We start from the raw sequence: 69663 nt of genomic DNA, 5'->3' as shown, positions 1-69663 counted from the left end.
ACGATGCAGGCCGGCTTCTACAACCCAGCCAGCCAGGACTCACTACACGAGGACTCTGTCAGAGGATTGGTAAAGCTCAGCTCTGTCTGACAATGGGATGTATACCCCCTCCCACCTGAAAACATGCCCCCAACCCATGAAACTCTCCTGTGGCACGTTTGGAGCAGCTCGCTCTCACCCTGAACTAGTTTTCCTTTCTCTCCCCAGCAGGACTTGAGAACTGAAAAAGACTGTGGTTTAAATTCAGCTGCTAGAAATTGTGGAATTTAACTGAACCGAAGTGAAACCAGTTGTCCTCAGCCAATGTCTTGCCAAACCTCTTCGCTGGAGCAGGGAGAGATGTTTTCTAGTGTGGTGTCCTGTATGACACAACAAGACTTTTTTTATTTTTACTTCAAGGGAAGCATATTCCATTGGCTCCTGCACAGGGGAGTTTCTTCTTCAAAGTGGCGTATGTCTGTGAGCCATGTCGAGCAAAAAAAGTAAATGACATTTTTGGTCAAAATGATGAATTCCTGTGAATGGATCACAGCTTTGACAGTTTTCTTTGGTAAAACAAACTTTAGCCTATTTGCCTGTTGCTGATTGGACAGTGTCTTTTGCCTTTTTTTTTTTTTCTTGGACATTCTCAGCAGTGCAATGGTTGATGTCATCATGTTGCATATCATCCTGCTTTTTCTATGTAAAAGAAATAAGAGACTGTTGTACTGTACCATGGTTATTACAAATCTTACAAATTATTATATTTCCTGTGGATATCAATAAAGCGCCAACTTTTTATCAGATACGATTGCATTGATATTGAGGTTTAGAAGACATAATGTGTTCAAAGTTCATCTTCTTACTGATGACAGAATAAAAACAAGTTTGTCGGATGAATGTTGCAAAAAAAAATCATCCGACTTTCTGTAGACTTTTCTGTCTCCCATTCATCCTGACTGACTCCTGGTAAGGCCTAACGCACTGATGGACCAACACAAGGACTTGGTTTATATACTGAATAGCAGTGGTTTGTGACGTGTCTGGGTAGTAAAAGGCAGTTAATCAATATTTAATTATCTCCTACCACCTGGTGGTTGAGTGAGAGTACTGCAGGAATAAGTGTAGTTTATTTTCTTAACCTTAAACTATATTGTACATATCAAAACTATCAGACACCTACATTCTGACTAATGTAACTTTAGTCTGCAATAACTAATATACATTTTAAAAAGTAGATAAAATGACTACATGTAATGTGAAGGGTTGTTCTAGTGAGGGACTTGCAGATTGAACAAGACTGTTGTTCCCCGTAGATCTATTCTCTTCCCCTGCCTGGACCTTTACTTCCTGTCTGCTCTCGTTAACCTTGTTTCCATACGGAGCTGTATTCAGACAAAAACATATTTTAAAACTTATTTTTACTACTTGGCACCAGACAGTTGTCAGGTGAAGTCGGCTGAAGCGAAAGACTTCCAAAAGAGCTAGAATATCACATGGTTCCACAGGTCTGTTTGTGAAAATAGACATTGAAAGATCTTTTAGAGTTTATATATTTTGTTGAAGAGTAGAACTTTAGGTTATTAAGTAGGCTAGATTCAGCTGTCTGCATGAATATCTGTAAAGTCCTTGAATGTCATGTTTAAGGTTTGGGAACCCTGATATTTGACTTGCATTCATCCTGTAGACACTGACATGAATCCAAATGAATGTTAATGTTGCTTTGGGTCCGTTTGATGTGTAAATAAGGCACTTTCTGCCAACACCTTCACTCTGGTTAATATCTTCGTGTTGTGTTTACAGCCTGTTACGCCCCTCTAGTGGCCAATAATATCAATTACATTACAAATTAAAGCAGGTTTACCAAACCATCTAGAAATATTAAACAGTGGATACAAAATGATAATAGTAACACATTTATTTGTTAATAAATCATTTATGATACATAGGGGGATTTTTCATCCATATTTTACAACAATTACAGACAATGCAAAGAAAACCATTGACATTGGAAAAATATCCCAGATTAATTTTTTTATATCATTTGAGCATTGCTCATTGCAGCACTGAGTGAGAGCAGTGACATGATGGACACAGATTCCACTATATTCTACAGCTTGCATAAAGATTGCAACATGTCATTTGTTAGGTTATTGAAATGGTTACATTTTAAACGGACCCTGTACTGCACTGTGCTTGAGTTCTGCTGCACCATTTACATGTTAAATTGATTTTAATGTCAAGAGCATGGGACGCTGTGTTATCTGTGAATCCTGAGGATTACGACCTTTTATAGCAAACTGAAAAGTGCGCATACCCTAAGTAGGCACGTCCTGTTAAATTAAAATACAGAATTGCGGATGAAAATGATTTTGAACACATTCATTATTTAGCAATGATGATTTTTTTTATTGGCTGTACAATAAATGAGTCTTTATTGGGCCTTGCTCCTGTCTTGGCATTTAAACAAAGCCAAGTGCTTATGAACATTTACACACATTTCCTGTTTTGTACAGTGCGCTAAAAGGCGTATCACAGCAGAGATGCACTAGAGACGGTATAAGAAATCAAGGCAAACCTAACTTGTAGCTGTAAACAGTCATGGTGGCTCACGGGCTGACGCTCCGGCACAGCTAACTCATGCATCAGTCGTCAAGCCAGGGTTGGAAACATGGACCATGAATACTCCATGGTAGGGCCTGTCCATGGTCCTTGGTCACCAGAAATGCTAGACTAGCTTAAAATCAGTGACCCGCGGTTGCTGCAAGACTAACCCGACCTGAAGTCGGCACAGGGTTTGCAGTTTTCAGCATCCATTGTCTGGGTCATTGCGTCTAAGCTAATTTAGCATCGTTAACCAGAACACAACAGTGTCTGTAACGCTGGCTTCAGTGTAAGTCTAGAGTCCCGAGTCAGTCACCACAGTTTCACATCATTGAGCTCCAGGTCCCCCATGATCTCCAACTGGTCAATGCTTCTCAGGTCCTGCACCCGATGTCTGAACTCAAACAAGTGTGATCCATTCACTGCCAGCTTGAACTGATGAGGCTGACAGAGGATGAGAATCTGACGGAAAGAAATACTGAGGAATAGTCAATCATTACAGAGCACACAGGCATAATGATCGACTTGTGATTACATAAACATCTAATACAGTGGCAGCAGAAGCCCTTCAAAAGTTGTAGGTGTTTCATTCCAAGGTTACAATCATTTCACTTTAGTTAAGTTTTAGTTATTTCAGTTTTTAATATAAATAGTTTGTTTTTGTTAGGGACAGGTATAATGTCTGAGAAGTATGTAGCTGCAAGTAAAGGATATTGTTTTTATTTAGTTACAGCAATATATTTCACTGCTTATTTTCATTTATGACAATAACCCTGGTTCATACCTCAAAGTATTCCCCTGACGAGAAGGGAAAGAAGGGCAGCTCCCGCTCCTCCTGCCCCCACGACTCGCTCAGGTACGAGTTCCTGACGAACGCACTCGACTTCATGCGAGGGTTCAATTGGAGAGCGATGTTCTCTGTCCTGCTGTTGCGGAAGTTCACTGTAAAACTGGAAGAAGCGTTGGATTAAAGGTAAATCTTTTATGTTTTTTTAAAGAAATGTTGCCGTTACAAGAGACAAAATAACAATCGACCTGCAAACATATCAGTGAGACATGCACATCAGATTGCTTTTATATGTCATGTCGAGGTGTCACATTACCTGTGAGGGTACATGCTGACCTGTCCTTTGATTGTGATGTGCTGCCCGGGGCTCAGTCCTTTCAGTATACTGCCTTTGTAAGGGAGGCTCTGGAATAAGAACATAACATTTGTCACATTTTATGTAATTATTTTCACTATCGAATAATCTGCAGATAATTTTCTCAACATTTTTCCACTATAAATGTTGAATTTCCTCCATTTCAAGGTGACGTCTTCAAATGTCGGGCCAACTGTTCAAACCCATCATACATCACAAGACGGCCGCAACCAGCACATATTTCACATTTGTACTTTAAATTACTAAACCGATTAGCAAAATATTCTGTTGATCCACTAATCAACTTATTGTTGCAACTCTGAGCACTATATATGTGTATATACACACGTACGTGTATATATACACGTGTATATATATAACAAATAATGTATATAGGACATCTAGCTGAAGCTAAATTGCAGCCCTGTGTGAATCTGTGTGTGAACATGACAGTATACACAGACGTATAGGTGTGAGAGTATGAGTGAAATTACTCAGTGGTCATTTTATTAGGTACACCTGTACACTCTAATGCAACTCAATACAACAGCTGTGCTATAAATTCTACCTTTATGAAGTTTATAATATTTGTTTTTATCGGTTTGCTTTGTGTCATTTTGGTGGTGTTGTGAAGAAGAGGGGGATTATGGGAGTTTGTCAGCTTCTCCCGGTTAGGATTCCGTCATCGTTCATCGTTCAGGAGGTTTTATTTTTACCAGGAGCCGAATGATCCCCAGAGGTCTGCTCCTCTCCAAAACAAACGGACACGGTGAATAAAAAAATTAAAAAATTTACGACAGCTTCTGGGAGGTAACCACAACGCTGGTGCATGCTATGGCCCAGCATGCACCCTGTAACACTTTTCTACTTATTCCAAACTCTTCGTTGATGCCTCTGTGAATAGACGGAGTATAAGTTTAAGTGCTGTATTATGTATATGGGAAAAAGGGGAATATTTAGTGGATTATTAGGTAAATGATAATTACAATTTCTCACAATTTCTGTGTTACTTTCACAGTTTTTGGCCATTCTTCCTACTCGTAATAATTACATTGTACTCATCAAGTTAATCATTTTGAGTGCCTTTGCTCTGGGTTTCCCCTCCAGAGAAAGTGGTTTAGATAATCTAAACGGTCTTGTTTACAACCTGTTGGACTGCCTGAGGGCTCATATTTTCTGCCCCACTAGACTTTGTTGTAGCGATGCTGCCATGTATCCAGATCTAATAAAACGAAACCTTCCTTTAAAATCTGCATACTGAAGTGAAGTCTACAGTGCACAAACAAATGAATGATTTAGAGAAATGTGATCCAGTTTTCACGGCATCACAAGATACTGGGCACATTGAGGCTTAATGGGGAAAGAAAAACTCACCAAGTCACCTGATTCTGAATATATTGCCTGAGAGAAAAGAAAGGATTTAGAACACATTTGGAGATAATTAATCACATATGTTCATAAAAGAAACACATCTGACCAGCTTGTGAGGACAAAATAAAGCAAACAGGGGAATGTACTCACGGAGTTTGGGATGTAGCCAATAGCGTGCACCCTGACATTCCCAGAAATAGAAAATGTATCGACCCTGTTTAGTGGGATTTTGTGCTTGTATTCCAGCAGGTGAGTGCCGTTTACTGCCACCTATGGGTGAAGACAAGTATTTAAGTATCCTATTTTTCCATCAATCAAATTGCCTTTTTCCTTGTTACTACACAGGCTTATCGATGCCTTCATCCTTAACAGCCTGGGTTCACTGGCCTTGAAGACGTCTTCATGCACCAGGATGATGGTCTCGAAGGGGGCTCCGCGTTTGTAGGGCAGCTGATGGAGTGTTTCCTCTTTACCCCAGCTCTCCTGCAGCAGGGAGTTACACACCACACGGGGCGAGTCTTTAAAGCGAGGGCTGAAGTGGAGGGCGACGTCAGAGCGCGGCTTGGTGCTGCAGCCGCTCGACAGGTCGAACTGAAACCTGCAGAGAGGGTGCACAGCGAGGCTGGGTTATTAACCGGGCAAAGTGGGCAACTGCCCCGGGGCTTCCAAGTTCACGTCATGTCAAAGGGGGAGTTTGCACCTCTTAAGAACCTCATCAACAAGGGCAGGTCCTTGTATAGAGGCCCTGAGTCAAAGTCTAGTTCTAGTTCTTTTTCACCAAAAAAGAATAATGACTTAAAGGGGCCCAAACTACCTACACTCTAACTTATCAAGGTGGAGAATTATCTTTCAAGCTCAAATTATTTCAGTTTGTGTTCACATTGTGCATATTCATAAATGAGTTTGTGTTTAATCAATCTGCCACAACAAAACAGGGTGCATATACAAAGCACAGAGATTAGTTGTTGGGAGTCAGTAGAAACCCTTGGTGTGGTGTAGCAAGAGGACACAAGCATTTATAATGCAGTACATTGCTTTGCTGCTGTGCGTTAACTCCCGTCTGTTTCTCCAAACTGGGGGCGTGCCGACCGGCATCTACTGACTATGGATAAGTACCTCGTACAGCCCCACTTCCAAAGATCCAAACTATCACATGGTTCTGGGGCCAAACCTGATCTCTGACCTCCAGGCGGAGTCATATCTGAGATAAAATGAATACAAACTGTTCTTGTAGTAGATATATTATTAAATCCTTTAAAAGTGATATCTTCGAGGGGAATTATTATTATAAGTTCCTCCACTGTGTCCACAGAACAAGACCAGTTGCTCCCATAGGGGTGACCTCGAGGGTGAACTGCTAGATTTGTTCATTACTATTTTTTATTCTACACTTTTGTTTCAACGCCTAAAAAACAAGCCAAGAATTACGTGAAATGAAAATAAATAGATTTAACCAACGTGTACTTATATTGTGATTGAGAATAGACTGTTGAGTAAATATTGATGTTACATCAGTTTCATTTTTTTAGGACTTTGTTGAATCTAATTTAGAAATGTGCTTGTGTATATGTGTCCATGAAAATAAAAACACTTTGAGGGAGTGCCATGGTTGTTTTTTTTTTTTAAAGAGTGTGAACCACTGAACACGGTTTAGACGTTTTTCCAGATTAAATTCAAATAACATGCTTTGTGTTTACCAATCAAATCTTAGACATATTCATAAAGCTGGCACTTCTTCTCTGCATTTGTCTTATTCAATTACATCTTACCGGTCAGCATCTGGGGGCACAGTGCCCTGGATGATGATGATCTCCCCAGGGTGCAGGCCTCCAGGTATGGGCCCTGTGTATGGGATCACCTGAGGTGGAGAGTTAACGTTAAAGCACTGGACACCTGCACTGACAGCATCTGAAGACATGCTGCCTGAAACCAGGGAGCTAACATTAAACGCCTCTGTGATGTAATAGCATTGGCCTTCTAATATCTCGGATTAGTTGACGTCCAGTATGCAGGCCGTTTATAGACAGCTGATGCTGCACACAGTGTTTAGCTGTATTATGAGCTACATGAGGGTCTATTGATCATTGCATGATGGCATCAGAGGGACTGATGTGGATAATAATAACAAGCCTCTTACCGGATTCAGGACAGTGTGTTTCGCATTTGCCACAGACATCGAGCTTCTTGTGTCAGACTACAACATGCAGCTGTGCTGAAAGACAACAGTCTGTCTGTGGTGTCTGCGGTAAATATGACCGGTTAGCAGCTCTCCTGCACTACACGGGAATGATGGCAGTGGGCATCTTCTCTCCATCTGCCCCGAACACTGAGCGCATGCGCAAATCATACCACGTGATCAGGTCCGCTGACTCTCCGTTAACTGTTAGATGTGGTTAAACCTTCATTTCACCAGAAGAAAAATAATTATTAAATATGCCGTCTTCTCTTAGGCAAATATGCTATTTTTAAAAAGTTGACAAATGATGTGAAACTATATGTATATTTTAATAAATAGTAATATAATAATAAATATTATTAATTTAATTGTAGAACAACTAGTTAGCATTTATATTCAAATGTAACAGTTCAACAACCACAACAATAATAATACAATTTAACTAACATTAAAACCGTTAGTAATTATTGGAAAGTAAGTGCACTTTCATCTTTAATTGCACTTTAAGAAATGTTTAGTTTGTGATGTTGAAAAGTTTTGATTTGTTTAGTTGTTTATCTCTGTGGAAATCAACACTTAGAACATGTGACATTAAGACAAAACAGAAAACCTTTAGGCATCATAATGAAATATAAATAACATTTAATACATTAAACATGGTAGCAGCACATACGATCATTATAATCTAATAAAAGAAAAACAAAACAATAATGTAAAATAATAACTTAACAGAAAAGGTAAGCAATAAAATATAAAATTCAAGAAATATTGAGTTTCACTTCCTGTTATTCGATGACACGCCGTATATTTGCAATAAGAAATCTTAAACCCTGGTTAAAACTTATCTTTTACATCCATGAGTTAAAAGCAAGGTGGAGGCGAAGACTCTCTGGCGCCATCTGGTCTTCAGGATTATACAGTTTCGTTTCTCCAAAATCCATGCGTCACTGCAGTGCGTCAGACCAGAAAAATACATGGACCCGAGTGAGTATCACTGTTTACCTAAACGTTTTCCTCATTAAAAATAATATTCAAATGTACCAGGGCGAATGTTTAAAGAATGTAAAGCCCGAACTGTTCATATTGTTTTGGGTTTTCCTATTGTGTTTCAGAAAAGGCTGTCGTCATTGGAGTAGGAGCAGCAACAGGAGCAGGTAAGACTTTGTACAACCTTTATATCGCAGCCAGTGTTTACTTATTCAACTGTTTAATGTGGAAAATACATTTAAAAAAATCTCTACTGGGTTTTGTGTAGTAGTTGCTGCGGTCGGGATTCCTGTTGTTCTGGGTGCTGTAGGTTTCACCACAGCTGGAATAGCTGCAGGCTCCTGGGCTGCCGGCATGATGTCTGCTGCTGCTGTGGCTAACGGAGGAGCAGTGGCAGCTGGAAGTACAGTGGCTGTTTTGCAGGCAGCAGGTAAACTTTAAACAAAGGCAAACACGTGACAAAACTGTGTGACGTATGCGTGCGACTCCATTTTGGATGAATAACAAATCAACAATGGCGTCTAAAGTGAACAACAACAACTCCGACTTCTTCAAAGTATTGTGACTCTCTGGAGTCCTCTGCAAAGGCAAGATTCAGAGAAAAGGTCCAAATGTGACCCGTACACGCTAAAGCCGTCGGATTATATTGAGGATTTAGATTCATTACCGCCGATTGAATATCCGGATATTGTGAACTACCTTGTGCTTCAAACGTCGTGGGCAACCAACGCACAAATGAAGGCATACAAGAGCTTAGATGCTTATAATGTCTTTGTTTATGGCTGGGTTGGTAGTCTTCTTACCAAACCAGTGAAAGATAACGGTGCTTGTCCATGCCCGTGTAAATCACTCTCGCAGACAAGGACTACTCGTTTCGATTGAAGTTGCTAGGCTTGCCATCACTAAAATACAGACGCCGCAGAGGAGACATGATTGTCACGTATCAACTCCTGAACAACAAATACAAGGTGGACACGGATACGTTATTCCCCAGACACAGCAGTGACAGGACTCGAGGACACTCTCTGAAGTTGATCAAACCCAGAGCGAACCGACAGATAAGACGACAGTTCTTTAGTAACCGAATCATAAACGACTGGAACTCTCTACCAAACCACGTTGTGACAGCCCCCTGACGCTTTTAAATCTGGACTAGACAAACACTGGAGGGACTATCTCTACAACTACTAGCGTTTTATCTTACCAGATATAAAGCGGACGCCACACACACGGGTGAATTGTGCTTTTTCTTCTGTTAAATCCTCACGAGTTATGTTGCTAAACCAGCTTACGGCGTTCAGTAGACAGCAATTCATCCCTCTATTGTGGATCGTTGTTTTTGATGATTTTAGGAAATCTAAAGAACCGTTTCTCTGGGTCACGAGTAGCGTTATGACCACAAGTATACACTGCGCACTAGGTTGGCATTTTCTTTCAATCTTAGACGTTTAAATGCAAACTAAATTACGAAGCGTTGCAGCAACTCCCACGTGAACGGCCGCAGTCTTGGTTGTGTATATCATCCAACATGGCTGAATTACGGGTTGGGAAATAAGCGTGACGTCACATGCACACGATCAATAGTATTTAAATCTTAATGATGAGATAATCATTGCTGGAACAATTATAAAAGGGGAATCGACAACAACAAACCAATAACAACAGCAATAGCAGTGTCACACTAGACACTTATTAATAAGCTTGTGTGGATAACTAGTGCAGTGTTCAACAAAATAAAGTGTTTATTTGGCTACTACTGAATGATACTACTGTGATGATGTAATGCTACTGTTTCAGAGACTTTTAGTTGAGAGACTCTGGCTTCTCTGTAGATCCATACCTTGATATAAAGCCTGTGTATTCCTCCTGTAGGTGCAACTGGTGTATCAGGACTTGTCACTGCAGCTGTGTCCAGTGTTGGAGCAGCATCGGCATGGCTGGTCAGCAACATCCATCGAAAACGTTGAGGGGAGAAGATGCATGTGATAGATCCATATGCATATGCATATCTATTGGCCCTTAAAGTGAAATGAAATTTCATCCTTGTGATGGTGCAAGAGGAGGTCATCCATGTCAGTCGGCTTCATCCTCTGGGAACCATAAATACTTCTGTATGAAAATTAAATGTAAATCCATCCAATAGTTTTTTAGATATTTCAGTCTGGTCTATTTTTGTGAATACAAACTCAATATAAATGCAGTTATTAGTAATAGGCCACTGCAGCCGTGTCTGTTATGATGCTTGTCGTTGGATGAGTTCACCTGCGTTCATCACAACTTGAACGGGAAATGATTTAGATGTTGACCATCTTTAATTTTGTGTGAACAGGTTAACTTTAATTTCCCCAAAACGCAGCATAAAGGGACTTTGAACTGAGGAAGCTTTGTTGACTGATACATTTCACATAGCAGGTCCACAGTCCACAGTATTACATTCAGGTGATTGCAGGACCATGAGATGTGCCTTGACTCAAATAGCAGATCTGAATTTAATTCTCCCTGTTTTATTTGCAATAAACTCTTAGTATACATGAATATAAATGGTGAAGACATTATATCCTCAAAGTAGCTTCAGGTCCATGCTGGAATAACACTATTATGATCTTTAAGTATAAATACTGAATATTGTACTAATTACTTTGAACTTGATAAGATCCGCCACGACCTTCTGGGCCAAAGCATTATTTTCTTCAGAGACTTCAAGATGAAAGTTTGTCCTGAATGCTGGTTTGAAGGAGCAGGCAGAACTAAGCTGGTTCAGCAAATATTTAGTGTTCCTGTCTTTTGTGTTTCTCCTGCTCTAAATATAGCCATGACATCATCAGAAATGATATGTACTTGAGTTTATGTGGACATATGTCAGGTTTTTAACTAGCAAATTGAAAAGATGGTAAAAAGTAATGGCAGCTATTACTATGTTAGCATTAACATTATCCGATTGTGTCACGGTGAGGAAAAGGTGAGGACCCAAATGCAGTACACAGGACAAGGTTCTAACAAAAAGAGAGCTTTATTTTATAAAAAGCTAGTAAAAATACAAAGTAACAAATAAAACTGAAAACACAAACCAGGAAGGCACAAGGAGACACCAACAACAGGGGTGACACTTAGATGACGAACTCACAAGGAACACTGGGACAGACAGGGATATATACACACAGACACTAAACGAGGGAACGAGACACAGCTGGGTGAGAAAGGCAGAAAACACAAGGGTAGGAAGTATTACCAGACATGACACAAGGGGAAGGGAACATTTCAAAAATAAAACAGGAAACAGAAACCAAGATCATAACAGATTGTATACATTATTTAGCCACATAGACAGTTAACTTATCTTAGTAGCTAGTACATATGGTGTATAACGAATTACTGACTAAAACGGCAAACAAAATCAACAGACTGGCTCCTTCAAGGTTACAAAAACACTGGCCAGCTTACATTGGCTAAGGTTAGCTAAGTGACGCACCCTATCTTATTACTCCAACTGCGGACAAATAACTGTCCTAAAGTAACAAAGGCACTATACCATGTAACATTTGACATTAAAAGTTGTTCAACGTAGAGACACAGAGCTACATTACACTAATATCATAGAGTCCATGTTTGCAATGAATCTGTGACGCACTCTTTTATTCAGAGCCGATAAGTTTCGTTTCTCAGGAAAAGATACCCAACCCTCGTGCCTGTATAAAACCAGGCCAACGCAAGTCAGTACACAAATCAGTACACTACTTCTGCAGACAAGAGATGGGTCTATGTGAGTATCTGTTACATTTATTTGAAAATGCTGATACTTTTACTTATATGCTTTTCTTACAAAAAAATAAATAATGATAGTAACCATAGCAAATGAACTATAAATGTTGATGTTAATGTTCATCCTGTGTTTCAGTGACTGCTGCGTTGGCCGGAGGAGGAGCGGGTAAGACTTTGTACAGCCTTTATGGACTAACTGTCTTTTTCATCTTATTTTAACACACTTTAACGTAGACAATCCAACTACATGCTAAATTCTATTAATTCTAGTTATCGCGCATGATCCATTTTAAAGCGGCCAAACTAATTAGCACACTATCGTTAACAACAAAGTTTCCTCTGCTGTGTTGCAGTCTTTGCCGTTGCATCGGCTCCTTTTGTTCTGGGTGCTGTAGGTTTCACCTCAGCTGGAATAGCTGCAGGCTCCTTGGCTGCCGGCATGATGTCTGCTGCTGCTGTGGCTAACGGAGGAGGAGTGGCAGTCGGAAGTACAGTGGCTCTTTGTCAGGCAGCAGGTAAACAGGATTACTTGATCTTTAAATGAATTTTAATCTTGTGGTTTTTACTGTTTATCTTAATTTCACATTGTCATAATAGAAATGTGTAGCTTTGGCTTTACAATATAATAAAGGTAGAATATAACGACACTACTGTGCACAATGATTTAGTTTTGTGGCTTGAGAACTTTCTCAGCTTCTCCATACTTTTATATAAACCTGTGTATTCTTGCTTTAGGTGCAGCTGGTCTGCCAGCAGTTGCCTCTGCAGCAGCTGCCACTGGAGGAGCAGCTGCAGGATTGCTGACTGCAATCCTCGTCTGAGAAATCAATGAAGTAACAATGTTTTTACTTTTGCCAAATGAAGGAGGCGACTGAAACTTATATCTGATCACTTACTGTTGTGTTCAATAAACTTGTCTCCTATAAAAAGATGCTGGGTCAGTGTATTTCCATTCTTCATAATGCCCACCAGAAAGTACTGGGTGATTTAAATGACTGAAAGTGTTCACTGGTTTATTAACTCTTTTTTTAAAGCTGAAGCAGCATTCTTTTATTTTTCTGTCCATAGTTATGCTGTGGGATGTAAAACCAAAACACAGCTGAAAGATGCTATTAAGCTCATACAGATGAGGGGAGCTGCAGAGTTGGAACATTAAGCTGTGGGATGATCTTCATATGCCACTCAGAGCTGTGTTTTATCACATTGGCTCGTATATACACCAATCATTTCACAGCCAAGCACCATTCTGTAAACATCCTTAAGTACGCAGATGATATAAGAATAAAAGGCCTTTGTATTAATGGGTAGGAAAAAGCTGAAGAACTCGGAGCTTAAATGTCGAATCAAAACAGCAATCTCCTGATGTAATCTATATATTTATTTAACGCAATAAGTCAAACAAAGAAAATATTCTCAGCTGAGGACACATTTCGCGTCGCCGTTTCCATAGACCGCATGGCTCAAAAAGCCCCATCGTTACGGTCTCACGGCTCCGCTCCAGGTGTCCCCAAACATTTGAAAATTCGCATCTAATACATGGAGTAGGCGTTGACCTTCTCCTCATTGGTCCCAGTTTGGCGCCTACACGCTCCTCCGTCAGCAGTCCGGAAGTGATGGTTTGTTGACCTGTTACTCTTAAAGGGGAAGTGCCCCTATTATGTTTGTAATACATAATTGTGCAGAAAATACATAGTTGTGCAGAAAATACATAATAGTGCAGAAACATATTCGTAGTGTCGTAATACATATTGATTGAGGTAGGACAAATACATGTGATAGTCTTTCCAGTGTGGATTAATGAAGATCAGGATTAATTTACCTGACAATTCCCCCTTTACACACCATTTATGGTGTGTATAATCTCCAGTAAATATAAGGCACCGAGTGGTGTACAAATTCATCATATGGTATACAAGAATACATTCATAGTGCACTTGTTTTTATTCCAGTCATAAAAATACCTTCTGTATAAAACCAAAGAACTTCATTTGTTATTCCAGCATAAAGACAATTAGCTTCAGTATAATAAAAAACACTTCCAGTAAAAGACAGTAAATATTAGTAAACTTTTAATGTCTGTATAAGATTGTAATATCTGTATACGACTGAGAGACTGTAACTACAATAAAGTCAGTGGCTTCGGTATGGCAGCAAAGAACACTTTGTAGAGTTATTCACACGAAATCATCTTCCTGGCTGTCGTGTTCCTGCTCTATATCATAGTCTATGAGTACCCCACTGTTTGATGCTGGCTCTTTGCTGAGTCGGTCAAGTCCTTTCAAAGCTCTGGTAAAGGATCCATCAGGGGCTGTGTTATTTGGGATGAAAGTACAACACAGAGCCAAACAATTTGCAGACACCCCCTTTTTCAGCTAGCACCATGTCTAATGCAATTCCGTTCTGTAATCAGGCTAGTTCTATCAAATTGCATAAATCTATGGAGAGGGGCTGATACTCGTGTACATTTGTTTTGTTATTGTGGAATCAATCAATCTCGTCATGCGGCTTCTAATTTATGGTATATAACAACATCCACATACAGTAAGTATTTAGAATCAGAATAATCTTTCTTGTCATGTAGGTTTTCACCTACAAAGAATTTGCTCTGGGTTAGCTGGCACATGAATATAAAAAATGCATAAATATTTACAAAATATAAATCGGTGGAGATAATGTACAAATTAATATTGATATAGCTATTAATGCTGAAGATACCAGTGACATGAGAACTCTCCATCTCCCGGACCGTCTTTCCATAGCATCACCAGACTAATTCTCTACCCCTGAATTCTCTGCTAATTCTTTATATAATGTTGTCAATCTTTGTAAGGCTCTAGTAACTGATCTCTCTGAAACAGTATTATTTGATATAATTGTGCAACAGGATGATCCAACATGGCACACACACACCTCCTTTCTCTGCTAGGAGCATGTCTAAAGACATTCTATCATGTCAATAAGCTGGAAGCTGCTTGTTGTTCAGCTTGTCCCTTAACGGCATCCCTTGTAATAATTAATAAACCTCTGTTAGATGCAATGAATGTAATTAGTCCACATTCTTATTAGTAGTTGCCCATCATAAAAACAATGAGTCAAAACCTGCTCCAATTTGATCTCTGGCACTCCCCGGGGGACTCCTACTGCATCTCTTGTGTGCTGTGGAGCTGAAGCTCTCCCCAGGTGCTGTGTTTCTCTTCAGCCGAGTTCAAGCTCACAAGAGTTTGACCTGTTGTGGGCCAAACATAGAAACGCTCGACCAGTGTCATCAATGCACATATTTCAGTCTTGTGCTATTGGTTCTGTGAGTTGGAAATCTCTTAATGAGATTTTTGCAAATTGGGCTGAGTGGTTCTGTTACACTGTGCATCATTGTTAACAGACAGGTTTACTCTGTTATTGGTCCGAGTATTACTGGGACTGGGCTTAAAGCAAGGAGGGGCCTGACTGGTACACACACACACACTATATATTTACTGAGCTAGTGGTATACAGTTTACAGTCAAGCCACATATTCTTCTCCACATATCCTGTCTCCCTGCTATTCTATTTCTTACTGTAGTATCTTTATATCCTTTCCTACTGACTGCTTGGAGATTGCAGTCTTCTTGTTTTCTACCTTTATCCTAAAGTGTCCTTGTGGACCTGCTCCTAAAACCTCAGCTGCCTAAAACAAACAGTCTCTAATCTCTGGGATGCGATGAAACGATGGTGAGGAATAATGGATCACAATCATTTATTTTCTTACATGTCACTCCTCTCCGTGGCGCGGATGTGCTCCTCTGCCCACCTGATCTGTTCTGCATCTTGTTAAGGGAGAGGGACAGGTTATTACGTCACAGAAATCAAATTTAACGTGGTTGTGCAGTCTCAGGTGTACAGGGCTATACTCACCCTCCTGTGATGACTGACCCCCATTTCACAGTCCCCTTCTAAAACTTCGGGTTGTTGAATCTTCACTGATGGTGAGACAAGCGCCCCTATGGGTACCACCTCCCTGTGTAGTCAGACTTCACCACGAAGAGGTCCAGTTTCTGCTTTATGGAGTCAGTGTCTCTCACAGGAGTGGTGATATATTTATGTGTCACCAGGATATATTTGCTCTTATTCTGTCTAATGTTTTATGTTTTTGCAGTGCAAGTACTTTGACCTGCAATTCTTACATAAAGCTTATTATCATTATTATTATCATCCTTTACACACATTACCTTATTTTACAGTTAATTTAGCGGTAAACACTTTAGCTACTGTCATAGCGTCTACTGTATGTGTTGGAAATACTTCAGCTCATTTTATACACGTCTATAATCGTTAAACTATATTTATTTCCTTCATATTTATTTAGTTCAGAATATCAGTTTCAGCACATCTGCATGGATTTTATTGGAGTCGGCATTCGGCCTTTGAATCAAATGCTATGAATATACTCTATTAATATAATACTCCCCCTTTTGAGACATGGTCAAATACCGTGTCTCAATACACACATTTATACATGCTCTTGGTCGTACTGAGTTCTTCTCTGGCCAAGTGTTCTTTCGTCAGTCGTCTCTGTCTCGTATGTAATTATTCTTAGTCCAAACGGCTTGTTCTTACTTTATAGCTGCATCTCTTTCAATATCTCTGTCTTGTGTTCTGGCGTGTTTGTCTTCTCATTTACATATTGTTGTCTACTGAAACTGGATCAGTTCTTATCATATGTGTTGTGCCTTTATATAAAGCAATATACTTTGGTAGCTGTACTGCCTTCAATAAGTCTTCTATTAGAGTGAGTAATATGTTTGTTAGTCAATGTTACCATACCTGTATGCTGTACTTGTTGAGCAAACACATGTTGAACATGCATAGTCACTGTGTGTGTAGATATTTACAACTTTGTCTTTCTTTAATCTGCATGTCTCTGTCAATGCTATCAGTTCTGCTGCTCTGCTGACAGATGATTGGGTAGAGCTTCTGCTTTTAATACGTCGGTCTGTGTCACTACAGAGATCTTGTCACATTCGGATCCTCTAGGTTACTTTACATGATCTGTTATCAAACATTTCTATCTCTGGTTCCTCTTAGGGAACGTCAGTCAAGTCTGGTCTTGGTGAAGTTCCTTGTCCGTCTCTGTCGTTCAGTCATGTGATTCTCCGTCCTCAGCTGTTGGAAATAATGTAGACGGATCAAAGTTGTACATTATTCTATAGTCAGATGCGGTTGTGAAAACGAAACTGACACTGCATGTGTCACTGTTAAAGTCAATGGCCTGAATAACACTTGATGCAGAGGCCTGACCTGCCATTGAAGCTGCAGTTACTGCTCATGTGCGGTCAGGCATTGCCTTATCTACTGGGTCTAGTTGTGAAGAGTAGTGAACCACTGGTCTACTCTTATCTCCATGGTTCTGTGTTAATACTAATGTCATGAAGTCTGCTGTTTAAATAAAAGGCTTCTTATAGTCTGGTATTTCTAAAACAGATGAGTTTACCAAAACTTTATTTTCTTAAATAATTTGTCAGCTGTTTCATTCCCTATTATCTTACAAACTCTCTTCACCATATTTCTTCCTCATGACATTTACGATCGGACCCTCAGGAGCTTCTAGCTCCCTACACTGTTTAGACTAAACTCTCAGAAGATTCTATCTCCCTACTATTCGTCTGTCGACGATTATAGTCTTTCACAAAATGTCATGAGGTTTGAATATTTTTGGGAGAGGTGGGAACGGACAGCCATCCAAGAGGGAATCACGCCGGCCTTTTACAGAGGGATACAAAGAAGCCGTGACCGTGTGTGTTAAATGAGTTATGCTGACACTTCTTGACTAAAGTCTTTTATTATTATTTATTATTCTGAACGTAATCTATCATTAGCTGGTATTTTGCGGCTCTGTTCTGTTCTAATCATTTCTGTCTGCTCCAGAATTACACAAAAAGTCTACATATCTGTCATCCACACACTTATTAAACATGTTTTCTCAAAAACATATAAGAGACAGTTTTCTACACTTTACAATTCAGCCTCCTTTAATTGACTATGATAGTGTGTGTGAATGCAGATATACAACCTGGTTCCAGAAGTGTGGATCCCCGTTGCTGGGGAGTCATGTTCTCTTGTCAGTCCTTTTTCTCACGTCAGTCCTTTTTCTCACGTCCGGTCTACAGTCTGGGGTTCTGGTTTCACCTTTTTGTTCTCTTTAGCTTTCCTCAATTCAATTGGATTTTAATTGTAATTTACCTATTTGTCTGCTGGTGCACGGTTTTAAATTTAGGTGCGCTTTAATTGCCGTCCTACAGGAGGTGGAGGTGTTTAAATTTTGTAAAGTTTCTATAAACTTTTAGTTGTAGTCTCAATTTTGTCCACCAGAGGCATTTAGCTATCAACCGGATGTGGGTTTTTTAAATTCCCACCGGATGAAGAGAAAATGGAGGTTTCTTTGTTCTAAATTTTCTCTCCTTCCAGTTTGGAGAAAACTCGCATTTTTGGTTTTAATCACTCGGTCACTACATCACTTATGCATTTTATTTCCACCCAAAACTGCTCCAGCATAAGACTCAAGGTTTGGTTTATCACAATTTACTCTCACATGCCTCGTAACATCACATCATAGGCGGAATTAGCGACCCAGCATCACGTGGCCACCGTTAGCTGGTCCTAATCTCTGAGGCCTTTCACAAAAACGTCTCCTTCTTTCACAGTTTTCCAACTTAAAACTACTTCACATACACTCCACGGCTCAAAAAGCCCCATCGTTACGGTCTCACGGCTCCGCTCCAGGTGTCCCCAAACATTTGAAAATTCGCATCTAATACATGGAGTAGGCGTTGACCTTCTCCTCATTGGTCCCAGTTTGGCGCCTACACGCTCCTCCGTCAGCAGTCCGGAAGTGATGGTTTGTTGACCTGTTACTCTTAAAGGGGAAGTGCCCCTATTATGTTTGTAATACATAGTTGTGCAGAAAATACATAGTTGTGCAGAAAATACATAATAGTGCAGAAACATATTCGTAGTGTCGTAATACATATTGATTGAGGTAGGACAAATACATGTGATAGTCTTTCCAGTGTGGATTAATGAAGATCAGGATTAATTTACCTGACAGTATCCAAAAACAAGGAGCGCAGTTGTAGGAAGCAGGTAGCCCAAGCAGTCACCTGGTGCCACAACAACAACCTCCTGCTCAACACATAAAACCCAGGAACTGATCATTGATTTTTAGACCCAGTGCCCCACCAGGATCTCCCATACATATCTCAGAATGGCGGACTTAGTTAAAATTCTGCCCATAAATATAAGCAATACATTTAATTAAATATTAAGTCAGACCCCATCCACAAAAAAGCCCAGCAGAGACTTCTCACTCGGATAGCTTAGGAAACACTGAATCCTCCGACAGTTTCTTTCAGCCATCATTGAAAGTATCCTCACTACATTTGTAACAGTTTAGTACGGCAGCCTGGACGCTCATGCAGAAACTCGCAGCGCATTGTCAACATGTCCCCAAAAATCCTTGGCTCTACACTGCCATGGGTTGAATCAATGTACAACGAACACATAATCAAAATGTTGTTAATAATAGGCCACTGCAGCCGTGTCTGTTATGATGCTTGTCGTTGGATGAGTTCACCTGCGTTCATCACAACTTGAACGGGAAATTATTTAGATGTTGACCATCTTTAACTTTCTGTGAACAGATTAACTTTTATTTTCCCAAAACACAGCATAAAGGGACTTTGGACTGAGGAAGCTTTGCTGACAATGATACATTTCACATAGCAGGTAAATACCGCCCTCCACTGGTAACAGTTCAGTATTACATTCAGGTGAGTCGTTCATCATTTAAATGAAAGGATGGGAACTTGAAGAATAATTCATTTGACCATGAGATATGCCTTGACTCAAATAGCAGATTTGATTTAATTCTCCCTGTTTTATTTGCAATAAACTCTTAGTATACATGAATATAAATGGTGAAGACATTATATCCTCAAAGTAGCTTCAGGTCCATGCTGGAATAATACTATTATGATCTTTAAGTTTAAATACTGAATATTGTACTAATTACTTTGAACTTGATAAGATCTGCCACGACCTTCTGGGCCAAAACATTATTTTCTTCAGAGACTTCAAGATGAAAGTTTGTCCTGAATGCTGGTTTGAAGGAGCAGGCAGAACTAAGCTGGTTCAGCAAATCTTTATTGTTCCTGTCTTGACTAAATATAGTCATGACATCTTCAGATATTATATGTACTTGAGTTTATGTGGGATAAATGGACACAATGAATCTGTGACGCACTCTTTTATTCAGAGCCGATCAGTTTCGTTTCTCAGGAAAAGATACCCAACCCTCGTGCCTGTATAAAACCAGCCCAACGCAACGCAAGGCTCATCAGTACACTACTTCTACAGACAAGAGATGGGTCTCTGTGAGTATCTGTTACATTTATTTGAAAATGCTGATACTTTTACTCATATGCTTTTCTCACAAAAAATAATGATAGTAACCATAGCAAATTAACCGTAAATGTTGACGTTAATGTTCATCTCGTGTTTCAGTGACTGCTGCGTTGGTTGGAGGAGGAGCAGGTAAGACTTTGTACAGCCTTTATGGACCAACTGTGTCTTTTTCATCTTATTTTAACACACTTTAACGTAGACAAGCCATTTAGCTAAATTTCATTCTATTAATTCTAGTTATCGCGCCTGATCCATTTTTAAGCGATCAAACTAATTAGCACACTGTCGTTAACAACAAAATTTCCTCTGCTGTGTTGCAGTCGGTGCCGTTGCAGCAGCTCCTTTAGTTCTGGGTGTTGTAGGTTTCACCTCAGCTGGAATAGCTGTAGGCTCCTGGGCTGCCGGCATGATGTCTGCTGCTGCAGTGGCTAATGGAGGAGCAGTGGCAGCTGGAAGTACAGTGGCTGTTTTGCAGGCAGCAGGTAAACTGGATTACTTGATCTTTAAATTAATTGTAATCTTGTGGTTTTTACTGTTGTATCTTAATTCCACATTTTCATAATAGAGATGTGTAGTTTTGGCATCACACTACAGTGTTAGGTAGAATACAACAATGTGTAGAATAATTTAGTTTTGTGGCTTGAGAACTTGCTCAGCTTCTCCATACTTTTATATAAACCTGTGTATTCTTGCTTTAGGTGCAGCTGGTCTGCCAGCAGTTGCCACTGCAGCGGTGGCCAGTGGAGGAGCAGCGTTGGGATGGCTGACTGCAATCCTCATCTGAGAAATCAATGAAGAAACAATGTTTTTACTTTTGCCAAATGAAGAAGGCGACTGCAACTTACATCTGTTCCCTTATTAAACAGCACCTTTGTCATCTCAGAAAACTGAAATGTTGTGTTCAATAAACCTATCTCCGATAAAAAGGATGCTGGGTCAGTGTCATACCTGTCAACATTGGAATTTCAAATTAAGGGAAATATTTTAACGGCTCTCAGCCCCCCAGCCCCTACCTATATAATGTAAATGTAAACACATAAGGGACGGGTATATACATTCAGGAAATGCATGTTTATATAAAGTATGTATTTTATTTTTTTGTCATTATAAATTTATTTGATGATTGAGTTGTGTGGCTTTTGTTTCCCCCACGAAATATAGTGTTGTGGAATATTCTTCTATATTATAATAAAGTTCTCGGTGAGATGTTCAATAAAGTTACGGAAAACTCGGTTCGTCTTTGACACTTTATTCTGAGATCTCAGAGGCACAAGTCATACAGAGTACAGCGGAGTCTACAGGAGAGTGCCGAGTACGGAGAGAAAACATATAGTTTATATCCAGGATGAGGTGACCTTGCAAAACATTAGTTGCCGTCGGGACATCTGTCCTGAGCAAGATGTTCTTTTGGTCTAACATCAAGATATCAGTTGGATACACAAAAAGATATACAGACACGTTCACAGCAGAATGCAGGCGTTAGAAAGACAAAATAAAGAGATAAGTAGAGGGGAGAGAGGGGAGGGGGAGAAGATGGGAACATTTGGGATAAACAGAGAAGAATATGGTTGGAATAACATAAGGTTAAAGATCAGAGCGGGAGAAAGACAGAAGTTAATTGAACCAAGTATTAACAATACGAATATAATATGGACATGTGAAATTTTCCATTACATTCCTCCCTTTTTATAACTCTATTGATCAACTAAAAGAAATATGTACAATTTCATCACAGGCGTTAAAACATCAAACTTAGAACTTCACAAAGATTTAGACTAGGTCATCATGGGCTGGATGAAAAGAAAATGTGTGTGTGCAAGTGGCTGTTTTTGTTCAGAACTGTGTCTGAGATTTCAAAGAGCAAGCAGGGAGGTTACCTAAAGAAAGTTGTCATTGTATGTCAGATCAGAATCAGACTCAGGTGATTCTGATTTATTGGGGCGTGTTGTGTGATGTATGTGCAGAATGGGAAACATGGAATGGACGTATTGACGTGTAGATCCCTCGTGGATGACAGAAACTCGTCTGCAGGTCACTTGATGACTTCTCCTAAGTCGGATGATTTGAGGGCAGTGTAACTGCGTACGTCAAATTACGCTCGTTGCTCAAACTGAGGCTAACTCCTTCCAGTTAGATTCAACGACACCCTCGGTGATTCTCTGTCTTGTATCTTTAGGTTGTAGTTTGTGTGGTGCTGCCCCCTTCGTGCTGCTCTGGAGAGTCAGTGGGGTGAGGCACCTTTTTACAGTGGCTGGCGTGGATCCAAGTTGCCCTCTTTGCCACCTTCACAGCCGTGTGGGTGTTGAGGAGGATCAGGAACGGGGTTTGCCACCGTTTAGACGCCCAGTGCTTCCGTCTGAAGTCTTTCACTAGGACGTAGTCTCCAGGTTGGATGGTGTGCAGTTGTTTCTGAGCGGGCGGCGGGAGCGCGGCTTGTACCTGTGATGGAATGTTTGCGAGGGCAGAAAATAGGTTAGTACAATATGTCAACATTGTGTCCTCACACAGCGCTGTGGAGGGAGGAGGAAGACCAGGAGCTTCGAGACCGACGAAAAGTGGAGCTGCAAACAGAATCTCAAATGGACTTAAATTGTTACGTGTTCTCTTTCTCATTCGCATGTTCATAAGCACTATTGGTAATGCTTCAGTCCATGGCAGGCCTGTGTCTTCACAACACTTGGCTAGTTTATTTTTCAATGTGCCATTCTCTCGTTCCACTGCACCTCCACTAGCTGGATGGTAAGAGCAGTGTTTTCTAACATCAATGTTGTGTGATTGCCTCGTTGGCAAAGTGTGTACCATTATCACTGGATATTTTAGAAGGGATTCCCCATCTAGGCACGATCTCATTCATTAGTGCCTTTGCTACTACATTTGCTGTTTACAAGGAAATACTTCAACCCATTTTGACCACATGTCTACTATTACTAAACAATGCTTCTTCCCTTCTGATGGTGTTAGCTCGATGAAATCAAGCATAATATGCTCAAATGGTCTTGTAGGCGGAGGGTGAGCGGCTGTCATGCATACTCAAATTGCTCTGCCTGGGTTTTGAGTCAGACAGGTAACGCATGCGTGGCAGTGCTTCTCTGCAGCCACGGTGAAACCTTTGGTGAACCAAAAAGTTTTAACAGCATCAAACATCCCCCCTTTTGACACATGGTCTAACCCATGTGTCAACTTAGTCTAATGGGAAAATAAATGTTTAGGGAGACATGGTAGACCCTCGGGACCCATCCACACACCTGTGTCTTGAGTGAAAGAGGCACCACAGGAGCGCCACACGATCTGTGGCATGCTTTTGCATGTCGTTTAGTGACGCAAAATATTGAATTAAGTGTATTGCTTATATTTATGGGCAGAATTTTAACTGAGTCCGCCATGGTTAAGAGGTAATTCTGAGATATGTATGGGAGATCCTGGTGTGGCACTGGGTCTAAAAAGCAATGATCAGTTCCTGGGTTTTATATGTGTTGAGCAGGAGGTTGTTGTTGTGGCACCAGGTGACTTCTTGGGCTACCTGCTTCCTACAACTGCGCTCCTTGTTTTTGGATACAAAGGCCTGTTATTCTTATATCATCTGTGTACTTAAGGATGTTTACAGAATGGTGCTTGGCTGTGAAATGATTGGTGTATACGAGCCAATGTGATAAAACACAGCTCTGAGTGGCATATTAAGATGATCCCACAGCTTAATGTCCCGACTATGCAGCTCCCCTCATCTGTATGAGCTTAATAGCATCTTTCAGCTGTGTTTTGGTTTTACATCAGAAAAATAAAATGCTGTTTTTAAATGAGTTCACCTGCATTCCTGACAACTTGAACAGGAAATGATTTAGATGTTGACCATCTTTAACTTTCTGTGAACAGATTAACTTTTATTTCCCCCAAACACAATATAAAGGGACTTTTGAACTGAGGAAGCTTTGCTGACAATGATACCTTTCACATAGTAGGTAAATAGCGCCCTCCACTGGTAACAGTTCAGTATTACATTCAGGTGATTGCAGGACCATGAGATATGCCTTGACTCAAATAGCAGATCTGATTTAATTCTCCCTGTTTTATTTGCAATAAACTCCTAGTATACATGAATATAAATGGTGAAGACATTATATCCTCAAAGTAGCTCCAGGTCCATGCTGGAATAACACTATTATGATCTTTAAGTTTAAATACTGAATATTGTACTAATTACTTTGAACTTGATATCCGCCACGACCTTCTGGGCCAAAACATTATTTTCTTCAGAGACTTCAAGATGAAAGTTTGTCCTGATTTGAAGGAGCAGGCAGAACTAAGCTGGTTCAGCAAATCTTTATTGTTCCTGTCTTGACGAAATATAGTCATGACATCTTCAGAAATTATGTGTACTTGAGTTTATGTGGGATAAATGGACACAATGAATCTGTGACGCCCTCTTTTATTCAGAGCCGATCAGTTTCGTTTCTCAGGAAAAGATACCCAACCCTCGTGCCTGTTTAAAACCAGCCCAACGCAACGCAAGGCTCATCAGTACACTACTTCTACAGACAAGAGATGGGTCTATGTGAGTATCTGTTACATTTATTTGAAAATGATGATACTTTTACTCATATGCGTTTCTTACAAAAAATAATAATAATGATAGTAACCATAGCAAATTAACCGTAAATGTTAATTTTAATGTTCATCTCGTGTTTCAGTGACCGCTGCGTTGATTGGAGGAGAAGCAGGTAAGACTTTGTACAGCCTTTATGGATCACCTGTGTCTTTTTCAGGTGGAATAGGTGCAGGCTCCTGGGCTGCCGGCATGATGTCTGCTGCTGCAGTGGCTAACGGAGGAGGAGTGGCAGCCGGAAGTACAGTGGCTGTTTTGCAGGCAGCAGGTAAACAGGATTACTTGATCTTTAAATTAATTTTAATCTTGTGGTTTTTACTGTTGTATCTTAATTTCACATTGTCATAATAGAGATGTGTAGCTTTGGCATTACACTACAGTCTATGTACGTATTGTGTTTTTCACTAAATCTTTGTCTTTTGCACTTCATACAAACTCTCCTAATCCGTTTAAGGCAGACCTGGGCATTGTACGGCCCACGGGCCACATCCGGCCCTTTGGCCGGCCCTGTCCGGCCCGCGTGAGGACAATCGTGGTATATGGTCATTATATCACAGTTAAGGGGCGTGGTTCGGCCCTTATCTGTGATATAATGAGCATATATCACGGTCTGAAGTGAGCTATTGCTTTTATAAAACGGTTACCAAGTGTGGCAATATGAAAGAAAAATATACACTCCAATTTAGATAGTTTTTATTATTAAATAATGATTTTTCAAAATAAAATAGTCCCTCCGTTGCCTTCTGCACAAAACATAGTGCGAGGTGGTTGCTATGCAACAACACTAACAGCTAGCGCAGTGTTCTGTTCTTCGGGTTTTTTCCATTCGGTCTCCCTGCTCTTCACGTAGCGCTGCATGTCGTCTTTTAGGGGCTTTTTTCTCTGGAGAGAAACACTGATCAATCCACTCCTCCAGATTGCTTGATTTGACATGTCCGTTTTATAAGAACAATTATAAAACGGACATGTCAAATCAAGCAATCTGATTGGTTCTTAGCCGTGATATAATGAGCGTATATCACGGGTAGAGTTGTAGTTACTTTTCACAACAAGTCAGTATCCCTCCGCGTCTGAGAAAAAGCTACAACCGTTACAGCTGTTAAATTACGTCCGTTAAGAAACACACTTACAAAGCTTTACTATGTAAATAAGAACAGAGTTCCATTCGTTCAGTTGCTTTTATTATTAACAATATCAGCGTGAAATGACAATAATCAAACACGTACTATACAGGCTGAAACACAGACGTGTTTACAGTTCAATCTGGTCCCGGGTTCCGGTCGCGCATGCGCCAATACAAGGGACCACATTTATGCAATCCGTATAGTACAATGTTCTCTACTCTGGAGCAATAGCTCACTTCAGACCGTGATATATGCTCATTATATCACAGATAAGGGGGTTCAATCGGGCCGAACCACGGCCTGTCGTGAGCTATTGCTTAAGCAGCACCGTTTTCAAAATAAAAGCAACACCATTGTATCTCATGCATGGTGTAAATAACTTTCTAACTGTGTTGCTATTATTTTGAAAAGGGTGCTGTTTTTCTTTATGTACGTATGCGCGCCCCGCGCGTGAACAGCTACAGGTAATGTTGGCCGGCTAGCCCTCAAAATGTCCGCTCACGCCAAAATAAGAAAGATTGATACAGAATGCCGCGTTTTCAAGAAGACATGAACTGCTAAGTATTTATTTACAGAAGTCAAAGGTAAAGCCGCGTGCTTAGTTTGTGGTGCGCAGGTCGCTGTGTTCATGGATTACAATTTGAGTCGCCGTTCAAGAACTTGTCTGATGAAGAGCGGGAAAAGGAGTCGGGTGCTTTGCTAGCTAAACTGCAAAACAAACAAGGACCTTTTACAAAACATTGCACATCCAGAGATGCAGCTGTCAACACAAGTTATGTCTTATCCCACAAAATCGCTAGAAAAAGTTTATCAAGGAGTGTTTGGTGGATTCTGCAGCACTCATATGCCCGGAGAAAAAGGATGCATTTGAGAAGCCATGCAGTCAATGAAAGGGACAACAACAGGGAGGGATGTGTTCACGGAGGTAAATGCATGTGTGGACAAGTTGGGACTGAAATGGGACAAGCTGGCAGGCGTGACAACGGATGGTTGTCCATATCTGACGGGAAAAATGTTGGACTTTTGAAGAGAAAGTGACAGAAATGAACCCTGAACAGAAATTGGTATTTTTGCATTGTATTATACATCAAGAAGTGTTGTGTAAGTCAGTTCTAAAAATTAACCATGTTGTTGATGTAACTAAAATAGTTAATTTCATCAGGGCAAGAGCTTGTTTGATGTCAAGCACTGTGACAGACAGTTTGTTGCACTTTGGGAGGAAAATGAGACTGAACATCGTGACATAGGCTACCACGCCGCTGTCAGGTGGCTCAGCCTGGACAAAGAGTGTCTGAGAGAAGAGAGTCAAGACTTCTGTGTGAAGAAAGGAAAAGACGTCCCACAGCTTTCAGATGCAGACTGGATGGCAGACCTTGGTTTTGCTGTTGATGTGACCGCACGAATGAATGAACTAAATGTCAAACTGCAATGCAAGGGCCTTTTTGTGCATGAAATGTACAGCGCAGTGAAGGCTTTCATGAGAAAGTTGCAGCTTCTCAAGCCAAATGGAGGACAACATTCTCACCCACTTGCCAACACTGAAGGAAGCCACACCATCAGCTGATCACCTCCACAGGTACTCATCCATGTTAGAAGCACTGCATGGTGAGTTTTGGAGGCGATTTCAAGACTTTAAAACAGTTAAGAATGAAATGCACATGTTTCCCCATTTACATGCAATGTGGATGATGCACCCAGTGATGTTCAGCTTGAACTCATTGACCTGCAGTCTGACACACTTCTGTCAGAACACTTTAGAGACACACAGATCCTCTATCACTGATGATCACCTGTCAGCTGTCCTGTGCATATCCACCTCGGACATTCAACCAGATTTCAGTGCACTTGTTCAAGCTCAAGACAGACTGGATTTTTCTCACTGAACAAGTAAACCATTCTGTATATTATCATTTTCTTGTTGTTGTTTGTGTGGAGATTAAGATGAAAATTCAGGCTGGTTTAGTTCATTTCTAATTTGAACTACTTGCTGCTAAGTAGATTAATGTATAATAATAAATCAATGTATTAGTTTAATTATTATTTTAATAATCTGAATCGGCAAATTATTAATAATACATTTAATTTATATATAGTGCTTTTCAAGACCTCAAAGCAGCTTTACAATAGAAGGGTAGTGGGGGGAGGGGTTAGGACGAGGGAAGAAGAGTATTTCCATATTTCCATTTTTCTACTGCTTTATACTTCTACTCTACATACATACTCTACACTACATAACAAACATTCTACTTTTTACTCTACTTACTTTGCAGATTAGACTAGAATCAAAATATAAAATCAACAAATAAATGACGGTTTATTATTATTATTATTATTATTATTATTATTATTATTATTATTATTATTATTATAATAATAGATACAGATAAAACTTTATTGATCCATTGGTAAAATTCACAAGCTACCCAGCTGTATATAGTAAATAAGCTCCACCTTCACCAGCTGCAACATTAACTTGATGAACACATTAATGCATCAATAACTATAATTCAGTAACATAACACACATTATTCTGAAATGGGTCATTCTGCACAATAAGTACTTTGCGTATATTTTGGTAAAAATACTTCTGTTTTCTTTTTTTACTTTGCTAAAATATCTGAGTACTTCTTCAACATTGCAACATGAACCCCACTGCAAAATGATGTTAGTTTGCCTTTAGAAGCAAAGAAAAACCAGCTGGAGAGGAAAGTCAAAAAAGAAATACAGTACATATTCACTATGATTAATAGTTGACTTTGTGTATATAATATAATTGTATCATTCTTTTTGTTGACATTTGTAAAATGTGTCTCATTATGATCGCTATATATAAATCATTAATAATCTGTCTGACGTTTAATAATGATGATTGAGATATCATCGTCATGATGGTTCACAAAGCATATTTCTGTGCGGCCAATCATCCATGGTCCATTTCAATACTTTCACTTTCAAGCGCTTACATTTAATAAACTACTCGGTTACTGCGTCAAACTGCGGAAAATGTGGAAGTGAGATAGAAAGTATATATTAGGAGGACATTAGTTTAAGAATAGAATACCTGGCGGCGACCTGGAAGATAAAGAAAAAGTCCTACAGAGTAGGCCCGATTAGCTATCGGTTGAAACGTAAAAAGTCAAAGAGAGTAAACCAGTTGAAAGGCCACAGGGGCCCATTGTTGATTTCATGCTTTCAAAATATGGCTCTGATAGTTTTCCCGGCACAGATAGGGAAATTCTGCTATTTCATACTATTTTTAATGCTATTTCACAGTCACATCAACATTGTGATTATTGTACTGTAAATGCTCTGTATAATGTTGTGCAAATGTTTATATTTTAACTGTGAAGCACTGTGGTCTGCAATTCTTGTATGAAAGGTGCTATACAAATAAAGCTTATTATTATTATTATTATTATTATTATTATTATTATTATTATTATTATTATGCAAGTCATTTTCCTGTGCAACCCTAAATCATATACTGGCAACCTAAGTTGGCACTTAGCCATCAAAGCTTTGAGAACCCCTGGTATATGTATATTATGTCATAGTTTAGTATTCCATAAAAGATCATGATATAGTATGTCATAAATAAGTAATACAAATGTTCTTAAAGTCATAAAAATTAATAGTATGCATGTCAGAAAAGTCATAGTATGGCATTTCATTTAGAAATTCATAGTATGGGATGTCATAAAAAGTTATAAAACATTAGTTAATGTCATAAAAAGTCATAGTATATCATAGAAATGTCCTAGTATGTCAGAAAAAGCTAAACTAATGCAGTCTAATATAACAGTCCTGCAATAAATTCTTCCTTCATGAAGGTTCATTTAATGCAAAGTTGAGGTGGTCATTGATATCAAAATAAATAATACTGCAGTATAATTACAGTTTGCACAATTCAGAGAAATTAGGCGACTCAATTATAATGTTTAAAATACTCAAACATGGACGATAATCAGCGTGTAACTACATTTAGTAACTTCATATAAAGTGTGAACAATATACACAAGGTATAAAAGTTGTGCTTTTAAATGATTTAATGAAATTCACATGAATGAAGTGAAAAGCAACACAAAAAATGTTTATTACCAAATGTACTGTAGCACTTAATTTCATATAAAATTCCACATGAGTTCAATATTAAGTTTCCCTTTATTTGCAAAATGTTTAACCCATGTACAGTTAAACATAATACTATTTAAGACACTGTGGGCGTGCTGTTGACATACTGTATGCAGAAGTGCCTGAAGCCTTATTCTCATTCATATGAATGATGATTATCTGCTTTGAACAGATTCATTTCAAGTAGGTCTTTTTCATCTCTTGACCACAAGAAGTCACACACAAAATAATCTCGGTCAAACACACTGAATCCAATCTAAAAATCCTTTACCATGACTTGTTAGGACAATATCTGCAATATCTGCAAATAATAATGATAATATAATAATTTAATATTTTAAATGTCAAATTATCTGACCAAAAGATACAATTATATAACACATGGGAAAGCAGCACAGTTTCACCTTTAATGAGCTGGAACTGGAGAATGTTTGGACTTTCTTCTTTAAAATGTTTTTGCTCATAAAATTGAAAATACATTTTCAGTTTATTAATCTAGTTAAGACCAAATCTGGCTCTTTGCATTGCAACGTAAAGTGACAGTCCTGTTTTCTTAACAAAATACACTGTATTCTGTGACTCCGAGTTGATCTCAATTTGTGTAAATGTTGGAATTTGTGTCTTGAGTTTCTGGTAGCCCAGCCTGAGGAGAAGCTGTGAGGACGAAGTGATGAAGCAACCAGCAGGCGGGCACAATCAGTGAGGTACATCAATATGGCATCTTTATTATCATTTATGTCTTCTGTCATTCTGAGTAGTATTTAAACAGTCTAAACACGATTAAAGTATTGCTTTATTAATCGTGTATATTTCCATTAGTTTTATATGTTTCACAGTCATTTTCCTGTCGTTATCTTGAAACCTTTAAAGTCAAGACTGACTCATTTTAAACTAATGGGATTATGTCTGATATTGAAATGCTACATTATTATCTGGACAATATTAACTTCTTTCCTGTAAAAAATATTTGTTTTGTTTTGTTCTGATGTCGCATAAAGGACAAACAACTGCATGTTACTGTGAACCCTGTGTTGCCCCATTACAATACATTAACATTGAACTTATTAAAATTATTGAAATGAACAACAACAGTTATAATATTAATTATAATAATAATAATAATAATAATAAAATAAGTTAAAATGACACTTTTAACAATATTGCCGTTGAGTGAAATTAATATCAGAAAACACAAAATCATATTTTGCACAATATTTATTTCATTTAAGATGTCATACATTACATTATGTATAGTAATATAAATATATATTATACATGAAGAGAGAAGAGGTGATGACAGCTTCCTGTGTGTGTGAGGAGCTTCCCAAATCCACCAGCACAGAAGAAGCACATACTAAAAACGTCCTCTGTGCTGGTCGGGCTGGGGCTGATCTTCATCTATTGGCTGGTGGGGGAAGAAGGTGGTGGCAGTGGTCGGGGGGGTCTTCACTGCCCTCACTGGATCTTCAGACAGTGGTGGGTATCTGGAAGAGAGTACTGTAGGGTTTGGAGAGTGGGTCAGACGTGGTGCTGGTACCTTTGGTTAGTTGACGTCCACTCTCAGCTGCCAGAGGAGTCATGCCCTGTGAAACAGAAAAACAAGTCATGATTAATGTTGGACACAATTATACAACCTTTGCATGTCACGACTGGTACTTTGGTAGTCTTGGTGAGAGGATTACTTACTTCAACTCCTATTACTGGATGAGAGAAAAGCGACCACCGGTCTCTTGCTGCTCCTGTATTCATCCATCCTCCTCATCTGGTCCGGAGTCATCTTCTCTGTCCTCAAGGAGATCCTGGATATTGAGTCATTTTTTTTTAAAGTGATGAGATCCACTTGAGAATTTTCTTGATGTTTGTAAATATTACTTTACCTCTGTCTATCACAGCCACCTACACCTGACTAAAAACACATGACACAACTTAGTAATGACTTACCTTTGTCTGCTATGGCCACCTACACCTCATAAAGAAAAATACATAACAGCATAACAGTGAGTAAGATTAATAATCCCTTAAATATTACATACATTTGCAGCAGTTTTTTTGTTTGTTAATTATTAACTTACCTCTGGTATAAGGATCTACAGCTTACATTCAAAATAATCAAAGAACATCAAGTAACCTCGGGCAAGACAGTGAACCTCACATTGCTCCCAGTGCCTTGCATGTAAACGTTGAGCCCTTAGTGTGTGTGAATGAGAGGCACATTTTAAATGCTTTGGATCAAAGTGATACATAAATACAATCAATTTAAGTGTCCTATACGTTACTATTAAAACAAGAATAAAAACCATAACACAAGATGTTACCTAAGTGATTGCGAACCCCGCCAGACGCATGAGCTGCCACCAAATATGTACAAAATGCCCTGGTAAAAGACGCTTCCAACGGTTGTGTGATCCTCGCCAGACGCAGAGGCTACCTGAGAATTGAATGATCTCGCCAGACGCAAAGGCTACCTGAGGAGTGAATGGCCCCGCCAGACGCAAAGCCTGAAGTTGAGGGAGTAGACTCTTCGGACCTTTGAGAGACTGAGGGTAGACCTTCTTCAGGACGTTCCACTTGCTACAAAGGAAACTCTTGATGCTGAGCAGGTATCAGCTGCTGAGGAACACCAGAAGGACCCAAGGAACCAGCGCCAGGGGGAACAGGGGGATCCACTTGTTGCCATCCATGCCAAAAATCTTGAGGTTGGAGCTGCTGGATGAGAGGGGAGCGAAGTCGGATGTTGTCAGCATCTTCGTCTGAAAAAGTCCTCTTCAATTTAAATTAAATTAACAACAAAGTTAAAGTTTGAAAAAACTACAGCATAGCCATTAACTACTGTACTCAATGTGTTAATTTTAACTGTTAATGTGAACCATGGAAACATTTTTTTAACCATACATATTACAAATATATTTAATATGCAGTTGAAGAGTTTGACTTGATGTTTGGAAACTAAACATGATTAAAAATATAAAGCTATTTTCTGATCTATTCTTTAGAATTGCTGAACAGTGACAATAATAATAATATAAAATACTAATAATTTATATAGTAATTAATAAAAAATATATATTTTGTAATCATAAGATGCATATAAAAAATATATATATATATTTAAATATATATTTATATATATATTTAAATATATATTTATATATATATGTGAATAAATATAAATATATGATAATATATATATATAAATTTATAATAGGGAATATAAGATAAATATATATAGTATAGATAAGAGAGGGAAAGAGAGAGGGAGAAAGAGAGAGAAAGAGAGAGGGAGAAAGAGAGAGAGAGGGAAAGAGAGAGAGGGAGAGAGAGGGAAAGAGAGAGAAAGAGGGAGAGAGAGGGAGAGAGAAGAGGGAGAGAGAGGGAGAGAAGAGAGAGAGAGAGAGAGAGGGAAAGAGAGAGGGAGAGAGAGAGAGAGAGAGGAAAGAGAAAGAGAGAGAGAGGGAAAGATAGAGAGAGAGAGATGGAAAGATAGAGAGAGATAGAAATAGAGAGAGAGAGGTGAAAGAGAGATGGAAAGAGATAGGGAAATATATAGAGATATAGGAAAGCTAAAGAGATATATATTTAAATATATATATATATGTAAATATATATCTAGTAAATTATATATATTTAAATATATATATATATAGATATATATATATATATATATACAGTTATCTTTTCTTCCATTCGTTTCTCAATTACATACAGCTTTTTATATGCATTTGGAAGAGCATGTCAGGTCGCACTCTCAAGGCTGCTCAAACAGTGATACTGCAAAGCTTCGTCAACTCAAATCAGTGCATAAACAATCTGACGCTACTGATTTTTTTTTAATATATATATATATTTATTTATTTAATAAATAAATAAAGATTTATTTATTATTAATTAAATAACCACATGGTACACCCCCCCGGAGACCCTGAATGGAGCCCTGCAGGGGGCTCCAGTAGGGGACTCCGTAGTCTTGCTGTGAGACTTCAACGCACACGTGGGAAACGATGGACACCTGGAGAGGCGTGATTGGGAGGAACGGCCTCCCTGATCTAAACCCAACTGGTCGTTGTTGGACTTCTGTGTTCGTCATGGAATGGCCATAACAAACACCATGTTCGAACATAAAGATGCTCATAAGTGTACGTGGTACCAGAGCACCCTAGGCCAAAGGTCAATGATCAATTGAGCGGGCAATGTTCAAAACCTCTATTGCTGAAGCTGCGGTGATGAGCTGTGGTCTCAAGGGGCGGTAACCCTTGAACACCGTGGTGGACCCCGGTGGTCAGGGAAGCCGTCCGACTGAAGAAGGAGTCCTTCCGGGTTATGTTATACGGGAGGATTCCGGAAACAGTTGCAGGATACCGAAGGACTAGAAGGGCGGCAGCTTCTGCCGTTTCAGAGGCAAAGCAGCGGGTGTGGGAGAAGTTCGGAGAAGCTATGGAGAAGGACTTTCGGTTGGCACCAAGGTGCTTCTGGAAAACCATCCGGCACCTCAGGAGGGGGAAGGGGGGAACCATCCAAGCTGTGTACAGCAAGGGTGGGACCCTGCTGACTTTGACTGAGAAGGTTATCGGGCGGTGGAAGGAGCACTTTGAGGAACTCCTGAATCCGACTAACACGCCCTCTATGGTAGAGGCAGAGCTGGAAGCTGATGGGGGATCATCGTCAATTTCCCTGACGGAAGTCAAACAACTCCACAGTGGTAAAGCCGCAGGGGTTGATGACATCCGTCCAGAAATGCCGAAGGCCTCAAAGTGTTGAGGGGCTGTCTTGGTTGACACGCCTCGTCAACATTGCGTTTTAAAAAGGGGTTATGCTTTTTAGGTTTTTGTGGTCTGTCCAGACCACAAATGGCTGCTCAGTTCCCTCCAACCAGTGTCTCCACTCCTCCAGTGACAGTTTTACTGCCAACAACTCCCTATTCCCAATATCATAATTCCTCTCTGCAGGAGACAGCTTCCGGGAGAAGAAGGTACAAGGATGAACCTTCTGATCCTCAGCCGATCGCTGAGAAAGAACTGCCCCCACACCGGTGTCCGAAGCATCCACCTCCACGATAAACTGGCGAGTGGGATCTGGGAATATGAGAATGGGAGCTGAAGTGAAACGTAACTTCAATTTACAGAAGGCCTCCTCTGCCACAGGGGACCATCGGAAGAGCACTTTCTGGGAGGTGAGGGCGGTGAGGGAGCTGCCACCGAGCTGAAATTACGGATGAACCTCCGGTAGAAGTTGGCAAAACCCAGGAAACGTTGAAGCTCCTTTCGTGTGGAAGGAGACAACCAGTCAGTGACAGCCTTGGTCTTGGTCGGGTCCATCTGAATGTTACCTGCGTTGACAATGAATCCCAGGAATGATACTTCTGAGGTGTGGAGTTCGAAAGCAGAGGAAACTAACGGGAGAGGGTACCGGTTCTTGATGGTGATGTTATTGAGTCCTCTGTAGTCGATGCACGGACGCAGGGTCTTGTCCTTCTTTCCCACGAAGAAAAACCCAGCTCCGGCTGGAGACGAAGATTCCTGCAGCCAAGGAATCATTGATGTACCTCTCCATGGCCTTGGTCTCAGGAGCCGATAGCGAGAAGAGTCGACCTCTGGGAGGGGAAGTACCTGGACGGAGGTCAATAGCGCAGTCATAGATTCGATGTGGTGGCAAGGCGGTGGCCCGGGTCTTATTCACCTGCATTCCTGACAACTTGAACGGGAAATGAATTAGATGTTGATCATCTTTAATTTTCTGTAAACACATGAACTTTCATTTCCCCGAAACACAACATAAAGGCACTTTGAACTGAGCACTTTCACATAGCAGGTAAATACCACCCTCCACTGGTAACAGTTCAGTATTACATTCAGGTGTTTTTCAGGTGTTTAGAGTCGTTCATCATTTAAATGAGAGGATGGGGACTTGAATAATAATTCATTTGCCCATTAGATATGCCTTGACTCAAATAGCAGATTTGATTTAATTATCCCTGTTTTAATTGCAATAAACTCTTAGTATACATGAATATAAATGGTGAAGACATTATATCCTTAAAGTAGCTCCAGGTCCATGCTGGAATAACACTATTATGATCTTTAAATATACTGAATATTGTAGTAATTACTTTGAACTTGATAAGATCTACCACAACCTTCTGGGCCAAAATATTATTTTCTTCAGAGACTTCAAGATTAAAGTTTATCCTGAATGCTGGTTTGAAGGAGCAGGCAGAACTAAGCTGGTTCAGCAAATCTTTATTGTTCCTGTCTTTTGTGTTTCTCTTTTGCTCTAAATATAGTCATGACAATATCAGAAATTATATTTACTTGAGTTTATGTGGGATAAATGGACATAATGAATCTGTGACGCTCTCTTTTATTCAGAGCTGATCAGTTTCATTTCTCAAGAGAAGATGCCTAACCCTTGTGCCTGTATGAAACCAGCCCGACGCAAGGCTCATCAGTACACTACCTCTACAGACAAGAGATGTGGTGGCTCTGTGAGTATCTCTGTTACATTTATTTGAAAATGCTGATACTTTTACTTATATGCTTTTCTTACACAAAATAATAATAATGATAGTAGCCATAGCAAATTAACTATAAATGTTGATGTTAATGTTCATTTCGTGTTTCAGTGAATGCTGCGTTGATTGTAGGAGAAGCAGGTAAGACTTTGTACAGCCTTTATGGACCACCTGTTTCTTTTTCCATCTTATTTTAACACACTCTAAGTAAACAATACATCTACATACAAATTCTATTCTATTTATTCTACCTATCGCGCATGATCCATTTTAACTAATTAGCACACTATCGTTAACAACAAAGTTTCCTCTGCTGTGTTGCAGTCGTTGCAGTCAGTGCCGTTGCAGCAGCTCCTTTAGTTCTGGGTGCTGTATGTTTCACCTCAGCTGGAATAGATGCAGGCTCCTGGGCTCCCTACATGATGGCTGCTGCTGCTGTGATGCCAATAGGTAAACTGGATTACTTGATCTTTGAAATTAATTTCAATCTTGTGGTTTGTATTGTTGTATCTTAATTTCACATCGTCATAATAGAAATGTGTAGCTTTGGCTTTACACTACAGTGTTTAGGTAGAATATAACGACACTACTGTGTACTGTGATTTAGTTTTGTGGCTTGAGAACTTTCTCAGCTTCTCCGTACTTTGATATAAACCTGTGTATTCTTGCTTTAGGTGGAGCAGTGTTGGGATGGCTGACTCTAATCCTCATCTGAGAAATCAATGAAGGAACAATGTTTTTACTTTTGCCAAATGAAGGAGGCGACTGCAATCTGTTCCCTTATTAAACGGCACTTTTTTTCATCTCAGACAACTGAAATGTTGTGTTCAATAAACCTCCTATAAAAAGGATGCTTGGTCAGTGTGTTGTCTATAAATATTTCCATTCTTCATAATGTCCACCAGAAATAACTGAGTGAGTGAAAAAACTAATAATAAAGCAGCATTCATATTTATTTATTTATTTATTGTTTATTCTTGCAGGGACAGCACACAATTAAAAGTAATTGCACCATAGTTAGCTAGAAACAAATTAGCATCCGTTGTCCCTGGGCAAGGTAGACAAAAACCCAGCACATAACAACAAATACACTTCATGAAACAAAAAGTACTTAAAAGTCCATTGAGTGTGATAGAATCAGTTGGATGAATACAAGGCGATCATCAGGGGTGACACGTTTGTGCAGACTTTAGCCAAAGCTTGAGGCTGGTTTTAAACACTGCAAAGCTTCCTGAGTTTCTTATATTTGTGGTTATGTGTTTGTGAGCTGCAGTACACAGTCACCCCAAGCGATGGTCTTTCTTCTGGCAACAGTTAAGTTGTGGGCCGTAAAAAAGACAAAACACTGAGCTGAAAGATGCTATGAAGCTGATACAGCGGGAGGGAACTTTATAGAGCGACACCTTGCATTTACACAATCACTTCATTGTTATATAATGATGTTAACTGGTGCAGCTTTAAGGTAACTAGCTTTTCAACTCAAGCTAAAAATAAATGCAATTAAGAAGTCGATCTAAACCGGTTTAGCAACGTAGGGACTGACGACTTATCACCTCAGAAATGTTAAATATGCAAAGTTTGTTTTCTGTTGTTGTTGATCAGATACTTTTAGGTTACAGTTTTTCTCAGTCTCTCAACTACATACAACAGAAACACTGTAAAGTACTTTAACCCCATCATACAGGAAGTAAGTGAAGTTTCTTTCTAGAGCACTTTTAGACACAGTATAAGATGACCAAAGTGCTGCAGAAAACAAAGAGCCACCAAAGTGTTGTATAAAAGAACATTAACATGTAGCACACGTTATCTTCTTACCCTTGTTGTATTGAACTAATCATATGATTATTGTCTCTCCTAAAATTAATATATATAAAAAAAAAAGTTAACTTTACTTTCAGTAAAGGTGTTGCACATTTTAGATTAATTGAATGACGTGAGGCAGGCTGACAGTCTCTACTAATGACTGTAATAAACTCATCTAATATACATACAGTATAATATTACATTACATTACAGGTCATTTAGCAGACGCTCTTATCCAGAGCGACTTACATTGAACTAACTACAGGGACAGTCTCCCTGGAGCAACTCAGGGTTAAGTACCTTGCTCAGGGGTACAATGGTGGCAGCCTGGTATTGAACTCCCGACCTTCTAGTGTTTTGTTTGGAAGGCGTACCACTAGATCACTACGCCATCACCACCCTATATAATATATAATATAACTCTTGTCATATTTGCTGTGAGATGGACCAAATAATCAGGAGATGCCTGTCTGGCACTTTCTTATGTTGTAAAATGCAGACCCTAAACTGTTGTGACGCACTATGACCTCATAGTATTTTTGTAATTTCCTGTACCAGTGAGTGTGAACTTACCCCACCGAGTGCTGTGTCAGCGTTGGAAACAAAAGCTTTAACACTCATACGCTGCCCAAACCTTTTGCTCTGCTGAACAAAAATCAGAGTCACAATAGTTTCTGTATCAACATTGAACATAACAAGTGCACAATAGATGTTTATGAACATAACTCACAGCGCTGTGGCAGGATAACCATATGTTAGAAAAGTTGCAGATGGCCACACTTTATACAGATTCATGTTCCCCAGAAGATGTGTGGTTCCCTGACAGCGCCACCATGAGGTTGACATTTTAGTTTTTAGTGAAATGTCTCGATTACTGTTGGATGAATTGTGATGAAATCTGCTTCAGTAATTCATTCCCAGATGGTGAATTGTAATAACTTTGGCGGTCCCCTAGCTTCTCATATATCCAAACTAATGACAATCCCAACAGCCTCAACTACTTTCTTTTAGTGCTAATTAGATCATATTAGCATGCTAGGTGATTAAACATTATACCTGCTCAACTTCAGCATGTTAGCATTGTCATTGTGAGCATGTTAGCAGGCTGATGTTCAGCTCAAAGCACCGCTGTGACTCTTAGTTTTGTCAAATTTACTCCAGTAAAATGTTTGAAATTGCTTCATTAAAATGACAACAACTACCATGGTAACAACAACAACAACAACAACAACAACAATAATGACAAATTCCTCTATTTTGCATGCATTTTATTTTGGTTTGGAATTAAATAGCATAACAAAGATCAAAGTATTCCAAGAGCACAGAAGCTTCATCTTATTGACCTTCAGATTCAGTTAAATGGTGGCAGAACAAAGATTCATCAGAGCTAATGAACATCGTGAAAATGACACCAGGCTGCATCTTCCACATTTATAAAACAAGCTTTTGGCTTATTGAAATAGTTAATGACAAGATGAGAATTGGCATTTTTAGACTTTCTATGTCAGTATTTAACAGTATACTTTCTTATAATTCATGCTTTAAGTTTCAATCTGTGTGGCCTCCGCAATTACATTTTGGTTATTGACATTTATTACAGTACAGATAAATATGATTTGTAGTTGTCTTCATTTGGTAAGGAGTGTCGCATATCCATGCTGTAAATCTTTACTGGGTTCCGGTTTGTTTACAAATGTTCGACAGCAGCCATGCCACCACTGCTCCAACACCACCGCAAATCTATTGGCGGTCGCTGTGAAACCAGCCACACCTGCAGTGAGATCACATTTCACTTACGATTCCCAACATGTCAACAGTTGACTGTTCACTTGACTGTTCATTCACACTGAGCTGCAACTTCCTCCTTGAAAGATGTTGCTTTCAGCTGAGTGTGTGTCCTACACATGAAAACTAAATTATAAGCAGATTATAATGCTTTCTGAGTTTATAATGCTTTCAGGACAGTGCTACACAGCTTCAGTTAAATGGTGGCAGAACAAAGATTCATCAGAGCTAATGAACATCGTGAAAATGACACCAGGCTGCATCTTCCACATTTATAAAACAAGCTTTTGGCTTATTGAAATAGTTAATGACAAGATGAGAATTGGCATTTTTAGACTTTTTATCTCGTTATAACAGTATACTTTCTTATAATTCATGATTTAAGTTTGGGTTCCGGTTTTCTTACAAATTTCTGACAGCAGCCATGCTTCTGCTTGTCCAACACCACCTGCAAATCTTTTGGCGATCAATGTGAAACCTGCCATACCTGCAGAGAGATCACATTTCTTCCTCCTTGAAAGATGTTGAGTGTGTGTCCTACACATGAAAACTAAATTATTTGAATGTTATCAAATGTATTACAGTACAGAAACCTGATTTGTAGTTGTCTTAAAAAGGTTAATTATGTTCAGTAAGAGTGTGACAGGTTTAATAAATGGGGGATTTATACATGTTTTAATTATAATCACATATTTAATTATCTTTCCGATTTTTGATTTTGTATTGGGTGTGTTTTGCTGTGCTTTTCTCATTTAAAAGACATTTAAGCACGTTTGAGCTCTTGTGGTTTAAAAAAAATAATGTTTTGATAATAATAAAACCCATTTCATAAAGCATCTAATTGTATTTCTAACTGTGCTCACCCCTGATTTTAAAGAACCTGTGTAATCTTTTTTAATAGTGTTCTTGGGCTCTTATAACTCTAGGTGGTGATGTAGGCCTTTTTTAGTTATTTTAATTCTACTTTTGACTTTTTGTAATTTTAACAAAGTATTAATTTGACTTATATTGGCTCCGCCCTGTCACAAGAGTATTCACTCTTTTTGACATTTAAACAAACATCAAAGTGAGCAGCAATTATGAAGTATATAATGTTTGACCTAATTATTAAAAATGTTGTTTGCACACAGACGAGCAGTAAAGTGATAAAACTGTCATAAATCCAAATGAAGATGCTTAAAGTGACTGATTACTTGTCTCCAGAGCAGATGTGCAGCTTCTACTGAAGTTAGCAATTCCAGCTGCATTCTCCCTGTTTATTAAAGATGATATGAAATCACTTCATGTTTCTAAACTAATATTGTTTAGAATGTAACATGTTTTATTTCTGATATTTGGTTCTGCTTGACTTCAGATATACTTTCTTTTGATGGGCTTTTTTTTAAAATCTCTTTCTAAAGGGTTATAGGCCACATTGGGCACGTGGCAAGCTACTGTCCCCATTTCCAGTGCCCCATTCACATGAGTCATCTGGTCATCAAAGAAAATGTGTGGCCTGATCTTCTCAAGCATGGGGCCCTTGGATGACCCTGAAAGAAAGAGGGCCTCATCGATCTCCACACCCCATGAGCACAGAGTATTTAGGGCTCTGTAACCAGCACTGCCTGCGTCGCGAGCAGTCACCAAGTAGGTCCGGATGGGGCAGTCCATGCGCTGGCCTTTGCCATAAAACTTCTTCTGCAGCATTCCTAAAGCCTCCAGGAAACCTTTCAATGGTCCCTGCACAAAGAAGAAGGAATACACTTAGTCCACAGTCTCTATTTGGCAGTGTCTACATTTATCTGAGGCTCATTACACATACAAATCTACTTAAAGTAGAATCTGGCCTGAAAGCCAAAGTTCGTAACTTTCTATATGCAGAGTTTACCAGCTGCTTTTTAATAACTTACTTTCATAGTAGTAGCTATCATTCCTATTGGTATGATAACTTTGTCATTACCAAGTTCAAACAAACAAGTCAGATGGGAACAAGAAGTGAGCGGTCAGGCAGGTTTTAATACAAACCCCGACATTAGCCACATTTGGTCAAATGATCAACCAAGTTTACAGACCAAACTCTGTGTTCGTCTTTGACCTCCTGGACTTCATGTAGTTGCACTCATGCTCAATTACAGACTGTTGCCGACTTTTTAGGTGTGCTCACTTTCAGTTTAACCTCCAATTGAATTTCTTGTGATAATCTGTCTTGGTAGCAGCCTGTGTGATAGTCTGACCGCTTGATTCTTGTTCTTTCAGGTTGTTGTTTTTGTAGACATGTCACCATGTTTCCAAACTCAGAAATGTCTTCTGTCTGTACAATTGTATCACAAGTGATAGAAATGATCGTCAAAAGCATCAAAATAAGACCTAAGTTATAGTAAACCAGCATTTCATTGAATGTACTACATACTGATACTGATAATAGTCTCTATTGAGTATACTGTACATGGCCCAGAGGCTTGTTCTCGTGCGCCTTCTCGTGCTCAAAGAACTTTTCCAGTCCATGGGCCTTGTAAATGCGCTCAGACTCATCAGAGAAGAGCACAGCGTCACCATCGAAGGCGACACGCAGCTGGGTCTCCGACACTTTAGTCATCTTCTCTGGGGTGAACATGGTGGCTGCTGCTATACCTGAGAGTGTTGATGAGGAACAGGTGTGTATGAATACATCTTAGCGTGTAGCGGAGACACTACCTTTTGCTTCTGTAGTCTAGTATTACAGCTTCCTATGAAGCCCACGCATTAGAACGGACTTATAAATAATAAAGCATTTGTCAGTGAGTGACCAGCAATTATGAAGTATATGATGTTTGACCTAATTAGTAATTTTTGTGTTTATTGTTATAAAGCTTTATGAATATTTACGAGTGCTCATAACTATGACTATACAGTGTTATAAGCAGATTATGATGCTTTATGAGTCTGTTTATAATGCATTCAGGACAGTGCTACACAGCTTCTCAGTAATGTGTACCTTCTTCCAGAGCTTCTCGAACCTTGACTGGATCAGCAGACAGGTACAGGTTAGTGTGGCAGGCCTTCAAGTAGCCTATGGGACTGTTTCCCCCGGTCATACATAAGTGCTCGATGAACAACTCTGCAGAGAGGAGGAATCAAAAGATATGGGGACAGCTGATGTGCATTTAATTGAAGATATGCAAGAATCAAACAAATCGTGGGCATAACTTCCTATTTTTACATTCATAGCTGATCACTGTCATCAAATACTGATCGCAGGTGGCGTGTGGCTTTAGGAGACAGAGCCGAGGAAATGAAGAGAAGGCTCGGAGTGACATGAAAGGGCCTGAGACTTTTCCACTTGGCTTAAACCATGTATGTCAGCGCTGTGCTTTGGCAGCCCTGTAAGGAGCCAGGATGTGCGATGACACATACAGTAGTTATTGATCCTGAAAGCAAAAAAACCCACTCAGCAGGACAATATTTGAAGCTATATCAAGAATGAAAAAAACAAGCTGTACCAATATCTTTTCTCACGTCAGATTTATGTTGTAATAAACATATATTCCAGTAAGAACAACAGACGCTGAATCAAGTTTTATTTTATTATTTCTGTGCTAAAAATATTTCTGTGGTAAAATGTATCCCTTTTTAGCTTTTTCCAAAGCTTTCGAAAGTATCCCGCTGCCTACCTTTAGTGAGCAGAACCAGCTCAGGTGTCAACACCTGATCTAAGAATGGAACTTTGGTCATGTGATAACAGGTGGACGTTGAAAAGGGTAGATTGTAACCCGATGTTATTAGCCTCATTGATCTTTGTTCAGCGGATATGATAGATTATTGGAAAGTGAGAAACCCATGACTCTTTATTAATAAGAAGCCACGTTAAACAAATTCCACATTGGCACCCCCAAGTGGTATAATCATAAAATACAGCAAATGAGAACGTACTACTTTAAAAGATAATTCACATAGAAATTCTACACATTGTGGTTAAAGAAGAATCTGAAAGTGTCAGTCTGCTTCTCTCTATACCCTGCCGCGCCTCTGTAGTTTTCCACCAACCACGCCTCCACTCCACCTCATCAGCTCACCTGGGCTCCAGCTGCATCTCATGTTCAATTAAGCCAGTACTTAAGCCTCACCTGCTCTTCCACTCTTTACCAGATTGTACTTGGACTAATGCAAGACTTTCCAGCACGCTGGTCCGGACTGATTTCCTGTTGCATATACTGCCTGACCGTTTACCCATCTTCTGCCTATACCTTATTGGTTAGTCTATTTGGATTTTTGTACAGACTTGTGCTGATTATCTGTCCTGTCGAATTGTACAATTTAACGTTGTTACCAACTGTTCCTGGTTTCCCGTGTGCTGCATTTGGTTCCAAGCACTCCCTGTGACAAGGATAAACACCAGCCTTAAGTTTTTTTTGGTTCATGTTAGTAACTCACACTGATGAGTCTTTGGCCGACGTATGAGCGACACCTTTCATTTTACACTTGATCCATTGTTATATAATGTTAACTGGTGCAGCTTTAAGATGACAAGCTTTTCAACTGGAGCTAAAAATAAATGCACTTAAGAAGTAATTTTATCTTTTGAAGGACTTGTCAGAACTAAACTGGTAAGCTGTTTAAAGAAGTTTTACCCTTAATTAACACCTCGTTATTAAATATGATCAACCTGTCTCTATTATCTGGCTACGTACCACAATCCTTTAATGTAGCTGTAATAAAAGCACTTCTTAAAAAGCCTAGTCTTGATCCAGAGGTTTTAGCCAACTATAGGCCGATATCTAACCTACCCTTTCTCGCTAAAATCCTTGAGAAAGCAGTCGCAAAAGAGTTGTGTGATTTTTTACATAATAGTTTATTTGAGGTTTTTCAATCTGGATTTAGAGTTCATCATAGCACAGAGACGGCACTGGTGAAAGTTACCAATGACCTTCTATTGGCATCAGACAAAGGACTTGTCTCTGTTCTTGTCTTGTTAGACCTCAGTGCTGCTTTCGACACTGTTGATCATGACATTCTACTACAGAGACTGGAACATTGTGTTGGCATAAAAGGAACCGCACTAAGCTGGTTCAAGTCCTATTTATCTGAGCGATCTCAATTTGTACTTGTTAACGATAAATCCTCCATGACAGCCAAAGTCAGTCTTGGAGTTCCGCAGGGTTCTGTACTTGGACCGATTCTATTCACCTTATATATGCTTCCTTTGGGCAATATTATAAGGAACCACTCTATAAACTTTCATTGTTATGCGGATGATACCCAATTATATCAATCTATCAATTAAACCAGATGAAACCAATCAATTGGCTAAACTTCAAGCATGCCTTAAGGACATAAAAACTTGGATGTCTAGCAACTTTTTGATTTTAAACAGACAAAACTGAAGTTATTATACTTGGCCCCAAACGCCTCTGAAACGCATTTTCTAATGACATAGAAGCTCTGGATGGCATTAACTTGGCCTCCAGCACCACTGTAAGGAATCTTGGCGTCATCTTTGATCAAGATCTGTCGTTTAACTCCCACATAAAACAAATCTCAAGGACTGCCTTCTTTCATCTACGTAACATTGCAATAATAAGACACATGCTGTCTCAAAATGATGCAGAAAAACTAGTCCATGCATTTGTTACTTCAAGGCTGGATTACTGCAACTCATTGTTATCAGGTTGTCCCAAAAAGTCGCTTAAGACTCTTCAGTTGATCCAAAATGCAGCGGCACGTGTATTGACAAGAACAAGGAAACGGGATCATATTACTCCTGTATTAGCTGCTCTGCACTGGCTCCCGGTAAAATACAGAATAGAATTCAAAATCCTTCTCCTGACTTACAAATCAATTAATGGTCAGGCTCCAGCATATCTTAAAGATCTCATAGTACCTTATAAACCAACTAGAGCATTACGCTCCCAGACTGCAGGGTTACTTGTGGTTCCTAGAGTCTCTAAGAGTACAATGGGAGCCAGAGCCTTCAGCTATCAAGCTCCTCTCCAGTGGAACCAGCTTCCAGTTTGTGTTCGGGAGGCAGACACACTCTCCACATTTAAGAGTAGGCTAAAGAATTTCCTTTTTGATAAAGCTTATAGTTAGGGCTGGCTCAGGTTTGCCCTGGATCAGCCCCTAGTTATGCTGCTATAGACTTAGACTGCCGGGGGACACCTCCCTGCTCTCTTCCTTCTCTTCCTCTCTCCTCCCCTCCCTCTCTTCTTCTCCCTCTCTATCTGTATGCATTTATGTAAATGTATGTTACTAACTCACCATCTGGGGTATCATCCCCGGAGTGTCTGTCTCTCATGTGGCAGGTTGCCACTGATAAAGTTTACGTCAGGATCATGAATCGTGACAGCGCCTGCTGACCTGGTCCTGCTGGACACCGGGAAGCCTTATTGACATTTTCCTGGATTCATCCATACTTTCTATTTTTTTTTTCCAACACAACATAATTTCTTTCAAATGTTGTATTTGTACTATGTTGTTTATCCTGCACACACGACATATATTGCACGTCTGTCCGTCCTGGGAGAGGGATCCCTCCTCAGTTGCTCTCCCTGAGGTTTCTTCCATTTTTCCCCCTTTAATTTTGGGAAGTTTTTCCTTGTGCGATGCGAGGGTCTAAGGACAGAGGATGTCGTAACCTGTACAGTCTGTAAAGCACACTGAGACAAATGTATAATTTGTGATATTGGGCTATACAAATAAATTTGATTTGATTTGATTTAGAAACGTAGGGACTGATGACTCTTCACCTCAGAAATGTTAAATATAAGTTTGATTTCTGTTGTTGATCAGATACTTTTAGGTTACAGTTTCTCAATCGCTCAACTACATCTAACAGAAACACTGTAAACATACAGTACAGTATAATATCTATTATAACTTGTCATATTTGCTGTGAAATGGATAAAATAAATCTGCTGTGATGTGGAACATTTATCAGGAGATGCCTGTCTGGCACTTTCTTTTGTAATAAAATGCAGACTCTAAACTGTTGTGACGCACTATGATCTCATAGTATTTTTGTCATTTCCAGTACCAGTGAGTGTGGATTTACCCCACCGAGTGCTGTGTCAGCGTTGAAAAAAAAGCACAAGATCAGTCACAATACTTTCTGTATCGACGTTGAACATAAGTGCACATTAGATTGTTATGACCATAACTAAACCCAGTGGTGCGTATGAGGAGAAACACCCGCCGCACAAGTTTTTATGGTTCATGTTAGTAACTCACGGTGATGCTTGATGGTATTGATGAGTCTTGTCTTTTCGCTGTGGTTGTTGGTCATGAGCACAACATCAAAGAGCTCCTCGCTCTTGGGGTAAAGCACCCTCAGTCGAGTGTTCACCGCCTCCAGAGCCTGGCAACACAAACGCAGATTAGAAATTTACAAAAAAAGACGTTACTATATCACTGCAGTGGGTAAGATAGTGTGCAAGTGTGTTTCTCTGACCTTGACAAAGGAGAAGGCGGGACCGGGGCTGAAAGGCTCTGTTTCATGCTCCACCTGATACTTGATGTAGTCTTCCAGGCCCTGCTGCTCGTAGATCTGCTGCTCCTTCTCCATGTTGAAGAGGACTCTTGCCGACACACAGATGGTGACTGCATTCTGTGTGTAAAAAACAAAACAAAAAAAAACACTCATTTACATGTTTGGCTTGTTTACAAACCCAGTTGCCTTATTTTAATAATAATAAGCTTTATTTGTATAGCACCTTTTCATACAAGAATTGCAGCCCAAAGTGCTTCACAGCAAAAACATAAAGATTAGACAGAATAAGAGCATTTACAGTACAATAATCAGTGTTGACGTAAATGAGTGTGAAGTAGCATTGGAGATCATGCCTAGTTTCCGTATCTGTGCCGTACTTAACGACCCTCCTGCCGGGAAACCACATTCATCACACCATTCTTGTAAATGTTTTACACTATCAGAGCCATATTTTGAAGTATGAGATTAACAATGGGCCCCTGTTTCAACTGGTTTACTCCCTTTGCTACCCATCCTTGGAAGTCTTCCCATTTCATAAACCAACCCCAGATTGTTAAGTTTTATGAAATCTATCAGTTAAAGCCAGTTTTTCTCCAATAATCTTACACATTTATCGGAGAAACTTCCTCTTTTTCCCGTGGTAACGGTCTATTTGATCTCAGGCTTTTCAAGAATACACACTCTGAAATGTATCGACGTTACCTTTACACATTCAATGTTAAACCAGTTATAGCAATAAGACACAGTACAGAAAGAAATCATTTAAATTAGTTTAAGGTGTCATAGAGTAGCAGCATTAACATTTTGTATATAATATCCCCATTAAAAGGCTAAAGTGTTTCTCCGGATGCTACATAAAGAAGGCTGATACTTACGGGTTGAAGGTTGCTGATGCTGGTCAATTCTTGTCCACGGACGGTCTGATTGTTGAGACTCATCTTATCTCTTCGGCTCACCACAGGTAACCAGGAACAGTTGGTAACGACGTTTAATTATACAACTCGGCAGATACAGGGCAGGACAGATAATTGCACAAGTCCGTACAAAAATCTAAACGGACTAACCAGTTAGGGGTAGGCAGAAGATGGGTGACGTCAGGCAGAGGATCAGGATACAGATGAGACCATCAGGTTTTGTTATGTCAGAGGCAGGCAGGCATGGGAAATCAGTCCGGATCAGCTCCGCCCTGTCACAAGAGCATTCACTCTTTTTGGCATTTAAACAAACATCAAACCTAAGGGAGGACTAACATGTCACTTTCTATCTAGCCACATTATGAACTTTTACCTCAACACTGCTTATTCATTTTTAATATGTTTCCAGGATATGTGCATAAGCTTATAAAAGATATCAATAAAATATTTAGGTTATGCAATGACATCAAGATTGCAGCATAAAAGCTTCCATTGAGTCGAAACCCATGTCTTTCACCATATCAGGAGTCAGGATCGTGGTCGCTGCACCTCCTGGGAAAGAACATGACAGAAGAAACTCTCCAAGGATAAGAGTGCACCTGAGGGCGTGGATAGAAACATATTTTCCTTATCACTATAGTGTACAACAACTAGAATAATCATTTCTGAGGAACTGAAGCCTACGACCAACATTTTCACTTTCACTTGGATACTTGAAGTAAATGGGGTCAATCAGGGCAATCAGATATAAGTGTAAGGACTTGTAATAGTGTGACGAGACAGGTCACTATGGGGCATTCGTTGAAATTGTGAGGAATACTGCATTTGTTAGAAATATCAATTTGCAATATTACATTGATTGTTGCAAAAAAACAATTATTTAAGCCACCATCGTCTCGTCTTGCTTTTTAATTATAATTCTTAATCGAGTGAAAAGTTGAAACTTTCAGCTCTGCGATCCAATAAATAACCACTTTTTAGAGGCAGGAGAATAAAGGAAATAGTGCCTTTCTCTTTTTAAACCTTTTTACTGAAACAAACTTGATTGTATACCAGTCCACAGTACTCATTTGGCCCAGATTCCACATCTGAGCAAGTTTCTTATTCAACACTTGCTTCACACTCATACACAGAACAGTAGAGCAACAGTAGCAATAACAACACACCTAAAAGACTAAATAATACAGACAGGCAACAAGAAAATCAGTGGAAATAAAAATGATACACAATGCATGTCAATAAGTGCTGAAAGTTCAAATGTATCATTATTGTATTGATCAAAAATAAATACAAAATAAATGTAAAGTAAAATATTTAAATTCCACCAACTTGCAATTTTAAAATACATTGTTCAACCAACCACAACTTCAACATACAAAGACCAGCGCATTGTCAACATGTCCCCAAAAAACCTTGGCTCTACACTGCCATGGGTTGAATCAATGTACAACAAACACATAATCAAAAGGTTGTTAATAATACGCCACTGCAGCCGTGTCTGTTATGATGCTCGTCTTTGGATAGGTTCACCTGCATTCCTGACAACTTGAACGGGAAATGAATTAGATGTTGACCATCTTTAACTTTCTGTGAACAGATTCACTTTTATTTCCCCCAAACACAATATAAAGGGACTTTGGACTGAGGAAGCTTTGCTGACAATGATACATTTCACATAGCAGGTCCACAGTCCACAGTATTACATTCAGGTGATTGCAGGACCATGAGATATGCCTTGACTCAAATAGCAGATCTGATTTAATTCTCCCTGTTTTATTTGCAATAAACTCTTAGTATACATGAATATAAATGGTGAAGACATTATATCCTCAAAGTAGCTTCAGGTCCATGCTGGAATAACACTATTATGATCTTTAAGTATAAATACTGAATATTGTACTAATTACTTTGAACTTGATAAGATCCGCCACGACCTTCTGGCCAAAACATATTTTCTTCAGAGACTTCAAGATGAAAGTTTGTCCTGAATGCTGGTTTGAAGGAGCAGGCAGAACTAAGCTGGTTCAGCAAATCTTTATTGTTCCTGTCTTGACTAAATATAGTCATGACATCTTCAGAAATTATATGTACTTGAGTTTTATGTGGGATAAATGGACACAATGAATCTGTGACGCCCTCTTTTATTCAGAGTCGATAGTTTCGTTTCTCAGGAGAAAGATACCCAACCCTCGTGCCTGTATAAAACCAGCCCAAGCCCAACACAAGGCTCATCAGTACACTACTTCTACAGACAAGAGATGGGTCTCTGTGAGTATCTGTTACATTTATTTGAAAATGCTGATACTTTTACTCATATGCTTTTCTCACAAAAAATAATAATAATGATAGTAGCCATAGCAAATTAACTGTAAATGTTGATTTTAATGTTCATCTCGTGTTTCAGTGACTGCTGCGTTGATTGGAGGAGGAGCAGGTAAGACTTTGTACAGCCTTTATGGACCAACTGTGTCTTTTTCATCTTATTTTAACACACTTTAACGTAGACAAGCCATTTAGCTAAATTCCATTCTATTAATTCTAGTTATCGCGCATGATCCATTTTTAAGCGGAGAACTAATTAGCACACTGTCGTTAACAACAAAGTTTCCTCTGCTGTGTTGCAGTCGGTGCTGTTGCAGCAGCTCCTGTTGTTCTGGGTGTTGTAGGTTTCACCTCAGCTGGAATAGCTGCAGGCTCCTGGGCTGCCGGCATGATGTCTGCTGCTGCAGTGGCTAACGGAGGAGCAGTGGCAGCCGGAAGTACAGTGCCTCTTTTTCAGGCAGCAGGTAATCAGGATTACTTGATCTTTAAATTAATTGTAATCTTGTGGTTTTTACTGTTGTATCTTAATTTCACATTTCCATAATAGAGATGTGTAGTTTTGGCATCACACTACAGTGTTAGGTAGAATACAACAATACTACTGTGTAGAATATTTTAGTTTTGTGGCTTGAGAACTTTCTCAGCTTCTCCATACTTTTATATAAACCTGTGTATTCTTGCTTTAGCTGCAGCTGGTCTGCCAGCAGTTGCCACTGCAGCGGTGGCCAGTGGAGGAGCAGCGTTGGGTTGGCTGACTGCAATCCTCATCTGAGAAATCAATGAAGGAACAATGTTTTTACTTTTGCCAAATGAAGGAGGCGACTGCAACTTACATCTGATCACTTACTGTTGTGTTCAATAAACTTGTCTCCTATAAAAAGATGCTGGGTCAGTGTGTTGTCTATAAATATTTCCATTCTTCATAATGTCCAATAGATAATAAAGCAGCATTCATATTTATTTATTTATTGTTTATTCTTGCAGGGACAGCACAAAATTAAAAGTAATTGCACCATAGTTAGCTAGAAACAAATTAGCATCCGTTGTCCCTGAGCAGGTAGACAAAAACCCAGCACATAACAACAAATGCACTTCATGTTAGTCCATTGAGTGTGAGATAAAATCAGTTGGATGAATACAAGGCGATCATCAGGGGTGACACGTTTGATACAGCTGGAGGGAACTTTATAGAGCGACACCTTGCATTTACACAATCACTTCATTGTTATATAATGATGTTAACTGGTGCAGCTTTAAGGTAACTAGCTTTTCAACTCAAGCTAAAAATAAATGCAATTAAGAAGTCGATCTAAACTGGTTTAGCAACGTAGGGACTGACGACTTATCACCTCTGAAATGTTAAATATGCAAAGTTTGTTTTCTGTTATTGATCAGATACTTTTAGGTTACAGTTTTTCTCAGTCGCTCAACTACATATAACAGAAACACTGTAAAGTACTTTAACCCCATCATACAGGAAGTAAGTGAAGTTTCTTTCTAGAGCACTTTTAGACACAGTATAAGATGACCAAAGTGCTGCAGAAAACAAAGAGCACCAAAGTGTTGTATAAAAGAACATTAACATGTAGCACACGTTATCTTCTTACCCTTGTTGTAATGAACTAATGCATATGATTATTGTCTCTCCTAGAATTAATATATTAAAAAAAAGTTAACTTTACTTTCAGGAAAGGTGTTGCACATTTTACATTTTGGATTAATTGAATGACGTGAGGCAGGCTGACAGTCTCTACTAATGACTGTAATAAACTCATCTAATATACAGTACAGTATAATAATACATTACATTACAGGTCATTTAGCAGACGCTCTTATCCAGAGCGACTTACATTGAACTAACTACAGGGACAGTCTTCCTGGAGCAACTCAGGGTTAAGTACCTTGCTCAGGGGTACAATGGTGGGAGCCTGGTATTGAACTCCCGACCTTCTAGTGTTTCGTTTGGAAAGCGTGCCACTAGATCACTACGCCATCACCACCCTATATAATATATAATATAACTCTTGTCATATTTGCTGTGAGATGGACCAAATAATCAGGAGATGCCTGTCTTGCACTTTCTTATGTTGTAAAATGCAGACCCTAAACTGTTGTGACGCACTATGACCTCATAGTACCCCACCGAACTTACCCCACCGAGTGCTGTGTCAGCGTTGGAAACAAAAGCTTTAACACTCATACGCTGCCCAAACCTTTTGCTCTGCTGAACAAAAATCAGAGTCACAATAGTTTCTGTATCGACATTGAACATAACAAGTGCACAATAGATGTTTATGAACATAACTCACAGCGCTGCGGCAGGATAACCATATGTTAGAAAAGATGCAGATGGTCACACTTTATACAGATTCATGTTCCCCAGAAGATGTGTGGCTCCCTGATAGCGCCACCATGAGGTTGACATTTTAGTTTTTAGTGAAATGTCTCGATTACTGTTGGATGAATTGTGATGACTTTGGAGGTCCCCTAGCTTCTCATATATCCAAACTAATGACAATCCCAACAGCCTCAGCTGTACTTTGTTTTAGTGCTAATTAGATCATATTAGCATGCTAGGTGATTAAACATTATACCTGCTCAACTTCAGCATGTTAGCATTGTCATTGTGAGCATGTTAGCAGGCTGATGTTCAGCTCAAAGCACCGCTGTGACTCTTAGTCTTGTCAAATTTACTCCAGTAAAATGTTTGAAATTGCGTCATTAAAATGGCAACAACTACCATGGTAACAACAACAACAACAACAACAACAACAACAACAATAATGACAAATTCCTCTATTTTGCATGCATTTTATTTTGGTTTGGAATTAAACAGCATAACAAAGATCAAAGTATTCCAAGAGCACAGAAGCTTCATCTTATTGAACAAAGATTCAGTTAAATGGTGGCAGAACAAAGATTCATCAGAGCTAATGAACATCGTGAAAATGACACCAGGCTGCATCTTCCACATTTATAAAACAAGCTTTTGGCTTATTGAAATAGTTAATGACAAGATGAGAATTGTCATTTTTAGACTTTTTATCTCGTTATAACAGTATAATTTCTCATAATTCATACTTTAATGAATGTTTGGGTTCCGGTTGTCTTACAAATTTCTGACAGCAGCCATGCTGCCGCTCCTCCAACACCACCTGCAAATGCTTTGGCGATCGCTGTGAAACCTGCCATACCTGCAGAGAGATCACATGTCACTTAAGATTCCCAACATGTCATCAGTTACACTTGACTGTTCAAAACCTTTATTTCACAGTCTAAAAGACTTCAGTATATCTGAAGGGGATTGAAAGTTGTTCTCTATTCTTTTCTCTCTTTTGATGCAAATCCTCCCACAAACTGAAACTTGAAGACACTACCAATGTTTCCTCCATCCATGATTATCAGCACATATTATATTAAATTCATTCATGAATGTAATCATTGAAACTTTATTTATATATATATATATACTGTATATATACTGTATGCATATATATATATATACACACACGTCTGAGCCTCACTTTTAACTTTTACACCTAGGCTGCACCTCTTTACTATAAACAGTTTCACTTTTCCAGATATTTGTATGGCTGGAGACAGACGTTTATTAAGATAAAAATATATAAATTCAGTTTACCCAATGACTGCAAGATTGCCACCAGACCTCCTGCTGGAACGCCTCCTCCATAAAGAATTGCAAAAAACGACATCAGTTTAGCAGCAATGGAGCCTGCTACTATTCCAACTGCGGTGAAACCTAAGAAGTTCAGAATAATAGGAACCAGGAACAAACCCCTTACAGTTCCTGGAAAAATGAAAGCAGAAGAAACATCGTCTCTAATGATGACAGTACAACTAGATTTTGATATTTAAAGGTTAACATGTTTAAAACGTGTTGCGCAATGTGTCTTAAATGCATCTATAAAGAAGATTTGACCTGTTAAAGACACGCAAACAGAAAACAAAAAATCTTTATTCACATTGAGCTGCAACTTCCTTCTTGAAAGATATTGCTTTAAGCTGAGTGTGTGTCCTACACATGAAAACTAAATTATATTTGAATGTTATCAAATTTATTTTCAGTACAGAAAATCTGATTTGTAGTTGTCTTAAAAAGATAAATTATGTTCATTGACAGGTTTAATAAATGGGGGATTTATACATGTTTTAATTATTTATCTTTCCTGTTTTTGATTTTGTATTGGGTGTGTTTTGCTGTGCTTTTATCATTTAAAAGACATTTAAGCACGTTTGAGCTCTTGTGGTTTAAAAAAATAATGTTTTGATGATAATAAAACCCATTTCATAAAGCACCTAATTGTACTTCTAACTGTGCTCACCCCTGATTTTAAAGAACCTGTGTAACCTTTTTTAATAGTGTTCTCGGGCTCTTATAACTCTGGTGATGTTGGCCTTTTTTAGTTCTTTTAATTCTTGTTTTGACTTTTTGTAATTTGTATTTATTTGACTTACAGGACTGTCTCAGAAAATTAGAATATTGTGATAAAGTTCTTTATTTTCTGTAATGCAATTAAAAAAACAAAAGTGTCATGCATTCTGGATTCATTACAAATCAACTGAAATATTGCAAGCCTTTTATTATTTTAATATTGCTGATTATGGTTTACAGCTTAAGAAAACTCAAAAATCCTATCTCAAAAAATTAGAATAGTTCCTCAGACCAAGTAAAAAAAAAGATTTATAACAGCAAAACAAAATCAAACATTTGAAAATGTCCATTAATGCACTCAGTACTTGGTTGGGAATCCTTTTGCACGGATTACTGCATCAATGCGGCGTGGCATGGAGGCAATCAGCCTGTGGCATTGCTGAGGTGTTATGGATGCCCAGGATGCTTCAATAGCGGCCTTTAGCTCATTAGCATTGTTGGGTCTGGTGTCTTTCAGCTTCTTCTTCACAATACTCCACATATTCTCTATGGGGTTCAGGTCAGGGGAATTGGCAGGCCAATCGAGGACAGTAATGCCATGGTCAGTACACCAGTTACTGATGGTTTTGGCACTGTGGGCAGGTGCCAGATCATGCTGGAAAATGAATTCCTCATCTCCATAGAGCTTTTCAGCAGACGGAAGCATGTAGTGCTCTAAAATCTCTTGGTACACAGCTGCATTTACTCTGGGCTTGATGAAACACAGTGGACCAACACCAGCAGCTGACATGGCTCCCCAAACCATCGCTGACTGTGGGAACTTCACACTGGATTTCAAGCAACTTGGATTTTGCTCCTCTCCAGCCTTTCTCCAGACTCTGGCGCCTTGACTTCCAAATGAAATACAAAACTTGCTTTCGTCTGAAAAGAGGACTTTGGACCACTCTGCAACTGTCCAGTGCTTCTTTTCCATAGCCCAAGTCAGACGCTTCTTCCGTTGTCTTGAGTTCAGAAGTGGCTTGACCATGGGAATACGGCTATTGTAGCCCATTTCCCGGACACGTCTGTGAACAGTGGCTTTTGATACCTGGACTCCAGCTTCAGTCCACTGTCTTTGAAGCTCCCCCAAATTCTGGAAGCGACTCTTCTTCACAATGCTGTTAAGGCTGCGGTCATCTCTCTTGGTTGTGCAGCGTTTCCTGCCACATTTCCCCCTTCCAACAGACTTTTTATGGATGTGCTTTGAAACTGCACTCTGTGCACAGCTTGCTCTTTGAGAAATTTCTTTTTGTGTCTTACCCTCCTGATGGAGGGTGTCAATGATGGTCCTCTGGACAGCAGTCAGATCAGCAGTCTTCCCCATACTTGTGATTTAGTTTACTGAACCAAGCTGAGTGTTTTTCAAGGCTCAGGAAACCCTTGCAGGTGTTTCGAGTTAATTAGACGATTCAAGTGATTCGTTGAACACCCTACTAGTATACTTTTTCATGATATTCTAATATTTAGAGATAAGATTTTTGAGTTTTCTTAATCAGCAATATTAAAATAATAAAAGGCTTGCAATATTTCAGTTGATTTGTAATGAATCCAGAATGCATGACATTTTTGTTTTTTTAATTGCATTACAGAAAATAAAGAACTTTATCACAATATTCTAATTTTCTGAGACAGTCCTGTATATTGGCTCCGCCCTGTCACAAGAGCATTCACTCTTTTTGGCATTTAAACAAACATCGAACCTAAGGGAGCATAATGCATAAATGTCGTGTAGTAGTGCTTCCATTGAGTCGTAACCCATGTCTTTCACAATCTCGGGAGTCAGGATCTTGGTCGCTACACCTCCTGGGAGAAAACATGGCAGAAGAAACTCTCCAATGATAAGAGTACACCTGAGGGACTTTGAGATTTAAAGGTTAACATGTTTAAAATGTGTGTGATTCCAATGGGTCTTACCGGTGGCATTAAAGAAGGCCTCACCTGTTGATTAAACACAAAAGGAAAACAAACATGTTAGTCCCACTGAGCTGCCAAAATATATTTCTGACTAATAAGAAGAAGCGGTTTCGTCAAAGAAAATTATACTTACAAAGTTGTTCCATCATTTGGGAGTGAGCGTCTGTGTCTGAGGTGAGACTTAACTGAGCTCAAAGGAAAGTGTTAATAACCTGCTTATGTTTGGGCGTGGATGCAAACATATTTTCCCTATGACTATCACAACAACTACAAGAATAATTTCTGAGGAACTGAAACCTACGACCAACATTTTTACTTTCACTTGGATACTTGAAGTAAATGGGGACAAAGGGGGGATTAGATATAAGTGTAAGGACTTGTAATAGTGTGACAAGAGACAGGTCACTATGGGGCATTCATTGAAATTGTGAGGAATACTACATTTGTTAGAAATATCAATATACAATATTACATTGATTGTTGCAAAAACATAAGTTAAACAAGAGACCATCTTAAGATATGATCCCAGCAGTCGTGATGTGTCCAGACATTCACGCAGAAAGACACACAACCTCACAAGATGTGATAATGACTGACTGCTCTTCATTTGATGTTGAGGATGTAGTCCGTAGGTTGGTGTCTGTCTCCCCCTGCTGTGAACAGGAAGAATTATTTAAGCCACCATCGTCTCGTCTTAGCTCTTGCTTTTTAGTTATACTTCTTAACCGAGTGAAAAGTTTAAACTTTCAGCTCTGCGATCCAATAAATAACCACTTTTTAGAGGCAGGAGAATAAAGGAAATAGTGCCTTTCTCTTTTTAAACCTTTTTACTGAAACAAACTTGATTGTATACCAGTCCACAGTACTCATTTGGCCCAGATTCCACATCTGAACAAGTTTCTTATTCAACACCAACTTGCTTCACACTCATACACAGAACAGTAGAGCAACCGTAGCAATAACAACACACCTAAAAGACTAAATAATACAGACAGGCAACAACAAGAGACACAGAACCTTTTGCACTTTAGGGAAAATCAGCAGAAATAAAAATGATACACATTGCATGTCAATAAGTGCTGAATGTACAAATGTATCATTATTGTCTTGAACAAGAAATAATATAAAATAAATGAAAAGTAATCTAAATTACGATTTCACCAACTTGCAATCTTAAAAGACATTGTTCAAACAACCACAAGTACAACATACATAAACCAACAACATGCAGCTTTGACAAAAAAGGCACCAGTTTTAAAAACTCTCCAACACACAGACGAGCAGTAAAGTGATAAAACTGTATAAATCCAAATGAAGATGCTTAAAGTTACTGATTACTTGTCTCCAGTGCAGATGTGCAGCTTCTACTGAAGTTAGCACTTCCAGCTGCATTCTCCATGTTTATCAAAGATGATATGAAATCACTTCATGTTTCTAAACTAATATTGTTTTTGTTTTTTTACATGTTACAGGCTTTTTTTTTATCTCTTTCTAAAGGGATATATAATGTTTACGGACGTAGTTTGAATATAGAAATAATACAGGAGGTTGATGTATGTGAGGTCATTGTCCTACTGATATTGAGTGCCACATTCTAATAAGACGATCTTCATAAAGTCTTTACAAGTTGTAACAAATGGCTTCATTAATGGTGAAAGAATGATTTACTAATGCTGTGTAGAACAGTAATAATCCATGAATAAGAACAAATGTAGGTGAGCAGGTTGTGAATTATCCCTTTGGCTGGTGTTTATCCCGTCTATTTAGTAACAATGCAGTTAAGTTAGTAAATCATTAAGTGGTTAATAAATGGATTTTGATCTCGATCCTCTGCAGCCCTTTTCCACAAGGTACACGGTCATACAAGCTGCCCCCCAAACAATCGTATTAAGCCATTAGTTACAACTTATGAATAGTTTATAAAGGATCCAATGGATAAAATAGAGCTGAGATGTCATTAACTGCTAATGAAAGAAATCAATCATTACATAATATACAAGGCATATTGCATCAACTGGGCTGTGTTACATTCTCAACCCATTTTCAGGACATTGTTTCATAGTTTTAAACAGTTATAACATCCTCAGCTGCTGAAAGCAATAAGTGTAGGCCACATTGGGCACGTGGCACGCTACTGTCCCCATTTCCAGTGCCCCCTTCACATGAGTCATCTGGTCATCAAAGAAAATGTGCGGCCTGATCTTCTCAAGCATGGGGCCCTTGGATGACCCTGAAAGAAAGATGGCCTCTTCGATCTCCACACCCCATGAGCTCATTACACATACAAATCTACAAATCTACTTAAAGTAGAATCTGACCTGAAAGCCAAAGTTTGTAACTTTCTATATGCAGAGTTTACCAGCTGCTTTTTAATAACTTACTTTCATAGTAGTAGCTATCATTCCTATTGGTATAATAACTTTGTCATTACCAAGTTCAAACAAACAAGTCAGATGGAAACAAGAAGTGAGCGGTCAGGCAGGTTTTAATACAAACCCCGACATTAGCCACATTTGGTCAAATGATCAACCAAGTTTACAGACCAAACTCTGTGTTCGTCTTTGACCTCCTGGACTTAATGTAGTTGCACTCATGCTCAATTACAGACTGTTGCCGACTTTTTAGGTGTGCTCACTTTCAGTTTAACCTCCAATTGAATTTCTTGTGATAATCTGTCTTGGTAGCAGCCTGTGTGATAGTCTGACCGCTTGATTCTTGCTCTTTCGGGTTGTTGTTTTTGTACACATGTCACCATGTTTCCAACCTCAGAAATGTCTTCTGTCTGTACAATTGTATCACAAGTGATAGAAATGATCGTCAAAAGCATCAAAATAAGACCTAAGTTATAGTAAACCAGCATTTCATTGAATGTACTACATACTGATACTGATAATGATAGTCTAGTATTACAGCTTCCTATGAAGCCCACGCATTAGAACGGACTTATAAATAATAAAGCATTTGTCAGTGAGTGACCAGCAATTATGAAGTATATGATGTTTGACCTAATTAGTAAATTTTGTGTTATTGTTATAAAGTTTATGAATATTTACGAGTGCTCATAACTATGACTATACAGTGTTATAAGCAGATTATAATGCTTTATGAGTCTGTTTATAATGCATTCAGGACAGTGCTACACAGCTTCTCACTAATGTGTACCTTCTTCCAGAGCTTCTCGAACCTTGACTGGATCAGCAGACAGGTACAGGTTAGTGTGGTAGGCCTTCAAGTAGCCTATGGGACTGTTTCCCTCGGTCATACAGAAGCGCTTGATGAACAACTCTGCAGAGAGGAGGAATCAAAAGATATGGGAACAGCTGATGTGCATTTAATTGAAGATATGCAAGAATCAAACAAATCGTGGGCATAACTTCCTATTTTTACATTCATAGCTGATCACTGTCATCAAATACTGATCGCAGGTGGCGTGTGGCTTTAGGAGACAGAGCCGAGGAAATGAAGAGAAGACTCGGAGTGACATGAAAGGGCCTGAGACTTTTCCGCTTGGCTTAAACCATGTATGTCAGCGCTGTGCTTTGGCAGCCTTGTAAGGATCCAGGATGTGCGATGACACATACAGTAGTTATTGATCCTGAAAGCAAGCAACCCACTCAGCAGGACAATATTTGAAGCTATATCAAGAATGAAAAAAACAAGCTGTACCAATATCTTTTCTCACGTCAGATTTATGTTGTAATAAACATATATTCCAGTAAGAACAACTGAAGCTGAATCAAGTTTTATTTTATTATTTCTGTGCTAAAAATATTTCTGTGGTAAAATGTATCCCTTTTTAGCTTTTTCCAAAGCTTTCGAAAGTATCCTGCTGCCTACCTTTAGTGAGCAGAACCAGCTGAGGTGTCAACACCTGATCTAAGAATGGAACTTTGGTCATGTGATAACAGGTGGACGTTGAAAAGGGTAGATTGTAACCCGATGTTATTAGCCTCATTGATCTTTGTTCAGCGGATATGATAGATTATTGGAAAGTGAGAAACCCATGACTCTTTATTAATAAGAAGCCACGTTAAACAAATTCCACATTGGCACCCCCAAGTGGTATAATCATAAAATACAGCAAATGAGAACGTACTAATTTAAAAGATAATTCACATAGAAATTCTACACATTGTGGTTAAAGAAGAATCTGAAAGTGTCAGTCTGCTTCTCTCTATACCTGCCGCGCCTCTGTAGTTTTCCACCAACCACGCCTCCACTCCACCTCATCAGCTCACCTGGGCTCCAGCTGCATCTCATGTTCAATTAAGCCAGTACTTAAGCCTCACCTGCTCTTCCACTCTTTACCAGATTGTACTTGGACTAATGTAAGACTTTCCAGCACGCTGGTCCGGACTGATTTCCTGTTGCATATACTGCCTGACCGTTTACCCATCTTCTGCCTATACCTTATTGGTTAGTCTATTTGGATTTTTGTACAGACTTGTGCTGATTATCTGTCCTGTCGAATTGTACAATTTAACGTTGTTACCAACTGTTCCTGGTTTCCCGTGTGCTGCATTTGGTTCCAAGCACTCCCTGTGACAAGGATAAACACCAGCCTTAAGTTTTTTTCTGGTTCATGTTAGTAACTCACACTGATGAGTCTTTGGCCGACGTATGAGCGACACCTTTCATTTTACACTTGATCCATTGTTATATAATGTTAACTGGTGCAGCTTTAAGATGACAAGCTTTTCAACTGGAGCTAAAAATAAATGCACTTAAGAAGTAATTTTATCTTTTGAAGGACTTGTCAGAACTAAACTGGTAAGCTGTTTAAAGAAGTTTTACCCTTAATTAACACCTCGTTATTAAATATGATCAACCTGTCTCTATTATCTGGCTACGTACCACAATCCTTTAATGTAGCTGTAATAAAAGCACTTCTTAAAAAGCCTAGTCTTGATCCAGAGGTTTTAGCCAACTATAGGCCGATATCTAACCTTCCCTTTCTCGCTAAAATCCTTGAGAAAGCAGTCGCAAAAGAGTTGTGTGATTTTTTACATAATAATAGTTTATTTGAGGTTTTTCAATCTGGATTTAGAGTTCATCATAGCACAGAGACGGCACTGGTGAAAGTTACCAATGACCTTCTATTGGCGTCAGACAAAGGACTTGTCTCTGTTCTTGTCTTGTTAGACCTCAGTGCTGCTTTCGACACTGTTGATCAGGACATTCTACTACAGAGACTGGAACATTGTGTTGGCATAAAAGGAACCGCACTAAGCTGGTTCAAGTCCTATTTATCTGAGCGATCTCAATTTGTACTTGTTAACGATAAATCCTCCATGACAGCCAAAGTCAGTCTTGGAGTTCCGCAGGGTTCTGTACTTGGACCGATTCTATTCACCTTATATATGCCTCCTTTGGGCAATATTATAAGGAACCACTCTATAAACTTTCATTGTTGTGTGGATGATACCCAATTATATCAATCTATCAATTAAACCAGATGAAACCAATCAATTGGCTAAACTTCAAGCATGCCTTAAGGACATAAAAACTTGGATGTCTAGCAACTTTTTGATTTTAAACACAGACAAAACTGAAGTTATTATACTTGGCCCTAAACGCCTCTGAAACGCATTTTCTAATGACATAGAAGCTCTGGATGGCATTAACTTGGCCTCCAGCACCACTGTAAACTCTTGGCGTCATCTTTGATCAAGATCTGTCGTTTAACTCCCACATAAAACAAATCTCAAGGACTGCCTTCTTTCATCTACGTAACATTGCAAAAATAAGACACATTCTGTCTCAAAATGATGCAGAAAAACTAGTCCATGCATTTGTTACTTCAAGGCTGGATTACTGCAACTCATTGTTATCAGGTTGTCCCAAAAAGTCGCTTAAGACTCTTCAGTTGATCCAAAATGCAGCGGCACGTGTATTGACAAGAACAAGGAAACGGGATCATATTACTCCTGTATTAGCTGCACTGCACTGGCTCCCGGTAAAATACAGAATAGAATTCAAAATCCTTCTCCTGACTTACAAAACAATTAATGGTCAGGCTCCAGCATATCTTAAAGATCTCATAGTACCTTATAAACCAACTAGAGCATTACGCTCCCAGACTGCAGGGTTACTTGTGGTTCCTAGAGTCTCTAAGAGTACAATGGGAGCCAGAGCCTTCAGCTATCAAGCTCCTCTCCAGTGGAACCAGCTTCCAGTTTGTGTTCGGGAGGCAGACACACTCTCCACATTTAAGAGTAGGCTAAAGACTTTCCTTTTTGATAAAGCTTATAGTTAGGGCTGGCTCAGGTTTGCCCTGGATCAGCCCCTAGTTATGCTGCTATAGGCTTAGACTGCCGGGGGACACCTCCCTGCTCTCTTCCTTCTCTTCCTCTCTCCTCCCCTCCCTCTCTTCTTCTCCCTCTCTATCTGTATGCATTTATGTAAATGTATGTTACTAACTCACCATCTGGGGTATCATCCCCGGAGTGTCTGTCTCTCATGTGGCAGGTTGCCACTGATAAAGTTTACGTCAGGATCATGAATCGTGACAGCGCCTGCTGACCTGGTCCTGCTGGACACCGGGAAGCCTTATTGACATTTTCCTGGATTCATCCATACTTTCTATTTCTTTTTTTCCAACACAACATCATTTCTGTCAAATGTTGTATTTGTACTATGTTGTTTATCCTGTGCACACGACATCTATTGCATTTCTGTCCGTCCTGGGAGAGGGATCCCTCCTCAGTTGCTCTCCCTGAGGTTTCTTCCATTTTCCCCCTTTAATTTTGGGAAGTTTTTCCTTGTGCGATGCGAGGGTCTAAGGACAGAGGATGTCGTAACCTGTACAGTCTGTAAAGCACACTGAGACAAATGTATAATTTGTGATATTGGGCTATACAAATAAATTTGATTTGATTTAGCAATGTAGAGACTGATGACTCTTCACCTCAGAAATGTTAAATATAAGTTTGATTTCTGTTGTTGATCAGATACTTTTAAGTTACAGTTTCTCAATCGCTCAACTACATCTAACAAAAACACTGTAAACATACAGTACAGTATAATATCTATTATAACTTGTCATATTTGCTGTGAGATGGATAAAATAAATCTGCTGTGATGTGGAACATTTATCAGGAGATGCCTGTCTGGCACTTTCTTTTGTAATAAAATGCAGACTCTAAACTGTTGTGACGCACTATGATCTCATAGTATTTTTGTCATTTCCAGTACCAGTGAGTGTGGATTTACCCCACCGAGTGCTGTGTCAGCATTGAAAAAAAAAGCACAAGATCAGTCACAATACTTTCTGTATCAACATTGAACATAAGTGCACATTAGATTGTTATAACCATAACTAAACCCAGTGGTGCGTATGAGGAGAAACACCCGGCGCACAAGTTTTTATGGTTCATGTTAGTAACTCACGGTGATGATTGATGGTATTGATGAGTCTTGTCTTTTCGCTGTGGTTGTTGGTCATGAGCACAACATCAAAGAGCTCCTCGCTCTCGGGGTAAAGCTCCCTCAGTCGAGTGTTCACCGCCTCCAGAGCCTGGCAACACAAAGGCAGATTAGAAATTTACAAAAAAAGACGTTGCTATATCACTGCAGTGGGTAAGATAGTGTGCGAGTGTGTTTCTCTGACCTTGACAAAGAAGAAGGCGGGACCGGGGCTGAAAGGCTGTATTTCATGCTCCACCTGATACTTGATGTAGTCTTCCAGGCTCTGCTGCTCCTTCTCCATGTTGAAGAGGACTCTTGTCGACACACAGATGGTGACTGCATTCTGTGTGTAAAAAATAAAAAATAAATGTTTGGTACATGTTTGGCTTGTTTACAAACCCAGTTGCCTTATTTTAATAATAATAAGCTTTATTTGTATAGCACCTTTTCATACAAGAATTGCAGCCCAAAGTGCTTCACAGCAAAAACATAAAGATTAGACAGAATAAGAGCATTTACAGTACAATAATCAGTGTTGACGTAAATGAGTGTGAAGTAGCATTGGAGATCATGCCTAGTTTCCGTATCTGTGCCGTACTTAACGACCCTCCTGCCGGGAAACCACATTCATCACACCATTCTTGTAAATGTTTTACACTATCAGAGCCATATTTTGAGGAGATCAACAATGGGCCCCTGTTTCAACTGGTTTACTCCCTTTGCTACCCATTCTTGGAAGTCTTCCCGTTTCATAAACCAACCCCAGATTGTTAAGTTTTATGAAATCTATCAGTTAAAGCCAGTTTTTCTCCAATAATCTTACACATTTATCGGAGAAACTTCCTCTTTTTCCCGTGGTAACGGTCTATTTGATCTCAGGCTTTTCAAGAATACACACTCTGAAATGTATCGACGTTACCTTTACACATTCAATGTTAAACCAGTTATAGCAATAAGAAACAGTACAGAAAGAAATCATTTAAATTAGTTTAAGGTGTCATAGAGTAGCAGCATTAACATTTTGTATATAATATCCCCATTAAAAGGCTAAAGTGTTTCTCCGGATGCTACATAAAGAAGGCTGATACTTACGGGTTGAAGGTTGCTGATGCTGGTCAATTCTTGTCCACGGACGGTCTGATTGTTGAGACTCATCTTATCTCTTCGGCTCACCACAGGTAACCAGGAACAGTTGGTAACGACGTTTAATTATACAACTCGGCAGATACAGGGCAGGACAGATAATTGCACAAGTCCGTACAAAAATCTAAACGGACTAACCAGTTAGGGGTAGGCAGAAGATGGGTGACGTCAGGCAGAGGATCAGGATACAGATGAGACCATCAGGTTTTGTTATGTCAGAGGCAGGCAGGCATGGGAAATCAGTCCGGATCAGCTCCGCCCTGTCACAAGAGCATTCACTCTTTTTGGCATTTAAACAAACATCAAACCTAAGGGAGGACTAACATGTCACTTTCTATCTAGCCACATTATGAACTTTTACCTCAACACTGCTTATTCATTTTTAATATGTTTCCAGGATATGTGCATAAGCTTATAAAAGATATCAATAAAATATTTAGGTTATGCAATGACATCAAGATTGCAGCATAAATGCTTCCATTGAGTCGAAACCCATGTCTTTCACCATATCAGGAGTCAGGATCGTGGTCGCTGCACCTCCTGGGAAAGAACATGACAGAAGAAACTCTCCAAGGATAAGAGTGCACCTGAGGGCGTGGATAGAAACATATTTTCCTTATCACTATAGTGTACAACAACTAGAATAATCATTTCTGAGGAACTGAAGCCTACGACCAACATTTTCACTTTCACTTGGATACTTGAAGTAAATGGGGTCAATCAGGGCAATCAGATATAAGTGTAAGGACTTGTAATAGTGTGACGAGACAGGTCACTATGGGGCATTCGTTGAAATTGTGAGGAATACTGCATTTGTTAGAAATATCAATTTGCAATATTACATTGATTGTTGCAAAAAAACAATTATTTAAGCCACCATCGTCTCGTCTTGCTTTTTAATTATAATTCTTAATCGAGTGAAAAGTTGAAACTTTCAGCTCTGCGATCCAATAAATAACCACTTTTTAGAGGCAGGAGAATAAAGGAAATAGTGCCTTTCTCTTTTTAAACCTTTTTACTGAAACTAAACTTGATTGTATACCAGTCCACAGTACTCATTTGGCCCAGATTCCACATCTGAGCAAGTTTCTTATTCAACACTTGCTTCACACTCATACACAGAACAGTAGAGCAACAGTAGCAATAACAACACACCTAAAAGACTAAATAATACAGACAGGCAACAAGAAAATCAGTGGAAATAAAAATGATACACAATGCATGTCAATAAGTGCTGAAAGTTCAAATGTATCATTATTGTATTGATCAAAAATAAATACAAAATAAATGTAAAGTAAAATATTTAAATTCCACCAACTTGCAATTTTAAAATACATTGTTCAACCAACCACAACTTCAACATACAAAGACCAGCGCATTGTCAACATGTCCCCAAAAAACCTTGGCTCTACACTGCCATGGGTTGAATCAATGTACAACAAACACATAATCAAAAGGTTGTTAATAATACGCCACTGCAGCCGTGTCTGTTATGATGCTCGTCTTTGGATAGGTTCACCTGCATTCCTGACAACTTGAACGGGAAATGAATTAGATGTTGACCATCTTTAACTTTCTGTGAACAGATTCACTTTTATTTCCCCCAAACACAATATAAAGGGACTTTGGACTGAGGAAGCTTTGCTGACAATGATACATTTCACATAGCAGGTCCACAGTCCACAGTATTACATTCAGGTGATTGCAGGACCATGAGATATGCCTTGACTCAAATAGCAGATCTGATTTAATTCTCCCTGTTTTATTTGCAATAAACTCTTAGTATACATGAATATAAATGGTGAAGACATTATATCCTCAAAGTAGCTTCAGGTCCATGCTGGAATAACACTATTATGATCTTTAAGTATAAATACTGAATATTGTACTAATTACTTTGAACTTGATAAGATCCGCCACGACCTTCTGGGCCAAAACATTATTTTCTTCAGAGACTTCAAGATGAAAGTTTGTCCTGAATGCTGGTTTGAAGGAGCAGGCAGAACTAAGCTGGTTCAGCAAATCTTTATTGTTCCTGTCTTGACTAAATATAGTCATGACATCTTCAGAAATTATATGTACTTGAGTTTATGTGGGATAAATGGACACAATGAATCTGTGACGCCCTCTTTTATTCAGAGCCGATTAGTTTCGTTTCTCAGGAAAAGATACCCAACCCTCGTGCCTGTATAAAACCAGCCCACCAACACAAGGCTCATCAGTACACTACTTCTACAGACAAGAGATGGGTCTCTGTGAGTATCTGTTACATTTATTTGAAAATGCTGATACTTTTACTCATATGCTTTTCTCACAAAAAATAATAATAATGATAGTAGCCACAGCAAATTAACTGTAAATGTTGATTTTAATGTTCATCTCGTGTTTCAGTGACTGCTGCGTTGATTGGAGGAGGAGCAGGTAAGACTTTGTACAGCCTTTATGGACCAACTGTGTCTTTTTCATCTTATTTTAACACACTTTAACGTAGACAAGCCATTTAGCTAAATTTCATTCTATTAATTCTAGTTATCGCGCCTGATCCATTTTTAAGCGGAGAACTAATTAGCACACTGTCGTTAACAACAAAGTTTCCTCTGCTGTGTTGCAGTCGGTGCCGTTGCAGCAGCTCCTGTTGTTCTGGGTGTTGTAGGTTTCACCTCAGTTGGAATAGCTGCAGGCTCCTGGGCTGCCGGCATGATGTCTGCTGCTGCAGTGGCTAACGGAGGAGCAGTGGCAGCCGGAAGTACAGTGGCTCTTTGTCAGGCAGCCGGTAAACTGGATTACTTGATCTTTAAATTAATTGTAATCTTGTGGTTTTTACTGTTGTATCTTAATTTCACATTTCCATAATAGAGGTGTGTAGTTTTGGCATCACACTACAGTGTTAGGTAGAATACAACAATACTACTGTGTAGAATAATTTAGTTTTGTGGCTTGAGAACTTTCTCAGCTTCTCCATACTTTTATATAAACCTGTGTATTCTTGCTTTAGCTGCAGCTGGTCTGCCAGCAGTTGCCACTGCAACGGTGGCCAGTGGAGGAGCAGCGTTGGGATGGCTGACTGCAATCCTCATCTGAGAAATCAATGAAGGAACAATGTTTTTACTTTTGCCAAATGAAGGAGGCGACTGCAACTTACATCTGATCACTTACTGTTGTGTTCAATAAACTTGTCTCCTATAAAAAGATGCTGGGTCAGTGTGTTGTCTATAAATATTTCCATTCTTCATAATGTCCAATAGATAATAAAGCAGCATTCATATTTATTTATTTATTTATTGTTTATTCTTGCAGGGACAGCACAAAATTAAAAGTAATTGCACCATAGTTAGCTAGAAACAAATTAGCATCCGTTGTCCCTGGGCAGGTAGACAAAAACCCAGCACATAACAACAAATACACTTCATGTTAGTCCATTGAGTGTGAGATAGAATCAGTTGGATGAATACAAGGCGATCATCGGGGGTGACACGTTTGTGTTGACTTTAGCCAAAGCTTGAGGCTGGTAAAGCTTCCTGAGTTTCTTATATTTGTGGTTATGTGTTTGTGAGCTGCAGTACACAGTCACCCCTAGCGATGGTCTTTCTTCTGGCAACAGTTAAGTTGTGGGCCGTAAAAAAGACAAAACACTGAGCTGAAAGATGCTATGAAGCTGATACAGCTGGAGGGAACTTTATAGAGCGAC

The 69663-nt window shown here is 39.2% G+C and overlaps 9 protein-coding genes and 3 long non-coding RNA genes across 13 annotated transcripts in view; 9 read left to right on the top strand and 3 right to left on the bottom strand.

Moving 5' to 3' along the window:
* zdhhc14 (zDHHC palmitoyltransferase 14) overlaps nt 1-785 on the top strand; it is a 45968-nt gene extending 45183 nt beyond the window's left edge. For both annotated transcript variants that reach the window (XM_029460843.1, XM_029460844.1), the window contains one exon: nt 1-785. This exon is cut by the window's left edge. In XM_029460843.1, coding sequence (XP_029316703.1) covers nt 1-90 — 90 coding nt within the window. In that variant the 3' untranslated portion in view covers nt 91-785.
* Nucleotides 786-1891: 1106 nt separating this feature from the next.
* On the bottom strand, nt 1892-7668 carry lgals8b (galectin 8b). Its single transcript, XM_029460845.1, has 8 exons — nt 7234-7668; nt 6866-6954; nt 5484-5694; nt 5247-5366; nt 5100-5126; nt 3687-3775; nt 3368-3533; nt 1892-3045 (listed from the first exon to the last, which is right to left on the bottom strand). Exons 1-8 carry the CDS (start codon nt 7270-7272, stop codon nt 2896-2898), a joined length of 891 nt encoding a protein of 296 aa, XP_029316705.1. The 5' UTR covers nt 7273-7668; the 3' UTR covers nt 1892-2895.
* On the top strand, nt 3682-6697 carry LOC115027484 (uncharacterized). Its single transcript, XR_003834382.1, has 2 exons — nt 3682-4494; nt 5442-6697. It is a non-coding gene; the product is annotated as an uncharacterized LOC115027484 (long non-coding RNA).
* A 469-nt stretch (nt 7669-8137) lies between the features above and the next one.
* Nucleotides 8138-10413, top strand: LOC115027483 (interferon alpha-inducible protein 27-like protein 2A). Its single transcript, XM_029460846.1, has 4 exons — nt 8138-8256; nt 8385-8426; nt 8528-8689; nt 10132-10413. Exons 1-4 carry the CDS (start codon nt 8247-8249, stop codon nt 10224-10226), a joined length of 309 nt encoding a protein of 102 aa, XP_029316706.1. The 5' UTR covers nt 8138-8246; the 3' UTR covers nt 10227-10413.
* A 1018-nt stretch (nt 10414-11431) lies between these two features.
* LOC115027440 (interferon alpha-inducible protein 27-like protein 2) lies at nt 11432-12949 on the top strand. The gene is made up of 5 exons (XM_029460781.1): nt 11432-11474; nt 11900-12019; nt 12155-12184; nt 12372-12533; nt 12754-12949. The coding sequence occupies exons 2-5, from the start codon at nt 12010-12012 to the stop codon at nt 12837-12839; spliced, it is 288 nt and encodes a 95-aa protein (XP_029316641.1). The 5' UTR covers nt 11432-11474; nt 11900-12009; the 3' UTR covers nt 12840-12949.
* Nucleotides 12950-20294: 7345 nt separating this feature from the next.
* LOC115027514 (interferon alpha-inducible protein 27-like protein 2) lies at nt 20295-21686 on the top strand. Its single transcript, XM_029460885.1, has 4 exons — nt 20295-20423; nt 20554-20583; nt 20775-20936; nt 21153-21686. Exons 1-4 carry the CDS (start codon nt 20414-20416, stop codon nt 21236-21238), a joined length of 288 nt encoding a protein of 95 aa, XP_029316745.1. The 5' UTR covers nt 20295-20413; the 3' UTR covers nt 21239-21686.
* A 2726-nt stretch (nt 21687-24412) lies between these two features.
* LOC115027518 (uncharacterized) lies at nt 24413-30964 on the top strand. Its single transcript, XR_003834384.1, has 3 exons — nt 24413-25003; nt 25215-25322; nt 30937-30964. It is a non-coding gene; the product is annotated as an uncharacterized LOC115027518 (long non-coding RNA).
* Nucleotides 30965-30990: 26 nt separating this feature from the next.
* On the top strand, nt 30991-37646 carry LOC115027517 (uncharacterized). The gene is made up of 5 exons (XR_003834383.1): nt 30991-31013; nt 36672-36787; nt 36926-36955; nt 37139-37264; nt 37489-37646. It is a non-coding gene; the product is annotated as an uncharacterized LOC115027517 (long non-coding RNA).
* Nucleotides 37647-40182: 2536 nt separating this feature from the next.
* LOC115027723 (cytosolic 5'-nucleotidase 1A-like) lies at nt 40183-49555 on the bottom strand. Its single transcript, XM_029461200.1, has 7 exons — nt 49546-49555; nt 49357-49391; nt 47805-47960; nt 47585-47711; nt 43356-43478; nt 42828-43012; nt 40183-42121 (listed from the first exon to the last, which is right to left on the bottom strand). Exons 1-7 carry the CDS (start codon nt 49553-49555, stop codon nt 41753-41755), a joined length of 1005 nt encoding a protein of 334 aa, XP_029317060.1. The 3' UTR covers nt 40183-41752.
* Nucleotides 49556-50982: 1427 nt separating this feature from the next.
* Nucleotides 50983-51961, top strand: LOC115027516 (interferon alpha-inducible protein 27-like protein 2A). Its single transcript, XM_029460887.1, has 4 exons — nt 50983-51025; nt 51162-51191; nt 51382-51543; nt 51766-51961. Exons 1-4 carry the CDS (start codon nt 51016-51018, stop codon nt 51849-51851), a joined length of 288 nt encoding a protein of 95 aa, XP_029316747.1. The 5' UTR covers nt 50983-51015; the 3' UTR covers nt 51852-51961.
* A 2042-nt stretch (nt 51962-54003) lies between these two features.
* Nucleotides 54004-57792, bottom strand: LOC115027513 (interferon alpha-inducible protein 27-like protein 1). Its single transcript, XM_029460884.1, has 4 exons — nt 57559-57792; nt 57426-57449; nt 54720-54887; nt 54004-54273 (listed from the first exon to the last, which is right to left on the bottom strand). The coding sequence occupies exons 1-4, from the start codon at nt 57572-57574 to the stop codon at nt 54155-54157; spliced, it is 327 nt and encodes a 108-aa protein (XP_029316744.1). The 5' UTR covers nt 57575-57792; the 3' UTR covers nt 54004-54154.
* Nucleotides 57793-68124: 10332 nt separating this feature from the next.
* LOC115027515 (interferon alpha-inducible protein 27-like protein 2A) lies at nt 68125-69166 on the top strand. Its single transcript, XM_029460886.1, has 4 exons — nt 68125-68230; nt 68367-68396; nt 68587-68748; nt 68971-69166. The coding sequence occupies exons 1-4, from the start codon at nt 68221-68223 to the stop codon at nt 69054-69056; spliced, it is 288 nt and encodes a 95-aa protein (XP_029316746.1). The 5' UTR covers nt 68125-68220; the 3' UTR covers nt 69057-69166.
* The last annotated feature ends 497 nt before the right edge of the window (nt 69167-69663 follow it).

This window comes from Cottoperca gobio, chromosome 22 (assembly GCF_900634415.1).
Source record: "Cottoperca gobio chromosome 22, fCotGob3.1, whole genome shotgun sequence".
Taxonomy (NCBI): Eukaryota; Metazoa; Chordata; class Actinopteri; order Perciformes; family Bovichtidae; genus Cottoperca; species Cottoperca gobio.
This window is presented reverse-complemented; position numbering and strand designations above follow the sequence as displayed.

Excerpts from the sequence above, each read along its gene's own strand:
- lgals8b (XM_029460845.1), bottom strand. The coding sequence starts at position 7,272 with ATGTCTGTGGCAAATGCGAAACACACTGTCCTGAATCCG. Across the intron at positions 5,367-5,483 it reads TGCATGAAGACGTCTTCAAG|GTGGCAGTAAACGGCACTCA; the intron begins GCCAGTGAACCC and ends CTTCACCCATAG. Across the intron at positions 3,534-3,686 it reads GTCAGCATGTACCCTCACAG|TTTTACAGTGAACTTCCGCA; the intron begins GTAATGTGACAC and ends CGCTTCTTCCAG.
- LOC115027483 (XM_029460846.1), top strand. Across the intron at positions 8,427-8,527 it reads AGGAGCAGCAACAGGAGCAG|TAGTTGCTGCGGTCGGGATT; the intron begins GTAAGACTTTGT and ends GGTTTTGTGTAG. Across the intron at positions 8,690-10,131 it reads GGCTGTTTTGCAGGCAGCAG|GTGCAACTGGTGTATCAGGA; the intron begins GTAAACTTTAAA and ends TTCCTCCTGTAG.
- LOC115027440 (XM_029460781.1), top strand. Across the intron at positions 12,185-12,371 it reads GTTGGCCGGAGGAGGAGCGG|TCTTTGCCGTTGCATCGGCT; the intron begins GTAAGACTTTGT and ends GCTGTGTTGCAG. Across the intron at positions 12,534-12,753 it reads GGCTCTTTGTCAGGCAGCAG|GTGCAGCTGGTCTGCCAGCA; the intron begins GTAAACAGGATT and ends TTCTTGCTTTAG.
- LOC115027514 (XM_029460885.1), top strand. Across the intron at positions 20,584-20,774 it reads GTTGGTTGGAGGAGGAGCAG|TCGGTGCCGTTGCAGCAGCT; the intron begins GTAAGACTTTGT and ends GCTGTGTTGCAG. Across the intron at positions 20,937-21,152 it reads GGCTGTTTTGCAGGCAGCAG|GTGCAGCTGGTCTGCCAGCA; the intron begins GTAAACTGGATT and ends TTCTTGCTTTAG.
- LOC115027723 (XM_029461200.1), bottom strand. Across the intron at positions 43,013-43,355 it reads TCGAGAAGCTCTGGAAGAAG|GTATAGCAGCAGCCACCATG; the intron begins GTACACATTACT and ends CAACACTCTCAG. Across the intron at positions 42,122-42,827 it reads AGAACAAGCCTCTGGGCCAT|GGACCATTGAAAGGTTTCCT; the intron begins GTACAGTATACT and ends TTCTTTGTGCAG.
- LOC115027516 (XM_029460887.1), top strand. Across the intron at positions 51,192-51,381 it reads GTTGATTGGAGGAGGAGCAG|TCGGTGCTGTTGCAGCAGCT; the intron begins GTAAGACTTTGT and ends GCTGTGTTGCAG. Across the intron at positions 51,544-51,765 it reads GCCTCTTTTTCAGGCAGCAG|CTGCAGCTGGTCTGCCAGCA; the intron begins GTAATCAGGATT and ends TTCTTGCTTTAG.
- LOC115027513 (XM_029460884.1), bottom strand. Across the intron at positions 54,888-57,425 it reads GGCCTTCTTTAATGCCACCG|GAACTGTAAGGGGTTTGTTC; the intron begins GTAAGACCCATT and ends TCATTTTTCCAG. Across the intron at positions 54,274-54,719 it reads GGCAATCTTGCAGTCATTGG|GTATGGCAGGTTTCACAGCG; the intron begins GTAAACTGAATT and ends ATCTCTCTGCAG.
- LOC115027515 (XM_029460886.1), top strand. Across the intron at positions 68,397-68,586 it reads GTTGATTGGAGGAGGAGCAG|TCGGTGCCGTTGCAGCAGCT; the intron begins GTAAGACTTTGT and ends GCTGTGTTGCAG. Across the intron at positions 68,749-68,970 it reads GGCTCTTTGTCAGGCAGCCG|CTGCAGCTGGTCTGCCAGCA; the intron begins GTAAACTGGATT and ends TTCTTGCTTTAG.